Raw genomic sequence first — 72089 nt, forward strand, 5'->3', positions numbered from 1 at the left:
GACTATCGGAAAAAAGACAATAACGTTATATCAATTAACCGCCTTTTTTTTAAGAAATATGTAATTGTGTTCTCAGCTGTGTTCGGGTGGTCGCAGTGCTCGCCGCAGGGTTGTTCGCGATGGCCAGACAGATTATCTCAACAGCCTGGTTGTTCGACACGTTTAACACCATTCGCTGGAACTGGCAGCCTATCTCTTACCATCCCTGACTTTCTTCCTCTGTGATAATGAACGCTATCCGTTGATTTTCTTGTTCCCACCTCCCGATGATAAGGCACCCCCCCCTCCCCCCCCCCCCCCCCCTCCGGTCAGTGGGCTAAGGTGGCCTTGGCCTTGCCTCTGCACCAGCCACGTTCTCTACGCATTTTCCCAACATTGAGTCTAGTCTTTTGCGCAGTTTCGTTTCCACTTTTATTGTGTATTTCCTCCCTCTTGTTGTCCTCGTTGTGTCATGATCATGGTGGGATGTCGGAGTGGGGACTGGTCGGTTGCAGTGCTGGTGTCTGGAGTATCTGTTCTCTTCCTGTTTCCCTTAAAACCCCTCCTGTTCTTTCCTCTTCCGGTATCCCTGACGTTTCGTTTACCTCTTTGCTTACGAGTTTTCCCTTCTCCTTGACTGGACTGTGCCGTATATGTTAATTGTGCCTTGATTTCTGACACCTTTGTTCATGTTGTTGTTGTTGTGGTCTTGAGTCCTGAGACTGGTTTGATGCAGCTCTCCATGCTACTCTATCCTGTGCAAGCTTCTGCATCTCCCAGTACCTACTGCAATCTACATCCTTCTGAATCAGCTTAATGTAGTCATCTCTCGGTCTCCCTCTACGATTTTTACCCTCCACGCTGCCCTCCAATACTAAATTGGTGATCCCTTGATGCCTCAGAACATGTCCTACCAACCGATACCGTCTTCTGGTTAAGTTGTGCCACAAACTTCTCTTCTCCCCAATCCTATTCAATACTTCCTCATTAGTTATGTGATCTACCCATCTAATCCTCAGCATACTTCTGTAGCACCACATTTTGAAAGCTTCTATTCTCTTCTTGTCCAAACTATTTATCGTCCATGCTTCACTTCCATACATGGCTACACTCCATACAAATGCTTTCAGAAATGACTTCCTGACACTTAAATCTATACTCGATGTTAACAAATTTTTCTTCTTCAGAAAAGCTTACCTTACCATTGCCAGTCTACATTTTATATCCTCTCTCCTTCGACCATCATCAGTTATTTTTCTCCCCAAATAGCAAAACTCGTTTAGTACTTTAAGTGTCTCATTTCCTAATCTAATTGCCTCAGCATCACCCAACTTAATTCGACTACATTCCATTATCTTCGTTTTGCTTTTGTTGATGTTCATCTTATATCCTCCTTTCAAGACACTGTGCATTCCATTCAACTGCTCTTCCAAGTCCTTTTCTGTCTCTGACAAAATTACAATGTCATCAGCGAACCTCAAAGTTTTTATTTCTTCTCCATGGATTTTAATACCTACTCCGAATTTTTCTTTTGTTTCCTTTACTGCTTGCTCAATATACAGATTGAACAACATTGGGGGGAGGCTACAACCCTGTCTTACTCCCTTCCCAACCACTGCTTCCCTTTCATACCCCTCGACTCTTATAACTGCCATCTGGTTTCTGTACAAATTGTAAATAGCCTTTCGCCCCTGTATTTTACCCCTGCCACCTCTAGAATTTGAAAGAGAGAATTCCAGTCAACATTGTCAAAAGCTTTCTCTAAGTCTACAAATGCTAGAAACGTAGGTTTGCCTTTCCTTAATCTTTCTTCTAAGATAAGTCGTAAGGTCAGTATTGGCTCACGTGTTCCAGTGTTTCTACGGAATCCCAACTGATCTTCCCCGAGGTTGGCTTCTACTAGTTTTTCCATTCGTCTGTAAAGAATTCGTGTTAGTATTTTGCAGCTGTAACTTATTAAACTGATAGTTCGGTAATTTTCACATCTGCCGACACCTGCTTTCTTTGGGATTGGAATTATTATATTCATCTTGAAGTCCGAGGGTATTTCGCCTGTTTCATACATCTTGCTCACCAGATGGTAGAGTTTTGTCAGGACTGGCTCTCCCAAGGCCGTCAGTAGTTCCAATGGAATGTTGTCTACTCCGGGGGCCTTGTTTCGACTCAGGTCTTTCAGTGCTCTGTCAAACTCTTCACGCAGTATCGTATCTCCCATTTCATCTTCATCTACATCCTCTTCCATTTCCATAATATTGTCCTCAAGCACATCGCCCTTGTATAGACCCTCTATATACTCCTTCCACCTTTCTGCTTTCCCATCTTTGCTTAGAACTGGGTTTCCATCTGAGCTCTTGATATTCATACAAGTCGCTCACTTATCTCCAACGGTCTCTTTAATTTTCTCTTACCCCTAGTGAGATAAGCCTCTACATCCTTACATTTGTCCTCTAGCCATCCCTGCTTAGCCATTTTGCACTTCCTTTCGATCTCAATTTTGAGACGTTTGTATTCCTTTTTGCCTGCTTCATTTACTGCATTTATATATTTTCTCCTTTCATCAATTAAATTCAATATTTCTTCTTACCCAAGGATTTCTACTAACCCTCGTCTTTTTTCCTACTTGATCCTCTGCTGCCTTCACTACTTCATCCCTCAAAGCTACACATTCTTCTTCTACTGTATTTCTTTCCCCCATTCCTGTCAATTGCTCCCTTATGCTCTCCCTGAAACTCTGTACAACCTCTGGTTCTATCAGTTTTTACAGGTCCCATCTCCTTAAATTCCCACCTTTTTGCAGTTTCTTCAGTTTTAATCTACTGTTCGTAACCAATAGATTGTGGTCTGAGTCCACATCTGCTCCTGGAAATGTCTTACAATTTAAAACCTGCTTCCTAAATCTCTGTCTTACCATCATATAACCTATCTGATACCATTTAGTATCTCCAGGGTTCTTCCATGTATACAACCTTCTTTGATGATTCTTAAACCAAGTGTTAGCTATGATTATGTTGTGCTCTGTGCAAAATTCTACCAGGCGGCTTCCTCTTTCATTTCTTAGCCCCAATCCATATTCACCGACTATGTTCCCTTCTCTCCCTTTTCCTACACTCGAATTCCAGTCACCCATGACTATTAAATTTTCGTCTCCCTTCACTATCTGAACAATTTCTTTTATTTCATCATACATTTCTTCAATTTCTTCGTCATCTGCAGAGCTAGTTGGCATATAAACTTGTACTACTGTAGTAGGTGTGGGCTTTGTATCTATCTTGGCCACAATAATGCGTTCACTGTGCTGTTTGTAGTAGCTTACCCGCTTTCCTATTTTCCTATTCATTATTAAACCTACTCCTGTATTACCCCTATTTGATTTTGTGTTTATAACCCAGTAGTAACCTGACCAGAAGTCTTGTTCCTCCTGCCACCGAACTTCACTAATTCCCACTATATCTAACTTCAACCTATCCATTTCCCTTTTTAAATTTTCCAACCTAGCTGCCCGATTAAGGGATCTGACATTCCACGCTCCGATCCGTAGAACGCCAGTTTTCTTTCTCCTGCTAACGACATCCTCTTGAGTAGTCCCCGCCCGGAGATCCGAATGGGGACTGTTTTACCTCCGGAATATTTTACCAAGAGGACGCCATCATCATTTGACCATACAGTAAAGCTGCATGCCCTCGGGAAAAATTACGGCTGTAGTTTCCCCATGCTTTCAGCCGTTCGCAGTACCAGCACAGCAAGGCCGTTTTGGTTATTGTTACAAGGCCAGATCAGTCAATCACCCAGACTGTTGCCCTTGCAACTACTAAAAAGGCTGCTGCCCCTCTTCAGGAACCACACGTTTGTCTGGCGTCTCAACAGATACCCCTCCGTTGCGGTTGCACCTATGGTACGGCTATCTGTATCGCTGAGGCACGCAAGCCTCCACACCAACGGCAAGGTCCATGGTTCATGGACTCGATAATCTCGCTGTTTGATTCACTCCTCGTCGCTCTCATCACCCCACCCCCACCCCAATGCCACCCTATCAACCAACCGACTATTGATGTTTTCAAAAGTGTAAGTTGAATCCTGTCACTATGCCGACAAACCACGATATTGTAAATTCAAAGTGATATTAACGAGTTATGAGTGGAAACAATTATTCAGAAATTTAGCTGCAGTGTCTTCAGTGTTTACACGGAACGGGTCAGTGAATTTGGAAAATTCTGCAGTATATGCAGCAATGTCTTTCCTCGCCGTATAAAACTGTGTAATGATAAATTATTCACATGCAGAAAGATACTTCTTAAAATCTGCTTTACTGTAGTCATGCCGTTCATAAAGCTACGGAATTGAAAGCTACACGCTGGCCACAGGCAAATAACAGGCATGATAAGTTATTGTCAAATATAACAAAACTTGTACGTCGTGAGTTTCAACCTGGATAAAATTCTATGTCTGAACATTATGATTCATGTGTTACACCATGAAATAGCCGTACATGCGAGGCACAGGAAATGAATTAAAGCAGTATATCTACCCAACGATATGTAAAAGACTTCGAAGTAAGTAAAAATAATAGTTAACAATCTATTCTGCAAACAGTCAATGTGGTTTTGCATGAAACGCAATATCAAGTGGAAATAAACAGCGGAAATGCTAAATGCTGTCTGTTTGGGCTTTCATCGTCCTGTGGAAATCTGTCCAAGAGGAAAATGAAAGTAAATGTCCTCACATCCTGTTTAAGACTGTGAAACTTTCGTTTCCCTCAGGTAACGGCCCTAAATGCAAAATTACGAGATGTCTCGTGTAGAAGTATGTGTTTCAATAAAATAATTACGATATGGAATACCTGCTGATAACCAGATTTATATTCGACGGTGACATAGTAAAATGTTTTTACATTAGTCAAGCCTGCAGTCTATAAATCTAACAAAAACTTTTACTTGCATTAACCACAATTATATCAAGGCCTGCTGCCACCAGAACTTACTTCTTCGTCAACTATAAGGAAAGGACGTACAGTTTCCTATTCTTGTCAGCTATTTGTCTCCCTCCTCCATCAGAACATAAACCAGGGTGGTCCTGTCATGTGACTTGCGTTTCTTTTTTCTTCTCTTCCATGCGTTGAGGAGTGCAGGGCGTGCAGGGAGTGCAGGCTTTTTCAAGATCCGGACTGGAAAGAGAGGTAGTTACTTTGAGGCTCACAGTGTGTGCTTCCTGTGGCAGTACTATGGTAGGCCTCTGGCCTGAGATATGCTGGGTGGGAGGGATCCCAGGAGAGAGTCATATCACTGGATGCCACTGAGGAAGGGCGACACTTCTTTGGTCAGGGAGAGGTAGCGAGAGCAGGAGGGGAGGTCATGAGAACTGCAGGGGAGGTGGTGAAGAAAGTGGGATGGGACTGGTGTAAGAAGGAGGGAGGAGGGGAAATGATGTGACAGAGGCAAAGGTACAAGTCTTCGACAGAGGGTTACTCTACTGAATTTTGATGAGCTTCGGTGTAAGGTAAACAACTAAGGGACTTCCACATTTTCTTTTCCTTCTTGTACACTGGGCAATCTTGTGAGTATGGAGGGTGATGGTCGTGGCAATTAACACAAACGGTGGCAGAACACAGGGGCTTCCCTCACAGAGTTGGTTTCCACAGTCACTGCCTAAGGGACCTGTTGTACAGCAGGGTTGGGTTGGGTTGTTTGGGTGAGGAGACCAGATAGCGAGGTCATCGGTCTCATCGGATTAGGGAAGGAAGTTGGCCGTGCCCTTTCAAAGGAACCATCCCAGCATTTCCTCGGAGTGATTTAGGAAAATCATGGAAAACCGAAATCAGGATGGCCGGATGCGGGATTGAACCGTCATCCTCCGAATGTGAGTCCAGTATGCTAGCCACTGCGCCACCTCGCTCGGTGTTCATCAGAAAGACATGTGCCTGAAACGCAAGTACCCGAAATCACCTTATGGGTAGGAGATCATATGGCTCCATGTCACACTGATAAAACAAAACCTTGAACTTCTCCAAGAGAGTATCTCCCTCAGATGCCAGAATAAAGGCCCTGGTGTTGGTGCGATTGTCCTTACGACCATTCTGAACACATTAGACAAAACGAATGCCGTGTCGTTACAGACTGGCTCTATTTGTTCGAAGGATGAGGTACCTATGAAAAATTCCTTGAACCATATTGATTGACTGATGAGTTGTAACAGACACCTGGATATCGCCAAGGTGCTCACAAGCATGAGGGGCTGCAGCAGAAGAAGTTTTGATCAACATGGAATCTGACAGCATCTTGCTGAGAGATTCTATTACTCCTAACTTGTCTTCGATATTTTCCACAAAGAATAACCGCTTGGTGTGAAGGTGTTTCACCGGAAGCCGGCAAGGCTGGCCCTCCTCCCAGGGTGTTGCCCGGGAAGGGAAGGCTATAGCATCACAAGAAGCAGCATTCAATGATCCGTTACCTACCAAGGAGACATCCATAGATGGTTGGCCAGTTTTTTGGAAATTGTTACTTTCATACACAAAATATCCGCCCTGACAGCACAAAATCCGATCAAGTGCTCTCTCCTGGTCGCTGCCCAGCCACAGCAAGGTCCATCTGCCCATTGCTGGGAGTTCCGATGCTCCAGAATGACAAGCAATCGCTCCTAGGTGCACATGGAGACGCAACAGCTCGATGTCAGAAGTGTGATCCGTGTAATGTCAAGGGCGTCAGTCAGATGGGTACGTGACAGCGCCACCGTAAGGACTGGCTTCATATGCTGGTGACCTGGAGGACCTGAGGGGGGGGGGGGGCATGACAGGAAGGAAGAGATCAAGGAAAGGGGGAGAGGAATCCACGCCGTAGCCGCTAGGGAGGGAGTTCTTGCCCAAATGGCTCACACTATGGAGAGAAAATTTAGAAATGGTGGTGAAATCCCAAAGGGGGACCAAAAACGCCAAAAAGTAAGGTGAGGCAAGGAAAACGCAAGTAATACAAGAAACCAGGTGAATAGCCAAGTCAATGATTCTTGAAGGCAGTAAGTTTTTATCAATAAAGTCATGGACCTAGTCTACTACAGTTAATTAGGGTGATTTAACAAGGAACAACAAGGTTTGCTGCTGCTAAAAGAAAGCATCAGGTTCTCAAATTAAGAACCCTAGAGCGCTGAAATTAACAAACTGAAAAGTGACGGTTCTAGACACAGTAAGCTCAGGTCTACAGAACAGCACACGAAGCCCTTAGCAACTCATTAGACCACTGTGGCTGGTAACACTAGCCTGATTTAGTATACACAAAATATTGAATTTGCTGCTCTAGCTAATGCCTATAGCCCACTTAGATTAACAATTGAAAAGAACTACATTTTAAAGAAACAATCATAGATCCATAGGAAGAGTACTATCTCGCTTAAGTTACCCAATACAAAACGCCAGTTTTAAAGGGTAACATCTAACCAAGATAATATTGCACGAAGGCCTTAACCTCGAAGGTTACCTCTTCACCGTTTTGTGGTAGCAAAATCTTTTGAACAGTTGCTTAGACTAAGAGCACTAACCCACTAAAACTTACAAATTGAAATAACAAAATTTTTTAACAGTAATAGTAAAGTAGTTAGTGATGGACTTAATGCTAAACACCTAGTCAGACAATCTTGAAGACAAAAATTTCTCGTGCTGAACAAATAGTTTCTAGCAAATAAACATGGCAACAACGATTTTCCGCACGTACCGAGGATTCTTAAAGAGGACCCTTCGTCATATTATAACAAGTATACACAACTTACAGTGGCAAACATTCTGCCATCAGCAGAGCAATGGGCGGCGGGAGTGCGTGTTCAACAAAGGATATGATAATGATACGCCAGCTGGAACGCCGCCACACACGTCCAAAACTAATCTCACACAGCACCTTCATCCATAGGTTTCTCTAACAAAATGAAGTAAGTTCATTAATACACAGAAGTACAACAACGTCCAACCGTTCGGAAAACACGCTCCGAACGAGGTAATTGACAGACAACCAGATCAACCGGCGAGCACTAGTTCGCACACAAGGAGATGAAGTGGTACTACTCAGATCATGAAACTGTTACTAAACACTTCTGCTCATGGTAATAATAACGCCGTGTGACTAGGGCCTCCCGTCGGGTAGGCCGTTCGCCTGGTGCAAGTCTTTCGATTTGACGCCACTGAAGCGAGCTGCGTGTCGATGGGGATGAAATCATGATGAAGAGGACAACACAACACCCAGTCCCTGAGCGGAGAAGATCTCCGACCCAGCCGGGAATCGAACCCAGGCCCTTAGGATTGACATTCTGTCCCGCTTTCTCCATGTACTCCGTCAATGCTATCTGGTAAGAAACCCATACAGCAGTATTCTAAAACAGGGCGGACAAGCGTAGTTTAGGCAGTCTCCTTAGCAGATCTGTTACATTTTGTAAGTGTCCTGCCAATGAAACGCATACTTTGGTTAGCCTTCCAGACAACATTTTCTGTGTGTTCCTTCAACTTTAATTTGTTCGTAAGTGTAATTCCTAGATATTTAGTTGAATTTACTGCCTTTGGATTTGACTGACTCATGGTATAACCGAAGTTTAACCGATTCCTTTTAGCACTCACGTGTATGACCTCACACTTTTCGTTAGTTATGGTCAATTGCCAGTTTTCGCATCATACAGATATCTCTTCTAAATCGTTTTGCTATTTGTTTTGATCTTCTGATGACTTTACTAGTCGATAAACGACAGCGTCATCTGCAACCTTAGACGGCTGCTCAGATCGTTTGTATGGATGAGGAACATCAAAGGGCCTATTAAACTACCTTGGGGAACGCCAGAAGTCACTCCTGTTTTATTGGATGACTTTCCGTCAATTACTATGAACTGTGACCTCTCTGACACTAAATCACGAATCCAGTCACATAACGGAGACGAATTCAATAAGCACGCCATTTCACTACAAGCCGCTTGTGTGGTACAGTATCAAGAGCCTTCTATAAATCAGGAAATACGGAATCCATTTCAAATCCCTTGTCGATAGCACTGAACACTTCGTGTGAGTAAAGAGGACGTTGTGTTTCACAAGAATCTTTTAGCTCCAAAGCTTAGATGTTGGCCGGCCGCTGTGGCCGAGTGGTTCTAGGCGCTTCAGACGGGAACCGCGCTGCTGCTACGGTCGCAGGATCGAATCCTGCCTCGGGTATGGATGAGTGTGATGTCCTTAGGTTAGTAGGTTTACTTAGAACTAAGTCTATGGGACTGATGACCTCAGATGTTAAGTCCCATAGTACTTGGAGCCATTTTCTTTCTTTCTTTTTTTTTTTTTGCATAGATGTTGTTGCGAAATAGCTTGTGGAGTCATATGCCCTTGGACACTTGCACTACTTCATTGCGCAGCTCGTGTTATGACAGTGGAGGCCAACTTCCAGAAGTGAAAGCAGGACGAGCGCCAGACGTGGGGGGCAGTTGCCTAAAAATTAAGGTAAGTCAAACGACGGTATGCCTAAACCCCTCTACACACACTGTCGTGTTAGTCTACAGCATCTATTATGCCATAGCCGTGTCCGACAGAATATTACATTTAACCGGCTGCGTTTTATTAATTGGCATGTTGATTATTTGGTTTGTGGAGATACGTGGAGTGCTTAGTTGTGTCCGCACCTCGTGTTCTTCATTTTTTGTCTTGAGTGTTCTCGCCGTGAATTTGATATTATTTGTCTGTTGATCAGCGTGTAGCTTCAGGACTGTTGTTTGTGGCTGGTTCTGTGGAACAAGGTCGTTATTTGCTTGTTGGTTGAAAATTTAATATACGTAGCCATGTAAATTATTTTGCGGTTACTTCCATATCTATTAAGCTGAGCGCTTCTGATGCGTAACCAACAGTGGAAGTTCGTTGTCAAAGTGGTCTATTTTCCTCTGTGGCGGTATTGATCTTTCGTCTGAAAAGTCTTTCACCGGAAATTGCGCTAATTCCTTTATAGATGGAGTCACGAACGATGAAGGTCGAGTTTAGGGTTGTTCCGCTGATCTGCGTCATGCATTCTCCGACAGCTTATGATCTTTCAGTAATGCTCTCAGAGCTCTGCTGTGAACGTCCTAGCCAATATGAGTATTAAACATGATCGTCGCGGGTTCTTTAGTGAATCATTATACCATTTGTTGCGAGCTGTCACAAACCATTGTGGTAGTAAGAGAGAAATTATGTCTTTATTCAGTAGTATTCAAAGCACTGTGACTGACGCGTGAAAAACAGGCCGGCCGGAGTGGCCGAGCGGTTCTAGGCGCTACAGTCTGGAGCCGAGCGACCGCTCCGGTCGCAGGTTCGAATCTTGCCTCGGGCATGGATGTGTGTGATGTCCTTAGGTTAGTTAGGTTTAATTAGTTATAAGTTCTAGGCGACTGATGACCTCAGAAGCTAAGTCGCATAGTGCTCAGAGCCATTTGAACCATTTGAACAACAGGGAACTGGCATGCATCCAAACTAGAAAATATTGTTTTGATAATGGCTAGGCACTAGCCGAAATCTGGATTTGCGTAATAAAACTTGCAAAAAAGTAGGGGGGAGGGGAAGTCTGATTGCTGCGCTCTGTGATTTATGAATTCTGTAGAAGCAATAGACACACATAAATTCATCATACACGCTCTCACCAAGCGCAAAAAACTTGTATGCGCATAACGCAATTGTCGCTTGGAATTGGCAAAAATGTAGTCCAAATTGACGTCTCGAACTGCGCGAAACAGTAACGTTCGCGGATCAGACTACAGTCATAAATTTGCCTAGATAATTGGTTACTATTAAGTCTACTGCTGTTTTATGGGTTTTACTGATAGTCAAGCTGGTGCCTGACTGATTACAAAGGCGTTAGCACCCTGCTTTAAACTGAAAACCTACTTTAAGCTATGACTACTTCCGACTAGTTCAGTCATAGTTTGTCATAAGATCCTACTGGCACAGCATTTAGTTAAGAAATTCTGAGCACTGTAGTTTAAGTAGCTTTGGGTGTGGCTGCTACTCTGTCTTCGAATGTGTAGTAACCCTTATTGTTAACAGTGCATGTGTAGTACGTGCCTGACAGCGAATCTTTGTCTGTTAACAACTGTGTATGCTGCTGTCACGTTTAATATGTACTGAGACCAGAAGTTTTACTTAATGCATTTCTGATTAAGTTTCACGACATTGCTCAATTGAATGTTTTGTTGTGATTTTAAATGTCGTTATACAGTGTTGTTAGTATTAGCCCAGCTGGATCAGGTTTCCAGTCCGGCACCTGGCTCTTTCCGAGAATGTCAGGCATTCCTAATTTTTGTCGCATCAGGAGACACGCTGATGAAATTTGAGAGAAAAGAAAAAGAAAATAAGAGAAGAAATTGGAAGATAAAAGTATTGGAGCTTAACTGGCCCTCAGTCGCAAACAACCCAGCGCTTCACTCCCCGCCCACGTTTCCTGCCGTTTCAGATGAGTGGCAAGAACGATATAACAGCGCAGCGAAAACACAGCAGAACACAGCCTCTGCGCCGCTAACTCTACAGCGTAGCTGCCATCATTAATCAGCCGGCAAGATGGGCGTGACTCTGCTGCCAGTGACGCAGCGGCGGGACTTTCGCTCGCAGATACAGCAGTGCCTTTATAGCGGCCACATCGATTTCTATGCCCTCAGGCAGGCTTTCAGAATCGCTGGATCGGGATAAAAGTTTCCTCACCCCTAAGGCGTGTGGCTAGGTCTGGAAGCGGCCTAAGAGATCCTATGGAAGTTTAACTGGTGACCCGGCTAGTAGTGTTCGGAGACTTAAAACTGCCAGGTAAAGAGGGGAACTGTGAGCTTCGGGCACTGTGCTGGAGCCCGGTAGAATAGGCGACTTATCTCTCTCAGCTCTCTCGGTTTCTATTCTGCGTCATGGGATTGCGACACGTCTATGGGCAAACACGAGATTTCCCGCTGGTCAGAGCCAGCATTTCGTCCTGCAGGTAGGGGAGATAGAGCCCCAGCGTTTTCATTTAGTGCTGTGGGAAGTACTTAATGGTGTAATAGTAAGAGCCGATGAAAAGTGTCCAAAGCTGAAGCCATTGTGCTGTCGACTTTGGAAGCGGGGAGCGCACCCTAAAGAGTTCTATCACCGATTGCTGGTCCATAATGAGTTTCAATCTGATTCCAAATAGGTAAATATAGATTTTCTTTCTTGCAAAAACAATCCACGGAGCTTCTTTTCCTATGTAAAAGAAGCACTTCTTAACAGGTGTCAGCGTTTTGACGCATAGGCAATCAACTGTCTGGTAACGTCCTCATTCCTATACACCAGCAGGGAACCAGTGACATATAACCATGATGCTTTGTCACTTCATCCATTGGGATCATCAAATATGCTTCGGCCAGGTCTTATAACTATGTAATCCATTACTAACTTTGTGAGGCTACCCTCTGGGTTTGGTATGCGGTGTAATTTCACATGTTTCTAAGCACTGATTGTCGGCCTAATCTCCACAAAGCCGGAGGGTTTATTGGTCTCTACTTGTACTGATTTAAACAATTTCAATTACCGCACCCTAGTGAACACTATCTAGTTCCTGCTTAACGGCCCTCCTTGGAGAAATGGGCATGGGTCGTGCCTGGCAGAAACGGTTACTTCATTTGGACGCACATAAATACGAAGGTTGGAACTTAAATACTGGCATCTATTTATTTGCAACCGATACACCACTAAGTGATTCCTTCATCTTCAGAATCAAATCAAAGTCACAGACTTAAGTCGTATTACTGTTCGTTTTCGGAGCATCACCTGCGACCAGCTTTGCGAAGGAAGCGGCAACACTTTCTCCGCAACCCACCCATCATTTTGCACGGCAATGTACGGGCGCATACAGAGCAAGCTGTGGCTGCTTTGTTCGGTCGATGGGACTGGGAAGTACTGTACCAACCACCATACTCCCTGGACTTAAGTCCTTGTGACTTAGATTTGATTCCGAAAATGAAGGAACAACTTCGTGGCATTCGCTTCAAAACTAGAGATTTAACAGGCAGTAGACCGCTCCATTCGAACCATCCAAAGAACTGGCTCTGCTAACAGTATACTACGACTTCCACATCGCTGGCAATGGGTTCTACATAACGCTGGTGACTACTCTGACGAACAGAAACAGGTGAAAACTTGTAACTCTTTTGTATCGGTTGTGAATAAGTAGTTGCCACTATTTAAGTTCCAACCCTCGTATGAGCCTGGAAATCCTCAGGCTAGGTTCTGATATATGAGAAAAAGTCGTGGAATTCCTGGAGGGGAGAGTCGACGTGAACCTCATCAGTGATGCAGGATCCAACAACTAGAAGCGAGAAGTCAGTCAGACTGAAAATTTTGGCAGCTGAGTGACTGTAGACAACCAACAGCGTCATTCACCTTACGATTTTTTGTATGCGGATGGTTGTGAATTTTCCCGGAGGGGCCATCATATACGACCAGCATATGGAAGGATGGGGCGAACTCAGTGGAACTCAGATGAGTACACTTTAGGAGGTTCACCAAGGAAATGGTAGGTCCAGTATCTACCTGAAACCGTGCGTCTTGATTTTGCCGACTCAATCCTAGCTAATCAGTCACCCAAGAACGACACGACTGACCAAGTTGCTTGTGGTACTGATGAAACTGGAGTCATGATGCGATCACACAGTATCGTTGCGAGCAATAAATCGAAAGTAACGACCTCATCTCCTCGAATGAGAGAGCGCCTGAATTTGGGAGGGTAGCTTACTTCTTCAGCGAGAGTATGTCCTTCGAAAGCTCGTGAAAGGAGGAGCGTAATCAGAGACCCGTAAGGCGGTGGTGCCTTAGCCAATCTAAATACGTTTCCCAATCCTATTTGTCATTAAAAGGTGCAAAGGCGGGTGGTTTGCTATCCGTCTGGGACCTGAGCACTGCCTTCGATGGGTGGGTAATCTAATCCTGCAGTTGATTCTTATACAGCTAAAATTTGACGGAGCAGTCCACAGCAGTTTACTGCGGCTGGTGCTGATGCAGTTGCTAAAAGCACTGTTGTAACTGATGTTTCATTTGTTGTTGGACGAGTAGCTTTTGCGGTTGCTCTTCATAACATTACACGTGTCAGCCTGTAGTTATATTTATACAGCCCTCAGGATATCACATGAATATATAAATCACAGCGTAAATATATATCGATTGGCGTAGGTTAATGCGGTAATGAATGTCAATTTCCTTGTCATTATACGCGTGCGATACTTCATGCCTTTAAAACTGAAGAATATAGCCGCCAGAGTGGCCGAGCGGTTCTAGGCGCTACAGTCTGGAACCGCGCGACCGCTACGGCCGTAGGTTCGAATCCTGCCTCGGGCATGGCTGTGTGTGATGTCGTTAGGTTAGTTAAGTTTAAGTAGTACTAAGTTCTAGGGGACTGATGACCTCAAAAGTTAAGTCCCATAGTGCTCAGAGCCATTTGAACAAAAGGATATATTGACAGAATGGGGCAAATAAAAGTGGCCCAGACGAGTGGATACGATTTTGAAACCATTTGTGGCAACATTAACGGAAGAGGAAAAAACCTACAGTTAGATCCAACAAGATGGAGAAGCTGCCTATACGCAGCCCGAACCCTGGACCACATGGCCAGATCATCCAACAGGGCAGTGTGCCATTACTTTGTGTGGGGAGCCTAAAATTATAAGGTGTATCACAAAAACCCTCGAAGTCTTAGAGAACTGCAGCGGAGAATTTCGGACAAGTCTGCTGTAATTCCAGCAGTCCAGCTTTGATCCGCTTTCGCCAAGATGCTGACCTGGGCCCAAAAGTGCCAAGAGGTAGTAGGTGATCGCTTTCAACAACTGCTGTAGTCAGATTAGTACTGTATTTCCTTCCATTTAGTGTGTATCTTTGTTCCCGGAAACTCTGTTCTCCATCGACTTTTATTTTCCCCAATCTCTACTTGACCAGAGACTTTACAGACGATCCAAGGTTACTGAAACGACGAACGTGTATGCAAATGTTTGTAAAAACACGCGAAAAGAATTATTTCAATTGGTCCCCCCCCCCCCATTAAGGCGCCCTATTGTTATCTAGCTGTCTTGATGTAAGCATACATCTTTCGTGCACTCTCCTTCTCGTTTAAGTAGGGGGGGGGGGGTGTTGTAACCGAATATGTGTGAATTTATAATGTGAACCTGATAAATTCCTATGTTAATAAGCACAGTTCTTATGAGTTTTGGGAATTTCCGTAAGGAAAGTGCAGAGATAGGTGACCGAACACAGCTCGTGTTTTTCGAATATTCATGTTGTATGCAGAACCTCCCTGAGTCGACTTGGCGATCATTTCTCTCAGTTCTTACCGTATATTTTCACCTAAGAATTTTTCTCATTTTTGCCGGACAATTACCTTCGAAGAATGGCTCTGGCTGTCGCTTCATTGGTTTTATGGAAAGGGCTCCGCAACAGAACACGTCGAAGTGTGTAGCCAACTGATGCTATCAGCTACTATTATTTATTTATCTAACCTTTTTGGTCAGTTTCATCGTTGTTGGAGGTTCCTCAAATGTGACGCGGTGTTGTATTAAAATCAGTTTTCTAATTATCACATTGTAATTCTGCTGTGACTTTCGGAGAAAAGTTTCATTTAAAATATCACAGTTTAAATCCAAACATACAGAGAGGAACGCTTTATGTTCCAAGAGCTGCGGAAGTTTCGTGTGTATGAGAAGCTGTTAACCTTCTACCTCGTTACCAGTTATAATGACTTTAATCAGGGAACGACTCAGCAATCCACAGAAACTTGTCAATTGGCTAAGGGCCACCAATAGCGAATCACTGAGTGTGAGCAGGAGGACAAGAGGAAGACGGGAAACGGGGACCACGTTGCACAATAACTCCAGACGAGTAATCCCTGAGTGAATGCTTAAAAGGTAGCGAGTCCTGAGATCAAAATAGGGATGTGTGCTGAGAATACAACAGTGCAGCAAAATCACAATAGCGGCTTTGCTGTTAGCTTTCTAGTGTGACCTCGAGCATTAGCTGCCGGGCGAGATGAGCTTCACTCCGCAGCCAGCACTGCAGAGGCGCGGGTCGCGCTCGTAGATGTAACAGTGCCCTCCAGGGGCCGTCATCGAGTTCCACGCCCTCGAGCAGGCTTTCGGAATCGCTGTTCCTGGAAACCACACACAAGAAATAACAAAATTTCGTTAAACTGATCTTTAATGAGACAGGCGAAAGTTACCCATGTATGTAAGTATTCGCTCGAGTAGTAAAGTCAAGTAATATTCACGAAAGATATTGGTTCAGATTTACCTAATGACATGAGAACACGTGCACAGTCTGACCGACTCGTGGTTACAATGGCGGACATTAGGACGATGGGAAAGCTCTGCAATTCAAACAAGAATAATACTACGAATAAGCTATACTATGTTAAGGAATCAAGTACTAAAGGCGCAGGCATTTAACATCCGCTGAAAGACCAGAAGGGTCATTCATTACGGTAGATCAAATGGTGTGATACCTAAATACACATCATACACTAAAGAGTGGTGGATCAAGACTATCTCAGTTTAAAAGGACGTGGTGGGGCAAGGGACAGAGAATGCGTTTCCCCAGTTCGGCAGACGGCAAAAACAAATTTCTCTGTCAATGTAGCTTAACCTGCCAAAGTAGCTTAAGCTCTCTCCCTCACTGTCCACACCACCTCAAAAAGTGGTAAAAGTGCTACGCCATACTGCAAGTTCCTATCACTCCCAGAATTCAGAACCATTCAACCTCACAATCAAGCATACAAATTTCATTCATGAGAGGTGAGGAGGTCACAGGATGAGGTAAATATATGAAAGACATAAACACAGCAGACGTATGCAACAGGTCGTTCCCTTTCCAGAGAGCAGTTACCACCACGTATATATGCAGCTATGGTAATGGTCTCCGAAATTACAGTTCATTGCGAGTTTCATTTTATGAAATGGACTTGACTGCTCCGTTTCATTGTAAATTATTTAAGTGACTTGTAGATACGAAAGTTTGTTAGTGTCTTTCGTTTTCAGTATTGTTATCAGGCCTGATAGGATGTATAAGTGACACGGACGCCGTAAGTTGCTGACCGATGGCTGTGAAGCGCATACTCGTGTTAGGCAGCGTCATCAGCTCCTGACGGAGTTTGGAAGGGGCCTAGTTGTTGGTCTCTATGTGGCTGACTGATCGAATTGTGCGATACCCAGATTTGTCGTCCATTCATATGTGGTAGTAACTGGATATTGCCTTCAATCGAAATGTGAGGCTAGACGTACACGTCACCAAGATTCCAGTCGACATCGTCTGGCCAACACGAGATATAACATCTGAAAGAGCGTCGTAAGTGCCCCATATCCCCACCTGTCATCTGAGATCAAGACTGAATTAACTGCAGGATTCTGTGTTGTCCCGCATCATTGGTCGAAAAAAAAAGCAGCAGTCAGCTAGGAAATTATCGTGCCAGACGGGTTGGACAGGTACCATGACCGGGAATTATGGGACTGCTGATGTATGGCGCCGTATTGTGTTCTACGGTGAATCATGGTTCTACACTACCCTGTATGGCCGTGGCGGTGGCGGTGATGTGGGCATAAATCTTATATGTCAAATCCTTTGGAGATGTGAAGCAGTGTCACTGTGTGGGAACCGTCCAGCGTGACTTCAGGACACGTCTGGAAGTGACCGAGGGAATTCTGACGAAACCGCGGTATGTCACTGACATCCTGCGTCCTCATTTATTATCACTCGGCCCATAGCATCATGCTGCCATTTCTCAACAAGAAATGTTCGTCCACATGTGGCACGTGTCTCCATGAATGTTGAGGTACACCTGTCGCCAGCAGGATTTCCGTAACTGTCCCAACAGAACATGTGTAACACCAGCTCGGAAATCAACTCAGTCCCACTGCCAGTATGCGCGGTATCAAGTACTAATTACAAGAATAATGCGCCAGCTAACGACCTTATGACAAACTTCTCAACGGAATCAGTGCATGTATTGGGGTCAGAGCCGTTTCAAACTCGTTTTGATAGGTGAAATCATAACGGCAAGTTCTGTCTAAATTTACCTCGATTTTGTAATCATTGAAATAGCATCACATACCCTCACAGTCTCTGGAGATTATTTTCCCTTCCTCCACTCCTTTTGGCTACTTCATTCCGTTTGACAGGAAGTCAATTTTCCAAAGAGGGATTTGTTAATGACAGAATTGCCTGATTCATAAGACCCTGTAGCCTTAAATGAACACTAGACGTTAAGAATGTGGATATCACTTCCTCAAACACCCCACAGGATGTTGTGCACTATTCATTACCTTTTGTTTTCAACATGCTTGTAGCAAAACTGTTACCCAAAATATTCAAATTCGAAGACAGAAGTTTCCTTATAGACTGCGCCTTCTAATGTGCACTGGAATTTTTCGTAGTGGCTGGAGAACTATGTCTGTAATTTAATGGAGCACTTTCATAACAATTTTTGCGTGTTTTGATAATTCTTTCGTTTACAAATTTTCCAAACACCAACCTGTAAACACTTTGCTGAGTTGTTCCTTGACCAAGTAGTTAAGACTCCTATCATTCAACCAAACTGATGGATAAATAAATGAATAAACTTCGAAATGTAATAATGAATTTTACGTTTTCATCTTTTTCACGAGACGTAGCGATAAAATGGTAGACGTTATGAATCGCGTTTACAGATTGTTTAAGAAAAAGTGTCAGATATTACTACAAGAGTGACTACAGGTGAAAATTCTAAGAATATTTCCTATAGTGATTAGCCCGAAAACCAATACCTATTGAGATATGGACCAATCTGTCCTCTAATTCCCATTTGTCTATTATGTAAGTGCTATAGAGGTAGTGCTGCATGCTGGTATCAAGCAACCATACACACCCTTTAGTACTTCTACGCAGTGGACTCTGCAGTCTTCCAAAAACTACTTGTTCCACTCGGACTTCGGGAAATGTATGTTTCACAAGCTCCTGTATGGTCTGCACATTGTCTATGTGTTTGGCACATACCAATGCCTTTAAATGTCCCTATATCCTGAAATCCAATAGCTTCAGGTCCGGTGAGGGTGAGGCAATGCAACCGGAACTCCTCGACCATTCCAGCGCTACTCATGAAACCTTCTGCCGGGGTGCAGTCACATGATCCGTAGAAAATGCGATGGTAACCTTGTCGTGTATAAACCATAATGGTCTTTCTGCAACGGGGACGTCCTCCAGTAACGCTCGTGGATCGCCCAGCAGAAATACATTATACAATATTTGGCGAAGCGTGTGGTCCTGTGAGTCTGGGACTTGACCATCTTCTGATATTGATGTGGTCCTGATAACTAACATACCTGACTACTCGAGGATTTGCATCTACCCACATGTGCGTACTGTGGTAATTTGCTACGCCAGCTCTTGTGACTCCCATCACGTGCGTAAATGAAATGCAGGCTGTGAACTTTAGATCTTCGACGGCTCTTATCTCAACATGTATCATTATAGCTTATTTAATACTGGTTTTGACCTATAGTACCTCCTGTACGATTATGTGATACGTTTTGCAAGTGCAGTACGCTAGTTGATGCTAAATCTTTTTGCATAGGCTGATGCAATTGCAGTGGTTGTGTGCCCTGATTTCATTGCCTCTTTTTTACATTGTATAATTTAACCAGGAGCTGGCTATTTCAATTGCTTTTCCAGGTGAGCGTTGTAATGAGATGTGCTGAGGACATAGGAAAGGGGAGTTACAAGAATGACACACCGAAACTGAACTCCTGCGGGCTAAGGTTAAAATGGCTCTGAGCACAATGGGACTTAATTTCTAGGCTCATCAGTCCCCTAGAACTACTTAAACCTAACTAATTTAAGGACATCTCACACATCCAAGCCAGAGCCAGGATTCGAACCTGCGGGATAAGGGGAAGTGTCCTTCGCAGAATAGGTGGTAGAGAGATCGACAGGTAGAACCCGCTCTCGCCTTGTCTTGGGGAATCTCAGATCAGCTAGCGTCTTAGTGGCACCCAGCCTATTGTGCAGTTTATTTAACTTATCCTCTTCAGATGGCCGAGGTGAAAAAAAGTGTCAAAACAGCTCTGAAATGTTACAGGTCCTGACGATATCGCAGATAGAAAGCCGTGAGCACAGTTATTTAGGTTTTCCCAGGGCCTGTGATGCGAGGCTAGCTACTGATCGAAAGCGCAAAACTTGGTGAAGCTGATGTGACCGCAGGAAGACATAAGACGTGGAGTGAGTTTTTAGAAAACGTGAGATGGAATTCCCGATTACTGGTCTTTTAACGTTTCGCCACTGCTGGCGAAAGATTATGTTACAAGAAAACATTGGCCGTTGAACGACTGGTATGGCTTTAAGAGGACTGGTTACCGAGATTCTTGGTCAGAATAAGTGAATAGCCAGTGTCTACAAATTGACGACCTTGTCTCTGGACTTGTGGCTGTTGGCTTCACTCTTTTATTTTTATTTATTTATTTATTTAATGTTCCTTGGGACCAAATTAAGGAGAAGTCTCTATGGTCATGGAACGAGTCAATACGTGAAATTATAAAACGATATTAGGAACAGATAAAATGAAATATAAAAAAACATATTCAGGTGACAAGTGGTAAGTTTAAATGAAGAAAATCAACAATGTAGCACTGGAATTTGCTTAATTTTTGAGCTCTTCCAGGAGCCCCTCGACAGAATAGAAGGAGTGAGCCATGAGGAAACTCTTCAGTTTAGACTTAAAAGAGTTTGGGCTACTGCTAAGATTTTTGAGTTCTGGTGGTAGCTTATTAAAAATGGATGCAGCAGAATACTGCACTCCTTTCTGCACAAGAGTCAAGGAAGTGCATTCTACATGCAGATTTGATTTCTGCCTAGTATTAACTCAGTGAAAGCTGCTAACTCTTGGAAATAGGCTAATATTGCTAACAACAAACGACATTAAAGAAAATATATACTGTGAGAGCAATGTCAGAATTCCCAGATTTTTGAATAGGGGTCGACAAGAGGTTCTCGAACTTACACCACATATAGCTCGAACAGCCCGTTTTTGAGCCAAAAATACCCTTTTTGAATCAGAAGAGTTACCCCAAAAAATAATACCATACGACATAAGCGTATGAAAATATGCGAAGTAGACTACTTTTCGTGTTGAACTGTCTCTTATTTCAGATACTGTTCTAATGGTAAATAAAGCAGCATTTAGCTTCTGAACAAGATCCTGGACATGGGCTTTCCAGAACAGCTTACTATCTATCCGAACGCCTAGGAACTTGAACTGTTCCGTCTCGCTTATAACATGCCTATTCTGTCTGATCAAAATATCGGTTCTTGTTGAATTGTGAGTTAGAAACCGTAAATACTGAGTCTTACTGTGATTTAGCATCAAATTATTTTCCACAAGCCACGAACTTATTTCATGAACTACATTATTTGTTACTGTTTCAATATTATGCACAAGATCCTTCACTATCAAGCTGGTGTCATCAGCAAACAGAAATATTTTTGAATCACCTGTAATACTAGAAGGCATATCATTTACATAAATAAGAAACAGCAGTGGCACCAGCACCGACCCTTGGGGAACGCCCCACTTAACAGTGCCCCATTGGGACTGAACATCACTACCACTCTCAATATTGCGGACAATTACCCTCTGCTTTCTGTTCTTAAAGTAAGAGGCGAACCAATTGTATGCTACTCCCCTTACTCCATAATGGTCCAACTTCTGCAGTAATATTTCGTAGTCAACACAGTCAAAAGCCTTCGTTAAATCAAAGAAAACACCTAGCGATCACAACCTTCTATTTAATCCGTCCAAAACCTCACAGAGAAAAGAGAATATAGCATTTTCAGTTGTTAAACCATTTCTACAACCAAACTGAACATTTGAGAGCAAATTATGTGAATTTAAATGCTCCAGTAACCTTGTATATACAACCTTATCGATAACTTTAGCAAACACCGATGGCATAGAAATAGGTCTAAAATTATCAACATTATCAATGTCTCCCTTTTTATAAAGTGGCTTCACTACCGAGGTCTTAAATCGATCAGGAAACCGACCACTCCTAATGGAAAAGTTACAGATATGGCTGAGAACTGGGCTAACATAGAAAGAACAGTACTTCAGTATTCTGCTAGATACCCCGTCAAATCCATGAGAGTTCTTGGTCTTTAGTGATTTAATTATTAACTCAATATCCCTCTTGTCAGTATCGTGGAGGAGCATTTCAGGTAACAGTCTCGGAACACTTTTATCTAAGACCGCTATATGATTCCCTGTTGGGACTAGGTTTCTATTTAGTTCACCTGCTATATTCAGAAAGTGATTATTAAATACTGTACATATATGCGACTTATCAGTAACACGGACATTCCCACTACGCACTGATTCTATATCCTCGACCTGTCTCTGCAGACCAGCAACTTCCTTTACGACTGACCATATGGTTTTAATTTTATCCTGAGACTTAGCTATTCTATCTGCATACCACGTACTTTTTGCCTTCCTAATAACATTTTTAAGCACCTTACAATACTGTTTGTAATGGGCTGCTGCATTTAGATTTTGACTGTTTCTAACGTTTTGATATAATTGCCACTTTGTTCTACAAGATATTCTTATCCCTCTAGTCAGCCACCCAGGCTGTCTGTTTGTGCTAGTACCCTGTTTTAAACGTTCTAACGGAAAGCAGCTTTCAAAGAGCTTGAGAAAAGTCTTGAGAAAAGCATTATATTTATCGTCTACTTTATCAGCGCTATAAACATCTTGCCACTCTTGTTCCTTTATAAGGTTTACAAAGGTCTCTACAGCAACTGGATCAGCTTTCCTGAACAGCTGATGACTATATTTAACACGTGTTGCAGCACAAAAATATTTTAACGTTAAAATTTGTGCATCATGATCTGAAAGGCCATTCACCTTTTTGCTAACAGAATGCCCTTCTAATAATGAGGAATGAACAAAAATGTTGTCTATGGTTGTCCTACTGTTCCCTTGCACTCTCATTGGAAAGAATGCTGTTTGCATAAGATTATATAAATTAAAGAGGTCTACCAGCATCCTCTTCCTTGCACAATCACTTATACAATTAATATTGAAGTCACCACATACAACTAACTTTTTGTATTTTCTATAAAGTGAACCAAGAACCTCGTCTAGCTTTAGCAAAAATGTTGTGAAATCGGAGTCTGGGGATCTATAAATAACAACAGTTAGAGGTTTAGCTCCGTTAAATTTAACCAAACCTGCACAACATTCAAACACTTTTCGTGCAGTACTTTGAAACATCAATTGGCTCAAATGGGATGCCGTTTTAATATACTCTCAACTGGAATAGCAGACTCCTCTATCAGAGCGGGGTCCAGTGTTCAAGATCTTGACATAGTAGTTTCAGCGACATACTTGATGGCATTCAGACATCGTGTCACCTAAGTATCTGCTCATATTGGGCCGACGATACTGCTGAGCATAGCTTTGAGCTTCGTCACGTGAGAAACATCTTGAAGTAGAGAGCCACAATCCTGCTCGTATTCACTTTTCCACGCCAATCAGTGTATCCTTCGTCGCATTTCACATTTCAGTTATATGATTATGAGCTAATTCCGACCCCCAACGAATAACTTTGCTAACCGACACTTCACTTGTCTACTGTGCACAGTTAATATACTATGTTTGTAATTTCCGTAATTTTATGTCTTATTTAAATGATTGTTCATTTTCATGCCTTTTGTAATAAACTAAAGAGTTCACTTAAATCATAACCTGCCTGATCATTGTCTAGTCCCCACCTTAAGATGCACCGCTCGGGCCATGATTTTTCGTAGCGTTAATCATTACGGTGCGTACATTGATTCCAGCACTGGGCCTTATGGGTTCATCTCCATCACGATTAATTCAGGTTCAGTTAACTCCACTCACACATACTTGGTATTTTGAAACATAAAACGCTCAGAAATTCTTTCATCAGTGACTTTCTAATGTTTAACATCAGCTGAAGGTCGCGGAATTACGTAATGAAAACCGATCAACGTACGTGAAGTCACCAAACACTTGATGACGACTTCACTGTATCCTGGGAAAGCACATGTACCGGTTACGCAGAAATTCCATTTCAAACGATATGCATGAAACACATTAGGTTTCAAGTGTACTGTTGACATTGTGTGTGTGGGAGGGGTGGCTGCCTGACAGCGACAGCGACAACCAGCCAGACAGTTGCTATTGTGCAACGTTTAGCATTATCTCGGTTTGTGAACCACCAGTAACGAGGTTATCTCAACGGCATTCATATCGAATCCTTTGATTTACAGAGATTTGTGACAAAGAGAATTTACCCCCATTTTGCTTTTAATTTCGCATATAGGCTATTAACAAGAATATTGCAGCGAGTATTTAACTATTCGTTTCTTTATTTAGTCCAATTTTAACATGCAGAGTACACCAATTTTGTAATTATTAATAATATAGATAGTTTCAGGTCACTGGTGTTAACGAGATTTAATACACGGCAACTGTTTGTCATACCACCCCAGAATCGTATTACGGTGATCAATGCTGCTTGCACACAGTAATTGTCTATTTAAATTGATGAAAGAGAGGCTGTTTTATACTTTCATACTCCTTGCAAAATATTGTACACTCAGTGGAGTAAAGTGAGTATAAATCACTAATTAACTGATGAAAAATATTGAGAAGTTTCCCGCTAACGTGAAGGAATAATTACTTGGGGAGATTAAAGGTACAAAAACCAGTTGTCCATCAACAGAAACGCTACATCGAGACTTTAAAAGATTTCTAAACCGCCTTATATATGTATCCGCGATAGATCAGTCTATTACTCTGCTTACATTATATGAAAACAGCTTTCCGCAAAAGCTACTCAGAATGGACACTAAACAGCCAGGTACAAACCGTGGATCTCAAGAGGGACTGAAGTACCTTGTGAAATGAAAGGGAAACCTATCTTTGGGCAAGGACAAGTAGGAAACCTGGCAAAGTTGCACACTATAAGAATAACTCAATTATTAAGAAAGGTTAATAAAATATCAAAAAACAAGCACATAATGTGAGAAATCATTACTTCTGACAACAGACGTGAGGCAAAATAGAATGTAGTGAAGCAAGAGACAAGATCACCAACCACAGAACAACACAACAGCACTGCTGAACTGAATGGAAGGGTTATAAATGATTAGTCACGAGTAGCATATGCATCTAATAATCATTTCTTGAATATAGCAGTAAGCATACTGACAAACAGTTCAAGAGCAAAATCAAATCAGTATGTTGAAAATATCTTTCATAAAATTCAATTATATTAACGTATCACTAAATTCACATTCTGAAATTAAGAAAGTCATACATTCGCCTGAAAATAAAAGTTCATCTGATTTTTATGGTGTTTCCCATAGAGTACTAAAACTCTGTTCCCATGTAATTAGCCCAGTCTCATATGGAATATGTAATGCATCACTAACTCAAGGCATTTTTCCAGAGAGACTGATATATGGCGTTGTTAAACCACTCTCTAAGAAAGTTGATAAGAGAAATGTCGATAACTACAGACGTGTTTCACTGCAGGCGTCATTCTCCAAATTTTTAATAAGGTGACGTATTCTAGGAAGGCATCTGTCCTTAGCAATAGTGACATCCGTAGCAAATCAAGGCTGGCATTTCACAGGGGTTGCTCTACTGAAAGTGCCATTTACACGTTTATTCACCATATTTTACAGGCATTAAATAATAAAATAGCACTGGTAGGTATTTTATGAGGCATCTCGAAGGCATTTGACTGTGTGAATCACAGTACTCTCAGAGATAAATAAACCTTTTATACGATTGATGGCATAGCCAAACAATAGGTAAGGTCATATCTAACCAAAAGAATGCAGAACGTTGTACATAGTAATTCAAGCAGTATAGTCCAGGGACTTAATTATGACTGGAAAGAAGTCACATAGTGGGTTCCCAGGATTCAATCTTCGATCAACTACTGTTCCTCACATATGTAAACGATTTTCTGTCTAGTATACAGCAAGCAGTATTAGCTTCTTTTTTTGCTGATGGCACTAGCATTGTAATCAATCCAACCAAATATACAGAAATAAAGGAAATGATAAACAAAGTTCTTAAAAATAAAAGTTTTCTGCCAATGTTCTCACCCTCAATTTTAAAAATACCTAACTTATTCAGTTCTGCACTTCTAGAGGTATTACATCAATGATAACTGTAACACACAGCGAGGAAATGATAAATAGGGTGCTAGCATAAAAATTCTCAGGGGTCCATATTTATGGGAATTTGGAATGGAAAAAATACATTTTGGAACTCCTCGAAAGACTTAGTTCAGCCACATTTGCGCTTACAATCAATGCAAATCTTGAGGAGAGACAAATCTGTAAGTTGACATATTTTGTATATTTCATTCAATAATGTTGTATCGAATGAAGTTCTGGGGTAAGGCATCTTTAAGAAAGAAAGTCTTCACTGCGCTAAAACGTGCTGTGAGAATAATAAGTGATGCTCACCCATGAGTATCTTTTGGACATCTGTTGGGGATTTTGACTACAGTGTGACAGTATATTTATTCCCTCATGAAGTTTGGTGTAAATAATCCACTGCAGTTCAAGAGGAAGAATGGAGTAGGTAATTACAATTCCAGAAGGTAAAATGACGTTCAGAACTCCACATTAAGGTTGTCTTTGGCACAAATGTGGTGCACAGTGCAGCAACCATCATTTACCCAGTGTTATAAAACAGATGACAGGCAGCAAAGTAAATTGATAACAAACTGAGAGAATTTCTCCTTGAAACTTCCTTCTATTCGGTAGAAGAATTTTATTATTGGAATGGCTGGGTGTTGTGTGCTGTCCTTAGGTTAGTTAGGTTTAAGTAGTTCTAAGATCTAGGGGACTGATGACCATAGATGTTAAGTCCCATGGTGCTCAGAGCCATTTGAACCATTTTTTATTATTGTAATGTGTAAATGTTGGCATGTAGGAATTTTGAAATCTTCAGAATGTAATCGTACGTACAAATTAATTTGCGATGTGATTGTATAATACCTTGATTCACCGGGTAGCCGTGAGGTCTCAGGCGCCTTGCCATGGTTCCCGCGGCTCTCCTTCCGTCGGAGGTTCGAGTCCTTCCTCGGGCATGGGACGGTGTCTTGCCATTAACGTAAGTTAGTTTAAGTTATATTAAGTAGTATGTAGGCCTAGGTATCGATGACCTCAGCAAATTCAAATGGTTCAAATGGCTCCAAGCACTATGTGACTTAACATCTGAGGTCATCAGTCCCCTAGACTTAAAACTACTTAAACCTAACTAACCTAAAGGACATCACACGCATCCATGCCCTAGGCAGGAGCCGACCGGTGTGGTCATGCGGTTCTAGGAGCTTCAGTCAGAAACCGCGTGACCGCTACGGTCGCAGGTTCGAATCCTGCCTCGAGCATGGATGTGTGTGATGTCCTTAGGTTAGTTAGGTTTTAGTAGTTCTAAGTTCTAGGGGACTGATGACCTCAGCAGTTAAGTCCCATAGTGCTCAGAGCCATTTTTGAACCTAGACAGGATGCGACCCTGCGACCGTAACAGCTGCGCGGTTCCAGACTGAAGCGCCTAGAACCACTCGGCCACAGCGTCTGGCTGACATCAGCAGTTTGGTCCCATAGAAACTCACCACAAATTAAAAAAAAATCCTTGTTTCATACCCTTACGACGTATCGTGCATAATGATCGATGGAATATACTATGAACTAAGAATTATATATTAATACCTTCAGCTCCTGACGAGCGTAGATATGTATCAACGGGGACACGTGAAAATGTGTGCCCCGACTAGGACTCGAACCCGGTATTTCCTGCTTACATAGCAGACGCTCTATCCATGTGAGCCACTGAGGGCACAGAGAACAGTGCTACTGTAGGGACTATCTCATGCACGCCTCCCGAGAGACCCACATTCTCACCTTATATGTCCACACACTACATACGTCGGAGCCCACATTTTCACCTGTCCCCGTTGATATATATCTCCGCCCGTCAACAGCTGAAGGTATTAACATATAATTCTAATTTCATTCTAGACTGATACAGGTCGTCAATATAAGTATATAGCTCTGACAATACTGGCCATGACCTTTCTCTTCCTTGCGGATGCACACATATTACCCGAACTCTTACGGGACTTGGTAAGAATGTCTTCCACTAGTAATGAGTGCGTTGGGTAGGGTCACTACAAAAGTAGTGTGTGGACCCGTAAGATGAGAATGTGGGTCTCGCTGGACACATGCGCAAGATAGTCCCTGCATTCGTACCATCTTCTGTGCCCTCGGTGACTCGGATGGATAGGACGTCTGCCATGTAAGCAGGAGATCCTGGGTTCGAGTCGCAGTCGAGGCACACGTTTTCACCTGTCGCTGTTGATATATATCACCACCCGTCAGCAGCTGAAGTTATTAATATATAATCCAAATTTCGTTCTAGACTGCTGCAGGTCGTCAATGGTGTCTGTTCTTTCGGACAAGTTCGAAAGAAGAGACACCATATCCATACAAGTATAAACAGCTATTTTCGTCGTAGTGTCATCACCTTTTCTCGAAGTACCCTGTTCTCGAAGTACACACAGGGGCAGGGAAGAAATTTTTTACTGAACCCCACTTGCAGATTTAATGTTTGATTTTCACATAGCACTGTATTTATGTTCCTGTTACGTTCAAATGTTCAAATGTGTGTGAAATCTTATGGGACTTAACTGTTAAGGTCATCAGTCCCTAAGCTTACACACTACGTAACTCCTGTTATGTGTTTGGTGCCTATTGATGTTCATCTGTTTTCATGCTCGTCCTGGCTCCTTATTTGGACTTCGTTTACTATTTGACTCTCTGTCTCTCTGGTGCTTATGTGCTCCCTTTCTAATTTTTTGCTTGTTTCTGTTGTCGTATTGGTACAGTCAGTTTAGTATGTCAAACAATGTGCCACTGCACTGTATAGTGTAGGCGTCTATAATGTATTTTCGCCGGCCGCTGGTGGCCGAGCGGTTCTGGCGCTACAGTCTGGAACCGCGCGACCGCTACGGTCGCAGGTTCGAATCCTGCCTCGGGCATGGATGTGTGTGTTGTCCTTAGGTTGGTTAGGTTTAAGTAGTTCTAAGTTCTAGGGGACTTATGACCTCAGCAGATGAGTCCCATAGTGCTCAGAGCCATATAATGTATTTTCGATATGCTCTATCATTTTGGAGATGCAAATGTTTTTCTGTGGTACGCTTTTGCTATAGCGAGCGGCTAAATTTAAGTACTTTTGAATGTGCTCATATTTCATTTGGGAAAGGGTTGTAGGCAATTAAATTTTTTGCGAATGTGCTGTTACTTCTCAGTGTTCTTACGCGTTCGTAACTTTGAATTTTAAGGTATCTGCATGCCTGTTCGATGCATACTGACTGACAGGAATTACATGAAATTTCGTATACACATAGAGAAAACTAGATTTGCTGAAGATTAACAACATTACCAAGGTAACTAGTAATCAAAGTGCAAGGTACTTGACAAACGTTCGACAAGCACTGAGAAACATTAAAGACACTTTCACGCTAACACTGATAAAATAAATGATACAAAAAACACAAAAGCACCTATTCCGAATTTGTTGCCAAAAGTGTACCAAAAGAAAAAAAAGTAAGATCAGTAACTAAAAGCTTAGGCACTCGATCATAACCGAGTGAGGTGGCGCAGTGGTTAGACGCAGGGCTCGCATTCGGGAGGACGACGGTTCAATCCCACGTCCGGCCATCCTGATTTAGGGTTTCCGTGATTTTCCTAAATCACTCGAGGCAAATACTCGGATGTTTCCTCTGAAAGGGCACGACCGACTTCCTTCCCCATCCTTCTCTAATCCGATGTGACCGATGACCTTGCTATCTGGTCTCCTTCCCCAAACAATCCCAACTCTTCATATCGCTATCATATAGGAAGTACTTCTCTCACGTTGTTCAAAATAATATGTGTATGATCCCAAGTCAGCCTTTTGCTTCTTATGCCACAGTCAGGTTACAGAATTATGTTTGGAGGTAAACTGAAGTCCCAAAGTAACATCAGATGGGGAGAGCTACAATAATGTAAATAATGTCGTACTGAATCTAAGATTGTAGAGAATAAGAAAATGTACAGCGAACATAAAATGTTTCATGCCTAATTTTCTACACAATAATTAATAATTAAGAAATGACTCCGTTTTACGCACCTGAATAAAAGTACCCACTGCTGAAGGCTTAATATGGCGAAACTTATAACTCGTGTGGGAGGACCTGGACTCCGACACTAAAGCAATAATATTCTCTCTTCAGTTACTTCCACATGAACAGGAATTGCCGTAGTCAGCACAACGGCATGTTTCCTCGGTGGTTAACCGACTTTTTTCCTCTTTCGTTAAATGATTGTATTTTATAAGAATCCTAACTGTAATAACATCACTAATTTAGGAAATCACCGTATCTGTGGTGAACCTCTCTGCAATAAATATCGTCATTCAAACTCAAGTCGTAGTTATAGTTATTTGTGTCATAATTCCACACTGACTTCCGAAAACTTGAAAATTCGTTATATTGTTGTATATTTTTGTGTTCTTTGAAAGCACTTATAGGTTAACCAGATCAAACAGTGCATTTACCTGTCCGTAGGAGGAACGGTTTTTCCTTTGAGATAAGCAGGTATACATGTAAAAGGCATTGACGCTTCACTTTTGTTCGTAGATCAATGCATGAGCGTTTTGGTATATACAATTTTACCCCTACAATCTCCAAAGCCCGAAAAAATAACCGAAAAGTGATGATATTGTGAACCTTGAGTTCGTCTTATTACCATTATAACATAAATGCCATTAACAGGAACCTGAATATAATGTGTTAACGCCAAGGATATGCTGGAAAGTAACGGCTCCAAATTTTTTGTGTGAATACTTCATGGGATTTTCAAATGAAATAGACGTTATTAACATTTTACATCTTTATTATTCATGTCCAAACATTCGCAGCCCTCTATCCCTTGAGGGCCCAGAACTGTAGTGTGTAACATGGCAGCGTATAACAGTTTTGGTATGTGAGAAACAGGGTGCTGTAACCGTGTTTCGAGTTCTAAGAGTCTGTCCACACACTGAACACCCTATCCTTCACTATGACAATAGCAGACCACACATGCGCTGCGACATCTGCAACAATCCCACGCCTTGGGTTCACCGTCATCGATCATCCTCTAGCCCATCCGATATTCATGTTTCCAAACCTTAGAATTGCTCCGGCGTAACATGAAAACATGAAAATGAAGAACTCAAGAGGTGAGAAGGCTGTGAGATGACGCTAGCCAATAGTTCCCTGACTAGGACCACACCACAACAGGAGCGGCCTCTAGCCGAAGAGAATATAAGTGCCACTCCTGCCAGCATCGGCCGCCCAGTAGAAGACGGACGCTAGTAGCGCTGTCACTTGTGATCCATATCCATTACTTGCAGGGACATTCTATATAACTGAAGACTCTGATTACTTGCATGTCGCCCATTCCTTGTGACAACCCGTTGCAAATCCAGAGTTAAGTATTGTCAATCAACTTTATTATAATGAAGACCATTAATGTGATTTGCTAGAATTTTTGTATAGCTACCCGACAGAGCAGCATCCTTTAGGCACCCTATAACAGACGAGTGGGCAGGATCCCACATTGGCAACGAGGAGTTACAAACAAACCCCTCGCCTGACGGCCACGTAATTTTGTTTTGTGTTTTCTGGCGTCTTATTTCCTTTTTTTCTTTACATTTCAGGGGTGTTAACCTTCTTTAACAGACTCTTTTCGTTTTTGCTACTCAGTGTTTTCAGGTGAACGTCGCTGAACTTTTCTTTGCTTTTGTGCTTATTTTGCTTGCTTGCCTTGCCTGTTTGTTGCATTTGTCTCCTAAAAAATGACTACCCTGCCCCCTGCTCAGGCGTCACAGCAGCAAGCGTTAGATGCTGCACAGCTAATGCAGGTATTTCAGTTCCAGACGCAGCAGATATCTACGCTGCTCAACACGGTGTAGCCGCTACTGGCCAACGCTGCGCGCCCAACGGAACAAGCACCACAGCAACACCTACCGCTATACCACCTTTTCGACAGTTTCGTGAACAAAAAGTGGAATGATTCGATTGGTTGTCCCGATATGAAACATACAGCCTCTCTCACAACGTACCATCTGCTGTCAAACTTCCATATCTGCTATCAACAGTAGGAAGTGCAGTATTCCGCCTTATTAACAAACTTTTTCCTGATGCCACTTCGAGTCAACTTGCTTCTACCAGGTGGTACAGTCTCTGACTAACAATAATGACCAACAAGTGAATGTGGTAGCAACTAGATATGAATTCTTTAACTGCAAAAAACGGTCAGAACAAATTTATCGCCATTGCGTAACAGATCTGCAGGGTATGACAAGGAAATGAAAATTGAAATGTATTTGCGATGATTTATATTCAGATGGTACGTTGCGTGATGTGATCGTGTACAATGTACCTGATGTCAAACACAGAGAACAGACTTTTAAACTGTCCAATCCACCATTTCAGCAGGTAGCGCAAATCTTAAATCAGTACGATTGCGGTTCTCTGTCAGACGATAAATTTGAGCACACGGCTATTTGTCGGGTAGAGTCCCTTTTATGTAATCAGCCCATTCAGTGTCAGGTTGCACTACCCACGCCGAGTAAACACCACTCGACACCGTGTAAGTAGCTCGCTAAACAGTTGGATACAGAGGCGAATAGAATTAACTCTTGCCGTCGGTGTTATGCACGGCACAATCGCCAAGACTGCCCCTCCCGACAAGCTCAGTGTTACGCTTGTGGTAGGGAAGGACAAGTCCAATATGTATGTTTGAAACGGAGCAAACATAAAAATTCGGAACACTCAAAGAAACCTAGTTACAAGGCCCTTGTAATTAACGCCGTATAATCAAAGTCTGCAACAGGCATTCGCAAACTGGCACGCAAGTAGTTTCTTCAGTGATACGCCAGTCAAACAAACTTTTTGTCCAATTACTTCTTTGTAGGAAGCATGTGAAATTGCAGTCGGAGACGGTGCTTCTATCATACTGCTCAATCGTCACACATACGAACTGTTAGGCTCCCCACGCCTGTCTGAAACTAGCACGCAACTGACGGCTGATAATGGACAAGACATTCCCGTTCTCGGAACATGTACTTTGCCTTCCATGTATCGCTCATATACGCGAACAGTGGCTTTTATGGTGCTACAATCTGCGACTGATAGAACTTATTTGATATTGATGAAGTTGACTTGTTTAGCTTCAATATTCAGGAAAATTCTTTCAATGAAAAGAATTCCCGGAACCCTTTTCTGAAGGTTTAGGCAAGGCTGACAGTTTAGTTGCACATATTAATCTGAAAGACAACGCTCAGCCGAAATATTTCTGAGCCAGAACTGTTCTCGTTGCATTATGGGACAAAGTCACAGCTGAAATTAAAGGACTGCAAGACAGCGGAGCTATTGCGTCTATACAAGCTAGTCAATGGGCACGTTCAGGGGTTTTGCTCATCAATCTTTCATGTCACATTCGCCTCTGTGTTGACTTTAAGTCTACAGTCACCCCACAAACTGTGATTGATATTTCTCCATTGGCACACCCAGAGGATTACATGGACAGATTAGGCGCTGGACACTACTCTTGAAAAATTGATTTGCGCGTCGCGTTTTTTCGAAAACAGCAAGGTGAAGAATCTCAAAAAGTGTATGTAGTGAATACTCATTTTGGTTTGTTTAAATATCTACGTTTACCTTTTACCAGTGCTTCTGCACCCACCATTTTCCAACGGTATTTGGTACAGGCGACTGCCCAAGTACCGAACTGTTCAATCTCTGTGGACAATATTGTTGTATCGGGTTCTATACTTGTAGATCATATTGCAAATTTGCATGCTTTGTTTCGTATGTTATCTGATGTAGCACTAAAGTGTAGAATGGTCACTTGTGACTTTTTTAAACCTGAGTTGGAGTATCTAGGTCATATCATAAACAATCAAGGTGTACATCCTCTTCAGTCGAATTTGTTAGCCATACGTGATTTGCCAGTTCCTCGCAATGTCACAGTGCTGCAGTCAGTTTTAGGGGAAATTAACTATTGTATTCGGTTCATACCGATTGCCACGCAAATCACGGCTCCTTTACATCGCTTGGGTGGAAAGAATGTCCCCTTTGGTTCAAATGGCTCTGAGCATTATGTGACTTAATATCTGATGTCAGCAGTCCCCTAGAATTTAGAACTACTTAAACCTAACTAACCTGCCCGAGGCAGTATTGGAACTTGCGACCGTAGTGGTCACGCGGTTCCAAACTGAAGCGCCTAGAACCGCTCGGCCACACCGGCCGGCAATGTCCCCTTTGTTTGGACAGATGAGTGCCAAGTGGATTTTCAAAAACTTAAAGATGGATTGCTGAGTGACCGATACTTAGTTTACTTTGATCCAGTCAAGCCAGTTGTCTTGCAAGTTGACACTTCCTTTTACAGAATCGGTGCAGTGCTTTCGCACAGATTTGTTGACGAAGACAGAACTATCGCTTTCGCATCAAAACTGTTGTCCAAAGCTCAATGTAACCATTCAAATACTGAGAAACAGGCTTTATCTGGTGTGTATTTTGTCACCAAATTACACCACTATTTGTATGCCAGAAAAATCTACTTAGTAACGCATCACAAGCCTTTGCAGTCCTTGTTTCATCCGAAGAAACCGGTTCCTACACGAAGTGCCCAAAAAGTGGGAATATGGGCCTTGTTGTTGTCTCAATATCAGTACGAGATTGTGTATCGTCCGTCAGCTCAACATGATAACGCGGACGCACTTTCACGTCTAGCGATTGGCCCTGAAACAAACTTCGATGCTTCTGCTGCAGCTTGTTTTCACATTGATGCTCATGATTTTGAATTGCTGCAATCTTTTCCGCTAAACTACAGGAAAATTGCACAGGCCACGGAAGCTGATTCTGATTTGAACATTTTGCTAAGATCATTCGAATATCTTGGCCTCCGTCCTTGCATAGCATAAAGAACTCTTTTGTGCGCTGATACTTTGCCCGTCGGCATAGCCTCGCTGTACAGAAAGATGTGATTCTTGTACAAAATGACAGTGGAAAGTCACATGTGTTTATCTCTAATGCCTTGCAAACAGAAGTGTTGCAGTTACTTCACAAAGAACACTGAGGGATTGTTCGTACGGCACAGTTAGCGCAGGGTATGCACACCCAAATGGAATAAATGACGTCACAGTATCACGCATGTGCGGAAATGCAGTCTGCCCGCCACAATCAGTCTGCTTGTTCTAAGTCACAATCGCCAAGGGAAAGAGTACACATAGACTTTGCGGGACCTTTTAGGAACACTTGCTGGATGACTGTGTTTCACTTGTACAGCAAGTTTCCTTTTGCTGTACCAGTGAACTCGACGACATCACGTAGCACAATTCAGGTGATGTCCTCTACATTTTGCCTCGAAGGTTCAGCTGCAGTCATAGTGTCAGACAGCAAAACATAATTCAAGTCACATGAATTTGAAACGCTCCGTGATTGCAACTGCATACAGCATCTAACTAGTGCATCGATCCGTCCACTGTCAAACGGCGAAGCGGAATGTTTTGTCAGAACTTGCGAGCAGCAGATGGCCAAGCTTCGCTCTGCACACACCAGGGATGAAGCACTGCAACTGTTTCTAGGTTCCTCTCGTTCGCACCCACGAGATGGACCATCGCCGGCGGAATTGCTTCGCCATAGGACACTGTTCCACCTTCCTCGACCGAGCGAGATGGCGCAGTGGTTAGCACACTGGACTCGCATTCGGGAGGACGGCGGTTCAATCCCGTCTCTGGCCATCCTGATTTAGGTTTTCCGTGATTTCCCTAAATCGTTTCAGGCAAATGCCGGGATGGTTCCTTTGAAAGGGCACGGCCGATTTCCTTCCCAATCCTTCCCTAACCCGAGCTTGCGCTCCGTCTCTAATGACCTCGTTGTCAACGGGACGTTCAACACTAACCACCACCACCACCTTCCTCGGCATCCGGCGCCGGAGGAAGGGCGCAAGTATCTCTTCGCGCTGCATGATATTGTCTTATACGGAGTTTTTGGTCGCAGCAGACGGTGGACGCGAGGCGAGATCGTCCATCCACTTGGCGCTTGCATGTATCTTATTGCAGGTCAACATGACTTGTAGCGCCGCCATTAAAGTCAACTTCGCCTCTGTCATGTGTAGGATAATGTTTCAGTGTCTCATTCCCCAGATTCACGGATCCAGATGACAGTTCGGCCACAGCAGCCGCCACAGGGTGTCATCACGACACCGCAGGATGACCCCATGGAGACGGAGCTTAGCCTCCTCCTCCTCCACTCGTCCTGCCGATGGAACTGGAGCCTCCCACACCGCAGCAGTCGCCTCCTTCATTTGGTTCATGGCATTATGAGGTGGACGCGTACTTTTCTGGTCGTTTTTCGGGGGACGTTTCCGCCAGATTAAAGGCCGCATGGTGGGGTACGACCGGAGGTTTGACGTCCCCTGCAGCCACAGCTTCCGGTCCAGTGATGAGCCCACACTCCTGCCTCCCCCGCCGTGGTCGCGCTCTCTACATGAGGCTGGTCCGTCGCTTTGGGAGGAGGAATGTTCCGGCGTAACACGAAGAACGCAAGAACAGAGAAGGCTGTGAGACGATGTCAGATAATAGTTCGCTGACTAGGACCGCAGCACGACAGGAGCGGCGTTTAGCCAAAGAGAATATGAACTCTGCTCCTGCCAGCCTCGGCCACACAGTAGAAGACGGACCCCAGTAGAGCTGTTGCTTGTGATCCATATCCATTATTTGCATGGACATTCTATTTAGCCAAAGATATTGATTATTTGCCTGTCGCGCATCTCTTGGGAAATCTCGTTGTCAATACCAATTTAACTATTGTCAAGAAAATTAATGTGATTTTTTTACTGGTTCTGTAGATATCCGAGAAAGCAGCACCGTTTAGGGAACCTATAAGAGACGAGTGTTCAGGACCACACAAGAAACATCTCTAAGAGTTCACTTTGACTGTGATAAAGCAGTGTAAGTTCGTGGCTCTGTCAACGAAGTCGGCTGTCGACAGTGACGGTATCAACAAAGTTGTCTCTCGTTGGGAGTAATGTGTTGGTCGCCAGGGCGAATAGGTTTAGAAACAAATATGTAGACGTGAAGAATGTAAATAACATTTATTTTATTTAAAAGCCTTAAGAGATTTCACATAAAAAATACGAAGGCATTACTTTTCATCACGCACTCGTTAAGTTGGCCGATGGCAGGTGTGGGTCGCGGGTAGCGGAGCCATAGGGCCCATATAGACTACAAACGGGTAAAGATCGCTAACACGTTGGTTGTAACAGAAATCGTCTTAGCACTGACATGCTTAATAAAGTTCCTAACTGCAGGTACACATAACACAAGGAAGGGAAGCGGAATTAAGAAAATGTCTTCATGTACAACACACTAACAGAGCAGTAGTGATACAAGCTAGGTAACATTGACTGCAACAAGAAATAAATGACTATAGACAGAAGCTTACGGACTTCTTTCAAATCGTAGGGAGCTCGGAACAATGTGATTACGCAATAATCGGCTCTCACCACATTCCACAGTCCCTACAGTGGAATCCTGCGCAGAATCTCTAGACATACTTATACTGTCACATGCACTGCTGTTACAGACACAAGCGATAGTGCGGATTCTTAGAGACACCATACAACTCGGCGGCATCCTGGGAAATTTTTATACAACTGTCCGGAGTAAACCCTGCCTTGTTTTGTGTGTGGAGAAATTCGATCGATTGGAACTAAATAGACTTTAATAAATACTAGTTCAAATTCACCAAATGAGAACTGGTACGTTGGTTGTTTCTTTCGTTTAATATTAAAATACCCGCGGCAAGAACGCTTATGCTCTTCTATACACATAGATCCCATACTTACTTATGAACAATAGTGAAGGTTCGCTGCCAGTCGACGATCACATGAAACGCGCCGGTGCTCCGGCAGCCAGACAGTTCTGAGCAGGAAAGCCAATAGCAGAAGTGTACGTTTCGCTCCAGACTTCTGTGCTGCAAACATATATCTCGATACTGCAGGACACTGACATAAGTAAATTCGTATCGTTTATATTCGTTACAACTGGCCATCTTCCAAGTTATTATCAGACTGTATGTGTCTGGGAAAATAATACCCGGAGTATTCGAAGTACTCGTTTGGCAGGTAACGTGATAGCAGATCGAGATATTTAAAGATGTATGATGGGGAGGGCTCATTGCAGGTTGCGCAGGGCGTTCACCCTGGCCCAGAAGGGCTCTTGGGGGCTCCTGACTCTTGCAACAGGCGTGGGCCGACAACTCAGACACCTGTCAACCTAGTGAGGACAGACTCGCGGTAACGACACGTTCGAAATTCACCCCCCCCCCCCCCCTACATCATACTCCACAAGTCACTGAAAGGTGTATGGTGGAGGGAACTGGTACATCTAAGTGATCCTCCTAGCCACTTCCACTCACGAATAGCGCTTGCGAAGAATGATTGTCGGTAAGCCGCTGTATTGGTTCTAATGTCTCGACTTTCTCTGCAGGTAATTCTGCAAATCAATTATTGTCTTCCGGAATTGCTGCTTAGTTCAAAATGGCTCTGAGCACTATGGGACCTAACATCTGAGGTCATCAGTCCCCTAGAACTTAGAACTACTTAAATCTAACTAACCTAAGGACATCACACACATCCATTCGAACCTGCGACGGTAGCGGTAGCGTGGTTCTAGACTGTAGCGCCTAGAACCACTAGGCCACCCAGGCCAGTGCAGACGATATGGTTATATATAACTAAGCAGCAGCCGGCCGGTGTGGCCCAGCGGCTCTAGGCGCTTCAGTCTGGTACCGCGCGACCGCTACGGTCGCAGGTTCGAATGGATTTGTGTGATGTCCTTAGGTTAGTTAGGTTTAAGTAGTTCTAAATTGTAGGTGACTGATGACCTCATAAGTTACGTCCCATAGTTCTCAGAGCCATATCGTCTGCGAACTGTGTTAAAGAAACCCGACGCTTTCTACTAGATCACATACACACTATAAACAGTAACGGTCCTATCATACTTTCTTAGAGTACTCCGGAAATAGGCAAACCTGGGGCCCACCGTGACCCCCTCTCTACAACCAATCAGCTCTGCTTCGTTATCATCGAGACAATGTACTTACGTCCTTATTAAATTTTATGTCGTTTATTTGCAGCAAAGAAATGCGTATGCTTAAAACGTCTGTTTCATTATGCGGTTTGTTGTGTTTTACGGAACGGGCCACAGCACACTATCACGTTGGAAACGATCAGCTCAAACGGCACTCACAGTCTGTCGTTCTCATTTAAACAGCACCGCATATCGACTTGCATGCTGATAACGATGTCGTGCGACCTTTTCTCCAATATGCTGCTCGGATTAAACTCAACGTTGACTTTTAGGCGAGAGATCACCGTTGACTCAGTACGATGTAATTAGCCACGTGGTGTCAACACAGCCCCGCCCACACCTGTGTGGCCACTGTACCCGACTGTAAGTGGAGCGACATTTTGAAGTCGGCCACGGAGCTCGCTACAAATAAAGCGCTGCATGCACCGGCCCGTATTGTGTGCGGGCTAGACCGCACGCTGGCGCGCCTCACAGGAAGGCCAGACCTCGAGCTCTGGTCCAACGGACAACCAGAGCCAAAACTACATCCTGTGTACACACACCCACATGAAAGCTCCACTATATATCTATATGCACAGATATTGCAAACACCCATAATGTCGGAGTTCAAAATTTATCGGTCTAATAAACTAGGACGTCATTCGAGGGGTATTCATGGTTTTAATCGTCCAGTCAAAAAAAAATGATATTAACGATTAGTTTGCTTGCAGATGCCCGTCTGTAGCCTGGATACACACAGAAATCCTCGCGCTTCAGTACTATATGACGTCTATAGAAGAGACAACACGACAGAATACGGCCCACCTACACTTTACCAATGAGATATGTCATTTTGTTTCGACCTCTCCAGTGGCGTGACACGACACGGTGATATGGGAATTCAATGTAAATCAAAACTGTACACGCGTACATCTAAATAAATATAAAAGTATTTCGTGCTATATTTTTCCCAATTTATATTTACAACCTTATGACTAACCTATCCTAGCTTATCTGTGGTATTTTTGTTTGACTACTCCAGTGGCGTGCCATTCAGTACCTTAGGATCAGAGCACATAGCGAATTGCAACAAACTTTACACATAATATCAAACCTCCATGAACTTTTTCTCCTTGACAACCCCCATAAGACGACGAACAGAAGAATGTTTAGCGTTTAATAAATTTTCTATGTTCATGCAGGAAAACTGCGGCATGAAGCACCACTTCTTTACTTCTAAGTGTGTTAGTGATACATTTTTCTAGCAACATTCACGTATACCATTGAAGACACCGGCAAAATCGTATCGTTGTACGAGACATAGTTAGCGAGATAGATGTCGTAAATATTCAGTTCAGTGAAAACGAAACTGAAGGGCGAATTTCGCTGGAGATACAGGTGAAGACGTGTACAAATATGTGTGATATACAGGGTGACTCAAAAAAATTTATACACTCTTTGAAACTGATCATCTGTTCAACGAAAGTGGTTAGAAATACAAATTTAGTGGTGTTAGGTGCCTCATGGTCCGACTTAAGGTGGTAAATATTCAAACTGGTGTCCGTCTATCGCAATACACCGTCGACATCGACTTACAACTGAGCGACATCCAAACTTTGTTATTTCCCACGGAATAGCATCTCAGGCTTGCTCAATTTTGCTCTCTACGATCATCCAGTGTGTGTGGTGGTGGGGTGGGGGTGGGTGGGTGGATTTGGGGAAGGGACCAAACAGCGAGGTCATCGGTCTCATCGGCTTAGGGAAGGATGGGGAAGGAAGTCGGCCGTGCCTCGTCAAAGGAACCACCCCGGCAATTGCCTGAAGCGATTTTGGGAAATCACGGAAAACCTAAATCAGGACTGCCGGACACGAGTGTGTGTGGTCACGAAGCGCAAACTGAATTCTTGAGACTACCAAACAGAAAGAAGTCCAGAGGAGTTAAATCTGGAAACCGAGCGGGATACTCCACACTCCCTCTTCGTCCTATCAAACAGGCAGAAAACGTACTATTGAGAAATGCCCTCACATCCAGGTGAAAGAGAGGTGGCGCTCCATCATGTTGAAAGTAATAACCTTCACTTCCAAACACAACGTTAAGACCAAGTGTTATCATTTCCAACATTTCCAAGTACGAGTCACCCGTGACAGTGTGGTCAAAGAACTACGGCCCGATTAACCCTCTAGAAGACAGACCACACCAGACTGTTGCTTCGGGTAGATTAACATGCCTTTGCTCGGTTACGTATGGATTCTCCCTGGCCCAGTACATATAATAATGGCGGTTAATTGTTCCATCAAGTTTAAACGTCGCTTCATCTGACGAAAGAATTCGATCTTGGAAACGTTGCTTTTCTTCACATGTGTTAATGAACTACTCACAAAATTCGCTTCGCCTGACAGGATCATCCTCGTTAAGAGCATGGCGAAGTCTTGGAATGTAAGGCTTAAGGTTCTGAGACCTCAAAATCCTATTCTATTCTGCAGATCCCAGTCTCACGAGAGTATTGCCTCACATATTTCTTCGGGAATCGTGTGTATGCCTGGATAACTGCATCAAAACTCTCATTGTCTGTTGATCTTCTCTTTCGTCCGCTATGTCCCTGCTTCATATCGCGCACCGTTCGTTCGACTTCAAACTTATGTCTGATTCTTGTACTTGTTACTCTCGTAGGTAGTGACGTTCCAAATTCAACTCTCAAACGTCGGCTCACCGTACTCAAATTTTCTGTTCTCCAGTAACACTTTAAGATCAATTTCCGTTGTTCAAACGATAACGCCATTTTTTCTGACAATCCTGAAACAAAAGGAAGAAATGTTATGTTTTTCACCGGCTTCTAAATTATTACCCATAAAAATTATGTTTCTATCTCCTTTAATTAAAGAGATAATCTGTTTCAAAGAGTGTATAAAATTTTTTGGCCACCCTGTATATTAAATACATGCAAAATATATTTGTAATGTGCGTACGCAGGCATGGGTGAAAAGCTCATCCTGAATCCCAGGAAACATTTCAGACAAATTTGCAACACATACCAGTTAAGATCTGGAAAGAAATAGTGTAGGGCTAAGAACCACCACACTCCTTCTGGGGCAGGGATGATAACTTATAGAGAGAAGTTTGAGGAGCGAGAGAGGGAGGAGAAAGGTGATGGACACAGAAAGGGAGGTGGGTCGTGATCGGCAGGGGATGAGGAGATGAAGAGGTGACAGGAAGATATGGACACAGGGAGGGAGGATGAGGAGATCGCTAGAAAGGAGATTAGTGTAGGTAGAAAGAGAGAGTGGGTGGAGGACATGAATGGAGAAGGGTATGGAAGGAAGAAATTGGCAGAGAGGGGTTGGGGGTGGAAGGAGGAATGGACAGAGAGGCATGGAGGGGGGAGATGGACATAATGAAGATTTGAATAAGTACATACCGGTGCATATTTTTATAAACAACTCTTTAACCGTAGGTAAAATCACGGGGCGGAGCTGGTAGTAGTAATAATGGTAATGATAAAGTAAAAGCACTCTCTGAACATGTTTCATCCCACGCCGCTACCCCTTGCCAGCTAGGCTTCCCATGCACTGCTGTGGTAATGCACACCGAGCAGAAGACTGGCGTGAATTTCAGTGGCGGTTCACAGAGTCTGCCTGCACTTGGTGGACTACTCTGCTGCGTCTACCAAGGGTGACAGCCAGATGGGACGATGACATCATCCCGCTTGTAGAGGCAACGGGCGAGGAAAGCATGATTTCCAGCAGCGGTAGCCAATGGCGTGGATTTGATATATGGATCCACGAGGCGGTATAATCCGTGATCCAGCAGTCTGCAACTCAATCTTCGAAGAGCAGTCTTTCGTGAGTGGTCTTCAATCTCCATCCAACAGTTAGCTTGCTTCGACGCAGTCCTTCTACAGATTTCTTCTGGAGTCAGCAACCATCATATTGGAATACTCCTGTTACTGTGCGCAGCCCACGCCCTTGCGGTCTGTGAGCAGTTACGCTTCTCCGTCTGTGCAGATTAAATGTGTAACTGGTATTTGATGTTAATTTATATGTGAATTACCAAAAATAAGTGTCGTGGTACTTGGACTGATTTATTTTGTGTAGCGGTTACAGTCCTCCTACTTTGGCGCGTTCTCTGGAACCCAACCACATCGGTGGTACGATCCATAGCGTGACCACGACAACAGTGTTGCCGTCATAGTGTGTTACTAGTAACTCCGGTTGCTCCTTTCAGGAGGGCAGTCGTATGGATTACCAAACACACGCGTCATTGTATCATTCACACGCATCCAGTTATCTGGCAAGTGCGAGGCCATTCACAAGCAGCCACTGAAGCAGTTATGCTTCAGAAGACATCAAATGGATCACGCTGATAAGATGACGCAACATACTGATCTCATGTTACCACTATTTCCATTGTAATTACAGTGCATGTATGCATGCATGTCCAGAGGAGCTTTGCATCCTAATCAGAGTAACACAGGCATTGTAATATCGTATTTGTTACAGTGGTTGGACGACCAGAGACAGCAGCGAGCGGACATCCGACGAACTAGAGCAGCGTTTCACCCATTATATCCGGAAGAGGTGCGATGGGTCAGCTACATAGACAGACTAGAAAGACTTTACCGCACACAGGATGCCCAGGGGATGGAGAAAATAATGTACACTCCCTATAGTACATTACGTATTGCTGCAAGTTGCCACCACTGCATACGTGTAAACACTGGGACGCGGCTGCAGTGCGCAGTTGACGTTCTATGTCTTGGTGGTTACCTTTCACTGAGTCATACGCTTTGATCTGCGACGGTCGTCACAAGAGATCGGTGAAATGTGTGGCATCTCAGAGTTACAAAAAGAGTAGTTAGTTGGTGCATCGTTAGTGGGAGCATCTGTGAGAAAAACGACTGAACTGTTCAACGTTTCACGAGGGACAGTGTTCCCGATAGTGACGGCATACACAAAACGTGGAAAAATGTCATTGGCGAAGAGCAATAGATAGTGAAAGTCGAAGTTAACTGAGAGAGGCAGACGAGCGTTAAAAAAGATTGTGACTAGAAACATAAAACAACCGTGGCAAAAGAGACTGCAGAACTGAACACTCACTTGAGTAATACTGTGTCGACAAAAATAGTACGGCGGGAGTTTTACGAAGGGCTGCATTTGCTAAAACCCTTTACAACCAAACCTTGTTCAGCGTAAAGCTGTGGTAGAAGTGATGCCAAGATCATAAAACCTTCACAGGTTATGACTGGAACAATGTGCTACGGTCCAATGATACATCGTTGACATTCTTTTCCACAAATGGCTGGGTTGTGTATGGAGAACCTCAAAAGAAGCCTACAATCCGGCCCACGTGCTTCCTACAGTGAAGTCTTAGAGAGGTTCCTTTATGATTTCGTCGGATACATCGTGTTATTCAGCTGATACTCTCGTTACCCTCACTGCTCGAATATCCGCGAATGAATTTCTCGACATCCGCGACAATTATATGCTTACCTGATTAGCAAATTGCTGCCAATAACATCGTATTCAGAGATCATAATGAGCCCACACGCAGACAAAAACTTTCCGACGTCGGTTGTGGAGAATCATAATATTTTCCCTGGTCAGTACAACCGCCAAGCTTCAACACTACTGAACCTTTATGATGAGTTTAAGGGCAGGGAGTCAATAGCAGATTTCCGGCTCCAGCGTCGTTGAACCAGTTGGCGGATGTTTTGGGACAAGAAAGCGAGAACATTGCATTACAGACTCTTCAGACACTCTACGTATCTATTCCGCGAGGAACTTCTGCTTTTTTCAAAGGCAATTGTGGCCTAACTCCACGTTGATAAGCAAATACTGTGTATGTGTCAGGTGTTCATATTATTTTGACCACCCCTGTAACTAAAGGTGATTTCTTACTGTCACACGCTTGTACATGTTTGTATGGGATCGTTCTCAATATTTTCTCGGATGAGGGCCAATGTCAATTAGGATATTCGAACTTTGAGGACAAGTTAGCTGAAAATTTACAGAGTAAAACCCTAGCTGCGGCGACACGCCATGAATTTTATCGGACATATAAGAACCCTGAACAGTGTTTTAAAGAGTGGTTTGCCGTATTGCAAATTCTGACTCTCGACTATCGTTTCAAGTGCGAAAATCAGAACTGTGCTCTTTCTTGCCATCAGTCAGCGGTCACGAATGTGCCTATGGCTCATAATACAGACGCTGTGCATTGAATATTACCATGTTGAACGAATGTCAGTCGGTTATTCAAGCATTATAACACGCAAATCAAGCAGAGTAAGCGCTTGAACACAGAGGAACATAGGCTTTCGAGACAGATTTTCGGACTGGCGATGTTCGCAAGAATACACAGAACAGTAAAACTCGCAAGATGTCTAGGAACAGTGCCGCATCCCGTAATAGGTTAAAAATCAGATTCCGCTGGACAGTCATCTAATGTCAAATCTTGTGCCCAGTGCTTCTGCAATCACATGAAGTTCCTATATTGTCGGAAAAAAGGTTAAAAGGTAGAGATTTGTTTACAGAGACAAACCCAATTCTTGGTATCTTATCACATGAGCCATCATGATATAAAGGAAGAGTGTCTGGCCTTCATAATCTAGGTAACAGGTTCATGAGACTATCTGTGCAGTCATTTTATGTTGTTTCCAGATGAAGCTGACGTTTACCGTCTAGTTAAATCTTGAGAAAATCAAAACAAGCGCCAGGGTGGTGGTTGTGGAGTGTTTCTTGATAGCGAACGATAACAATTGAGGTGGAAGATACAATGACTTTGAAGCAGTTGGCTCAGAAACAGTTACGTGCAATTTTCAAAAGTTCGCAGAACATTTGTACACGTATGGCAGCGCCTAAAATTAAGTACAGAAACGACTCAAGACAACATTAGCAATCTGTATCCAAGAGCTTCAGGTGAAGCGATAACAACAATGATCTGGGACCACAAAATCAGCGGAATAGACCAAATCACGTTGTTACAGAATAGTTCATGAGAATACGAGAAAGCATACCAAAAATATATCTATTGAAGTCTGCCGGTCAGACTACAACATTTATTCTAATACTATTAAGTTTCTGGCCCATGGCTTAACAAATTATCCTAATGAACGAGACCACTTAAAATGTTAAACATACACAGAATACTGAACTTACAGTAGATACAGGTGAAGTCCACTGCCACTGCGAAACGGATTTTAAATTTTAAAACACTCTGGAGTCGGCAGAGACAGTAATATAGCGACAATCAACTCTCGACAGCGTTACCACAGATTATCACAAACAGCTTTAGCAAAAGGACTTGACATCATTAGCCAATACTAATTAAGCATAGTACCAGTCATTCAGATTGTTAAGAAGTAATCAATACTAGATTCTGTAGCAGAACATCACTTGCCAGCACTGCAGTGAAGTTAGTATGTAGAACCACCCTGAGGCAACTAAATTAAATGCTCCAGTACGAGTTAACAGTTAGAACAGTTAATGACAGTGTACAAACAGCAATACAGACACTCATTTCATTAGTTTAAGACCACTGGGGCAGCAATGGGAGACTAACAAAAGCGCACCGCAGTAGAAGCAAAAGAAGCGAGCACATTCAAATGAAGTAGAAAATTAAAGAACTTATAGTGAAGTACATATATGATATTAGCTGGCCAGCTATTTTACAAAGATACAAGATATCTCTTTATTAAGGACTGAACAGACTCCAAGATGTATCTTGGTACCTTATTTTGTATTTTATATTATATTTTTTTCTTTTAGCTGTGAGCTTTGTTTCACTTGAAGATACACAGCACAATACACCTAGGCCCGCTTCCGAGCTCCCTCTTGAATTCAGTACCATAATAAGTCTGAAATGACCATTAGCTGACTGCAAAATACAAACAGCATTAATCCTAGTGCCAATAGAACAAAAAAAAAAAAAGAAATGACCATTAGCTGACCTGCAAAATACAAACAGCATTACTGGCTCTGAGCACTATGGGACTCAACTGCTGAGGTCATTAGTCCCCCAAACAGCATTACTCCTAGTGCCAGTAGGGGAAAAAAAAGCACCAGCGATAGGAGCAAGGTTAGAGAGGTCAAGATAAACAATCACCAAGTAAGTTTCACAGCAATTAGTCGAGCTTGCGGCTGCCTAGACAACAAGGCACTAACAAGCCGTACAACACAATAGTATGATAATGGAGTCTAAAAAATGCCAATAGTTGGTTTAACGACTAACCCACATGCACTAAAAGTCACGAAACGTGTTCAGAACTGCTGGAGATAGCACAGTACAGAAACAAACGTGGCTCAGTGTACCAGGCCAGCCACAAAAAAAACTGGCCAACTATAAGAGTAACAAAGACGCTCATGGCCATAACAATTGTTCATCAACATAAAAAATTTCTGTCTGTAGCTGTAAATGGACGCTCACCATAAAATCCGCAGTCCTGAGATGAGACGGATTCCCAAGCCAAGTTTCCCTCCCACAAATTATTGAGTGGCTGAAGGTCTGACTTACAGCATTTGTTTCAGTGCCATAGCACATACCCCAAGTCAGACTACCAACCTCGCACGATGTTCAACTTACAGGCATTTCAACACCATCGCAGAAACCGCGAACCCCGAGCTATACACTATTCCATCGACAAGACAAGAATATGCCGCAAACGTCCATATATTGCCGCAGGACTCTGCCTCCCTGCCACTTGGCGGAAAGACGTCTTTCCGTTATCCAGCGACTGGTCAGAGACATTCACCGAGAATGGCTGCTATCGACGTAAGCGACCAGCCCTGATACAGCATGGGCGTGGCTCAAAAACCAATTCCAAAATGAGATGGGTAAAATATTTGTTTAGTGTAAAAAGCGAAAACTGATTTTAAATAATGAAAATTTGTGGTCATCCTCACAAGAACTAAAATTAATCTGTAAAATTTCGTTTACACGATAAATTACACTGACAGTTCCACTAAATACCTCGAGAAAACAATTAGAAATAACTTAAACTGGAAAATGATATCAGGTTGTGGGGAAGGCGAACCCAAGACTTCGTTTTATGGGCGAAGTACATAGAAACTGCCTACACTATGCTTGTTTGTTGTCTTCTGGAATATTGCTGCGTGGTGTGGGGTCCATACTGCATGGGAGTAATAGGAGTAATGGTAGATGAAGACATTCCAAGAAGAGGCTCGTTTTGTATACCTGGGAAATCAGGGAGAGACTGTCAGGGTATGATACGAATCAGGATATCAATGATTAAAACAAAGATGTTCTTGATGAAGGAAGATTTCAATCTCCGTCTCTCTCCTTTGCTTACGAAAATATTTTGTTAAGACCAACCTACATAGGGAGATACGATCATCGTAATAAAATAGGGCAAATGAGAGCTTATATGGAACTATTAAGGTAGTCGTTTCTGTCGCATGTTGTTTGACAGTTGAACGGTGAGAAATAATGTGAAAGTGGTTGAATGAACCCTCTGCCAGCCACATAATTCTCAGTTGCACAGCAACAATGTACATGGAGAAACAACACCGGCCCTCAAGTATTCTACTTACAAGGGTGACACAGAAAAAATGGTGAATGTATTCGATTCTAATGTTGATGATTCTTCGGTGTTCCTGGCTGTTAAGCTCAGTGGAAGCATATTTCAATATCAGCTTGTCATAAGTTCCTCTAAACCTATATCACAAATAACGCTAAACATGATTTCAATGGAACCCCACAGTTGTTCAAATGTCACGAAACATTGACGAGTTACAGTTACCCGACAACTGCTATAGGTGTCAAGTGCTTGTAAATACAAAAATAAGCTCGTATAAGTTCCGTTTCTGCTGACACAATTAGGTACAGTTGCCAACATCATGGAGCTGGATCTGTTCCACTGCTTCTTTTCATAATGTAGGATTCGGCAAATCACATCCAGGTAACAGATGAAGGGAATGTGTGCAAACAATTTTCAGGTTCGCACGGTACCATCAAGAAGAGTGCAACACCACAATTGTTGATAGTATCTCGAAATTTTGTAAGCTTCCTGAAGCTTCGAGGGACAGTGCGAACCAGGAGCAACACCGGCTGGACGCAGATGACGTCATAGACTCTGAACAATCTGTGGACAACCCTGTTGACTATCGTTGAGAAACCTGACCAGAATCTTCGTCTGTGCCGGGATTCCTAGACGACAGTTAATACTCAGTACGAAGTAGATACATCTCGTTCTGATGCCTGAAGAGATATCTTATTTGGATTACAGACGATTCTTCTCCTAGATCTAACCCTCAAAGAGAATGAAGAGTTGGTAATATGCTGTAAGTCCTTGTGCTTCACAATTACAAACAGTCCTCCTTTGACATCAATTCAGCCCCAGCATTGTTTCCCGTACCTAGAGGATTGTTTCATAAGGTTGAATGAACCACAACGACATTATCGTCAGAGGAAACCCCATTATGAGCACATCCACAACTTGGACCAGTTCACGCACTACTTACATCACGCATTTCTTGCAGTTAACATGGACAAGTGTCCTTTTATCCAGAACGAGGTTGAGTATCTGGGTCGTATTCTATCCTAGAACTAAACACCTCCAGAACATAGCTCAGTTTCTGGCTCCCAGCAAAATCCAAGGACAAAATGGTTCAAATGGCTCTGAGCACTATGGGACTTAACTTCTGTGGTCATCAGTCCCCTAGAACTTAGAACTACTTAAACCTAACTAACCTAAGGACATCACACACATCCATGCCCGAGGCAGGATTCGAACCTGCGACCGTAGCGGTCACGCGGTTCCAGACTGAAGCGCCTAGAACTGCACGGCCACACCGGCCGGCGCATCCAAGGACAAATCGGATATTACAGTAAGTTCATGGCTGCAGCGTATATGAATGCGGAACCTCTTCAAAAATTACTCAGGAAGGTCGAAATTTGGGAATAGTCATTGAAACGTCAATGGGCGTTCGAGCAACTGAAAGGGGGCTCTTCTAGACTCCATAGGATACATTGCGACCCATAGTTGCCTTTGAACGTGACCATGAATGTTTCAGACATTGGTTTGGTTGGTTTGTTGTTTTGGGGAAGGAGACCAGACAGCGTGGTCATCGGTCTCATCGGAATTGGGAAGGATGGGGAAGGAAGTCGGCCGTGCCCTTTCAGGGGAACCATCCCGGCATTTGCCTGGAGTGATTTATGGAAATCACGGAAAACCTAAATCAGGATGGCCGGACGCGGGATTGAACCGTCGTCCTCCCGAATGCGAGTCCAGTGCAGACATTGGGATCCAGGCAATGTTTCCCCACAGGATGGGTGCAGTGAAGAAGCCCACTGCACTTGTATCTAAAATACTAGACATGGCAGTGTGGCTACTCTCAAACTGAACTGGAAGCCTCACCTCTGTTTTCTCGATCAGAAAATTCCAACACTACGTTGGCGGGTGAAAATTTCTACTACAACAGACCAAAAGCCCCTGGTTACAGTTTTTCGCCTGGAGGCACTGATTCCCGCTAAGGCACAGCAAGTTTGCATCGTTGGTCACTTTTTCTTTCGAACCACGAAACCGCGTTCAGGACATCCACGGGCCATATTAGCGCTGACTTTATGTCACTACTGCCGGTGGACAGCGATGCGTATTTTGATGGGTGTTCAGAAGTGTTTTTCAGGGTCAACGCTTCTCTAGCCTAGCTATGACCGGCACTCACTAGACGTCGGTGTCTTAGCATATGCTAGTACAATCCATGAACTTCTCTTATTCGTAAAACTCTTTGGGAAAACGCACTTATCTTCATCAAAGAAGTATTTGACCTACCCCGAGCTCAAGTATTTTGGCAATCTTCAAATAGAACTGCCACTCTGAGGAGGTTATCATCATCCACACTATGCACGGAAAGGCAGGATTGTCACCCCTCAGGCACTGCGAGTGGGCTTCCTGAAGATGTTATATAGATAACATTGGGGCATTGTTACGCCAAAACGAATGGCTCACCAACATGTGTACAAGAAAGGAATGAGGGTTCCATGCTATGAGCCCGTGTGCTCTGCAGAAAATACCCTAAGTAGACGTGTTACCTTTGTGCAAAGTCGACGTAGAGCTGGAGTTGGCTCCACATATATTAAGCTGAACCCTTGCTGGGAAGAGCGACAACATGACCAATATTTGGACATTCTAGTCAGTGCATTGAAGGAGATGGTCGCTGTGAAGTATCTTCCTCTTGTCACTAAGATGGATAATGGCATCCAGTTCGCAAGTCAAGAGTTCGCCATTGTGCACTGCCCATGGGATACTGCACCTCTGGTACGGCCTCCCAAAACTAGTATAACACTGTCACCAGCGGATTCGGCAGTAGAAGACCACACTTCACAGTCAGTGTCGGGGTCTCATATGCAGAGGTTCACTGTGGGCAAACGGAATGGTTTCCGGGGACAATGGTCTGTCATCTGGGCAACGCACTGTACGTCGTAATGACAGCAGACAAAGTTACACGGTTATCTACTTGGCGATATAGCCCGCTACCTGGCGGTCGGTAAGTCGGACTTCAACGAGCAGTGTTTGGCGCGCAGACTTGTCTTCAGCGAACAGACAGATGTCTTCGGCGCAATTCTTTGGCTAATTCCGTCTGGAATTAGCAAGTGCTATACTGCAGTATTCCATTACTACATACACCCCGCAAGGACTTGAATCGCCACAGCCAACAGACCACTACCATGGCTGCAGACTAAGTCTCTTAAGGTGTTTTTTACAGGAAGTGATTATCTGTGATGAGAGATTGAATATGTAAAAAGAGTTGGATGTTAATGTCTCCGTGACTGACAAAAATTAGGTGTTGTACCTGTACTGATTTACTTTGTATACCAGTTACAGAACTCTAACGTTGTAGCAGTCATTGGAAACCATCAACGTCTCTGCTATGGTACATATAATGACTGTGAGAACTGAACTAGATATGCACCTATCTAATGCATAAACAGTTCTTGTGGTATAATTCTCAGCACAGTGGTTTAGGTCATTTGGGGTAACAATATAAGCTGGTAGTAATAGAAGATTAGTAAAAATGTTATTATTATAGTAATAATAATATAAAAATAATGATACAAGTAGTAGTAGTAGTAGCAACTGTGGCGGTAATAACTTTAGTGATAAACCTAACATTTAAGATAATCATCATTTGTTGTTCCATCTCAGCTGCACATTTTTAATTGGCTTACATGTTTCTGTCACTCAGTATCATCTTCAGATCTAAAACAAAGTAAAATTATGTATGTAACATTTAATATTTTACAGTAAGTAGAGAGTAGAGAAAAATACATATAAGTATAGAACTGTAAACTATTAAATGTCAGGTATTTAGTTTTACTATGTACTAGGTCGGAAGGTGATAATGAGTGTCGAAACGCGTAATCTAATTGAAAATGAGCATCTGAAACAAAACAATAATTAAGAGTTATCTGAAGTATCATTACAGTTCTTGAAAATCTTGAGATACGTTCTCTCACAATATGTGCGCTAGAATCATACACATAATAGTTTAAATAATTAAATTTTTTGGTCAATGAATAAAGATAAAATGACAGCTACATGCTGCGTTAAATATTTTGTAGAAGTCATCACAACTGAAGAGCCTGTTCCAATGAAAGTTATTAACTTAGTTGTGACTAGAGAGAAGGTACACAAGTGATTTATTATAGTATAATGACTGTGAAACCTGGTAGTCAAGGAAGGCAGGATTCGGTTACGATTGTGGACGGGGCCGTAATCAGTTACTATTGGTTCCCTTTTGCAGTTACACACATTTATTTTAACTCGGTAATTCCAGACTCAGCAATAAATAAAGATATCACGCGTTATTAATGAAAGAACAAACAATTGTGTAATTAATAGTGCTTTCAGTGCATTACAGTTCACCAAATGAACATAAAAAACAGACATGGCAAAAATGTTTTAAAAACAAGCCAATGTGATCCCAATTACAATTTTAATGCAAGTACCCACAGTCACAGCTGAATGCGTTTAACGCCAAGGACGGCAATTATAAAAAAATGTAACAAAAACACAATAAATCAGCAATGCAATAGCAGAGGTTAACTTAAAAAGACAGGAAATTGATAACCGAGCAAGTGAGACAAAATGATGGTAAACATGGTAGCACAGCCGTTTAAACCAGCTTTAACGCCAAGAATGGCAATTATATAAGATATTTTAGAAACATACAATAAGAAACAATTACAATAACAAAACACAAGGGCCAGTCACAGACGGTGCACGAGGAATCGACCTCTGAGTATGTCCGGCAAAAAACAATTTCGCGATCGATGAGATACTCAGCCAAGAGTTGCATTCACTTCACAAGATGCTAACTCAAACTATTGGCAGTCTAATGAATGACTAATGATTATTTTGCTGAGGCTACCTGACGCCCAATAAACCAAATGCAAAGATGTAAAAATACGCCGAAGCCGGAACCGGCGGTCTGGATTCCGCCCGCAGAATACTGTGCTTAGAGCGACCAGAACGAGAAAGGAATCACTACCACCAGAGTAGAAGAGTCGCCAACCAACGTACAACTGAGAAAGCTGTCAAAACTACACGCCTCACCGGACAGAAGCGGCGAGGCGAGGAAACGTACACTGCCGTTACATACACTAACCCCCAGGGCAGGTACCTGGGACGTTAGTGGCCACAATTCAGGAAAACATACCGCTGGTTGAACTTAACAAATAATAACAAACTGAACGAAATAAATAGTAATTAGCAGTCGAGGAAAGCTAATCATATCCGCCTTCCCCAAGTACTCCACACGCTGCTCTTCACCTCGGCAACACTACAAGCAGGAACACGAACCCAGGTCACTGGAAAATCGCTAGATCTCACAATAGTGGAGGTTTTTGTAGCTGAATCCAAATGCACTCAAATCCTGCATGATCCGGTTTACGACGGGGTCGTGCACCATCGTGACCACAGGTCGTCGATCCGGCAGTCGATGCGTGCTGCCAGCAGTACTGTCGTATTCTCGTACTGCGCTGACTTGGCTCCTCCGGAGTCCCCAACGTACTGCAGACTGATACCACCTGGAAGAATAACGACATCGCCACAGTTACCACATATCGATAACCGCCACTGCTGCCACCAGCGGACAGGCAATGCTTGCGCAACCAAGTGGCGCCAGTCAACACGGGAGAAAGACCAACAAATGCAACCATATCAACTAAACCATACAGTCTGGCCGGCAATAGACGACGGAAATCTACAAACAGCACCAACGCGAGCCGCAGCACGGCTCAACCTCCTCCTCTCAACGAGAAACCGAGGGATGGGGGAAGGGGAGGGGTTAGGAGACCGAAGGAGACCCCCTTAGCGGGCTGACCAAACTTAGTTTGATGAAGGTGGACCCAGTATTGCTTACCGGTACTGCTGTCCTTAACCTGAGGGTTAACTGGGCCTAAAATCCGTGTAAGCGTACACGGGCCCAGAAAATGTGGAGTAAACATACCAAGGTTGCCAACACGCACTTCCCACCCGGGAAAATTACGGACATACACCTCTTCTCACGACTTACTCCTCGTTATTTACGGTTGATTACGGTTATTACGACCAGCTTGTTTGTTGTGGGCCCTGAGAATATGGCGCCTCGCACGATTCCAGTTTTCTTGACGACCTGAGGGGTGATCTCCGTAGGATTTGGTATTGAATCCCCCATAAAATCGAAAGCGGGGAATTAACAACATAAGCAAACATTAAGGAAACCGGAGTAGCCTTCAAAGCACATGGATGGCTGTATTGGAAGCAAACATAAGCCAAGGGAGACTAGAATCCCACTTACTGGGAGATTTATGATAAAAGATAATCAGTTCTGATTTAAGGCTACGATTGACCCTCTCTGCAAAGGACCACTGCAGATAATACGGAGTGGTAGTTGCATGCTTAAATCGGCTTTGAGAACAGAAGGCCCTGAAGGGAGCCGAAAGAAAGGCCGGCGCATTATCACTAACGATTTGCTTAGGAGATATAAAAACACTAAATACTTTAGTTAAATGGGCAATGGTGGTGGCTGCAGTCACATTACGACTCGGAAGAAGCCAGGTAAACCTCGAAAACGCGTCAATAATAAGTAACACATACCGATGGCCTCCTTTTGGTGCGAGTTTAGGGCCCCAAATAATCAATATTGAGTTTGTCCATGGGGCAAGTTTCAGGCTCAGAACTAAGGAACCCCTGTTGAAGAGCGTTATTCCGTTTGGCCACACGACACAACTGACACCGAGAAACCATTTCTCTAACGTCTCGGTCAATAGACGGCCAAGTCAGATGCTCCTTAATCTTCTTCCTAAATCCCTGCCAATCAACGAGTTTCTCTAACGTCTCGGTCAATAGACGGCCAAGTCAGATGCTCCTTAATCTTCTTCCTAAATCCCTGCCAATCAACGAGTTGTCAAAACAATGCAAATCGGGCCGTACTAGGGTTCCTGGTATACAGATCTTAATCTCCTTGGTACGTCCCACTCTTTTACACTAAATGTCTTCCCTGATAATTTACTCATCCAAACGCTCCTAGGATGAAAGCTGTTTCTTAACGGGTCCCCAAGTGGGGTCCTGATCCTGATGGTTGGCAGTGTCACTACACAAATGAGGAATACCGCCTAACGCGACACAACTAAGATTGCCTTCGTTCAGTAAACATACGGCAGACGACGTCCGCGAGCGGATTCTCAGTGTCTCTAATGTGCTTTTTTACACGGTCGGGCTAGCACCCAGCTTAAAGCTGTAATACTCTATGTTCGAGACAAAACTGGTACTTATCCAGCACGAACAAGACGGCGAATGAATCTCATTCGTAAACAGAATGTTTAAGCTCGGTGCTGTTTAACCGACGAGACGCGTAGGCTAATGGCTGCCTTTGACCTTCGAACTCCTGAGGAGGACTAACGAAATTCCCGCATTATACGAGTCGGTTTGGACAATACATTTCTTATTAAAATCAGGCACTCCGGGAACGGTAGCATTGGCTACAGCCGACTTAATGTGCTCAAACGCCGCCTGTTGAGCAGGTCCCCACTCAAAGTGCACCCCTTTTCGGCCCCGTTCATTTAGAGGAGTCGCCAACTGAGCAAAATTAGAGACAAAATGCCTAAAATAATCCCTATGAACTTGGCATTCCCTCGCTTATCAGTGGGCGTCGGAAGAACTCTCAAGGCCTTAGTCCTCTCCTGATCGATGCGAATACTCTCGCCTGATACTGGGTGACCTAAGAAGGATACCTGCTGCCTGGCTATTGTCACCTTATTGGGTTTAACTGTCAAGCTGACTCCCTCAAACCTAGCAAAAACTTGCTGGATATGTTCCAAATGCTCTTGAAACAAAAGACTATACATTACCAAATCGTGCAGGTAAATGTAAACACAGACTAATTTCTAGTCCCCAAGAATATTATCCAGCAAACGAGTAAGGACGGCTACGCCAGTAGCCAAACCAAAGGGGACCCTGTTAAACTGACACAATTTCCAATTAGCACAAAACACTGTAACGTGTTTACATTCTTCAGCTAAGGGGGTCTTATAATAGGCTTGATTCAAGTCGAGCACAGTAAACCATTTAGTCCCATCAAACCAAGTAAAAGAGTTATGAAGATCAGGTAATGGAACCAATTCGAAGACTATCTTCTTATTTAGGCGACGGTAGTCAACAACAGGTCGAAAGTCCCACCCCTCATTCTCAGGAACGAGGAATACAGGGGAGGCCTGATAACTCTCTGCTCAAGCGTTTTGAAGATCTTTTCTATTAGTGTCTTATGCGGTGAGAGACGATATGGAGACTGCATGACGGGAATTTCGTCAGACAGACGAATATGGTAGTGAAGAACATTAGTAACCCCCAGTCTGACATAGAGAGGATCTGGGAATCTCTCCAATAAACCCCTTAGTTCAGAGGCCTGCTGGGAAGAAAGATGGGTGAGATCAAACTCACTAACCTTAGCATCAAACGCCATCATTCCTGCATCTCGATGCACCTTTCGTTTAGTACACTCGCCGAACACAAATTTCTGACCAGGAGCGAACTTAAAGAAAAAGGTGTATCCTGAATAATCCAAGACAATACCAGTTTTACCAATAAAATCAAATCCCGAAATCAAATCGACCTGCAGGTCCTTAGCCAAGGCCAAAGACAATGGCCACGAGAAATCGCCAACCGAGATACTCCCTCGGACCCAACCATGCAGAGGCAACACCTGCTCGTTAGCGACCCGACAACTCTGCATCAAAGAAGGGACTGGCCTAAGTCTCACAAGATGACCAAATTCAAGAAACCATTCCAAGCTGAAAAATGAAAAACAGCTACCAGAATCTAAAAGCGCACAAATAGTTTCACCACCTACTCGAGAACAAATATAAGGCGGTGGGGTGATGATCGAGCAGCGACACGGGCACACTAGAGTTTAAAGCCTCGAGCCCGTGGTCGCTGTCCAGCCACGCGTCTTTTATAGACTATGGGTCTACGCGGCTGAGCGCAAGTACGAGCTAAATGCCCTGTTCAACCGCACCTGAAACAACACCGCGATTCCCCATTAGGAGACTTAGATGATGTTGGTAATCCGGAGTTCCCATCGGTGACTCCCACGGGCTGAACCTAAACCACACGGTGTATATTGTCCGAGAGCGGCAACGCGGATATCGCAACAACGGCTTCATAAAGTTCTTCTCAAGTGAAGGAACGACCACGAAAAACAAAATGTGACTTACCCAATGCTCGCATTCTCCTCAGGACAACTGAAACTAACTCCCGCTGTGGCAAGTCGACTACCAAGGCCAAACAGTCCGTCTTAACCCTTTCCACATATGATGCATCTCCTCCCTATCTTGCTGCATCTGCCACATATAGCGACACTCGAGCTGTTGACGAACTCCCGTGGTCAATCTTTCGCTGATCACAAGCTCCCTCAACTGTTGCAATAACTGTTGCTACTAAAACTCTTCTGCCATAGCTCTGGATACCAAGGTACTCGATTCGCCTCTAGTTGAAGGATAAAATAGAGACAAAATTAATGCGAAACACCAAACGTATCAGCGTGTTGCTCAAAGCGAACCAACAACCATAACAATCTTTCAGTTTGCTCGAATAGGTTAGTAGCTAATTCTGTGATGTCTCGAAATAGATACACCAGGGGATTAGGTAATTTAGCAAACTCCCCGACTAACCCCTAGGAGGACATAAGGGCGTTATTCCTGTGCTCGCTAGTGCACAGCCTTGAAGGTAACGAATCCTGCTTCCCGGTCCTCTTGTCATCAAGCTCCAAACATGTGCCCTTAAACTGCAATTCGTTAACCAAGGACCACAATTCAGCGGTTGATTCCTTATCATGATCCACTAATTTTCAAGCCCTTAAGTCAAATATCCGGTTGGCTAAATGTATCAATTGTGCGCGCACCCTGTCTAACTGACTGACTCTATGTTGAGTGCTCTCTAAAAAGCCGATACTGTCCTCCGCACTACTTACAGCTATAAACAAAAACTCAATGGCTGCCTTTGTCTCACTCATAACATCCGACGTGACGTCAACCGGCTGGGGAACTCTAGCACGCAAGCGGGCTGCTAAGTCAGGAACATATACCTACAATAGGCTGGCGTATTATCGCCAGCCCATTAATGAGGTGGTCCTTCCTCAATTCCCGGGGCACTACCTGACCGCCATCAGAGAGTTGTTGATCGCCTAAAACAGAGCAAAATACCAAAGGCAGAAATCATACAACCGTAAAAGAGTTTACCAAATCAACCAACAGTAACTGAAATGCCGATATCACAATCGTAACCACGCTCTGCCACCAGTTGAAACCTGGTAGTCAAGGAAGGCAGGATTCGGTTACGACTGTGGACGGGGCCGTAATCATATACTATTGGTTCCCTTTTGAAATGACACACAATTACTTTAAAACGAAGATTCCAGACTCAGCAATAAATAAAGGCATCACATGGTATTAATGAAAGAATAAGCAACTGTGTAACTAATAGTACTTCCAGTGCATTACAGTTTACCAAATGAAAATAAAATACAGACATGGCAAATAATGTTTTAGAAACAAGCCAATGAGATCCCAATTACAATTTTAATGCAAGTACCCACAGTCACAGCTGAATGCGTTTAACGCCAAGGACGGCAATTATAAAAAATGTAACAAACACACAGTAAAACAGCAATGCAATAGGATATGTAAATTTAAAAAGACAGGTAACTGATCACCAAACAAGTGAGACAAAATGATGATAAACTTGGTAGCACAACCGTTTACCCTTGCTGTAACGACAAGAACGGCAGTTATATATAACGTTTTAGAAACACACAACAAAAAACAAATACAATAATAAAACACAAGAGCCAGTCACAGACGGTGCACCAGGAATCGACCTCTGAGTATGTCCGAGAAAAAACAATTTCGCGAGCGATGAGATAGTCAGCCAAGAGTTGCATTCACTTCACAAGATGCTAACTCAAACTATTGGCAGTCTAATGAATGACTAATGATAATTTTGCTGAGGCTACCTGACGCCTAATAAACCAAATGCAAAGATGTAAAAATACGCCAAAGCCAGAACCGGCGGTCTGTATTCCCCCGGCAGAACGAGAAAGAAATCACTACGACCAGTGTAGGAGAATCGCCAACCAACCTACAATTGAGAAATCTGTCAAAACTACACATCCCACCCGACATCAGCGGCGAGGCGTTACATACACTAACCCTCAGGACAGGCAACTGGGGCGTTAGCGGACACGATTAAAAAGCAACAATAAAATAAAATAAAACAAAAGTACCACTGGTTGAACTAAACAAGTAGTGACGAACTGAACGCAATAAATAGTAAGTAGAAGACGGGGAAGTTAATCCGATCCACCTTCCCCACGCACTCCACACGCAGCTCTTCACCTCGGCAACACTATGAGCAGCAACACGAACCACAGTCACTGGAGAATTCAGGATCTCCCAATATACTCGTACTTATATTGATATGATGTCTGTTCTTTCGGACATGGAGGTATAAAATTAATTCTGATTTCGTTAGATATCACAATGGTGGAGGGTTTCCTAGCTGAATCCAAATGCACTCAACTCAAAGCTTGCAGGATCCGGTTTACGTCAAGGTCGTCCACCCTCGTGACCACAGGCCTTCGATCCGGCAGTGCATGCGCGCCGGCAGCAGTCATGTCGTTTTCTCGCACTGCACGGACCTGGCTCCTCCTGAGTTCCCAACGACCAAGTGGCGCCAGTCAACTCGAGAAGAAGACCAACAACCGCAACTATATCAACTAAACGATAGCACCTGGCCTCCAACAGAGGATGGAAACCTACAAACAGCACCAACGCGAGCCGCAGCACGATTTAGACTGATCTAGAGGTTTTAGTATATGGCAAGCTCTCGTGTTAACGGAGGAAAATCATCTGGAATGTGGTTAAGTGGAAAGAAATAGAAAATGGTTGCAGGTTATGGGTGCATCAATAATTAACAGCTTTTGAATGCATGTTCTAACAATAGAATTCAATAAATCTAAACATTAGAGTGAAATTGAAACACAGGGAATATGACTAGTGCTTAATCGGCAAATATACATTAACTTAATATCAAACATAACTTACCATATGGTAAAAGTCATGCTCTTCGCAATAATTTTAAGCGTACAGTAACAATGGGGTCACTTAATATCAAACACAACATTCCAAACGGTATAATTCCTGCTCTTCAGAATAATTTTAGCCTTACAATAACAATGGGGGCACAAAGTAATAGACAGCTATACCACTAATAACTATAAAAACTGTAAGCAGTGAAATGAATAATAAAATAACTGGTTTAACTAACTGTTTTGCAGCTCAGTATCCAATATTTAAAATTTAACGAACTAGAACTTACAGACCAAGCTCCAAAACTAAAACACAACAACTAATGAAGGTGTAATTAAGGCACACTGTACCAAGCTACACAATGTTAGCTACAGGATAAAGTAAATCGAATCAGTAATTCAACCAAGGACAGTCATCTCAAACTGAGAACGTAAAATAATGAAGCAGAACTGACAGTAATACACGGTGTACTCTTAGAACTTAATCTGGACACGGAATCTTCTCCAACTAAAAGAGGCCTTGAGGTGGTCCTACCGCTATGGCCACAAAGTAACTAGAACAGCTTACGCTGAAACAAAGCTTGACACACATCAGCGTCTCCACCGAGTAGAACTGGTATGGCGATGTTCTTTTACACCACCATACAACATCACACACTAAGGTTAAGTTTTGCTTGTGGTGTGCTTAGTACACTGCACTAGCATTAGGGAGGACGACCGATGAAATTAGCATTCAGCCATCCATATTCAGGATTTCTATAATATCCCTAAATCGATCCAGGTGAATGCTAGACTGGTTCCTTTGAAAAAGGCATGGCCGATTTCCTTCCCCATGATTTCTTTGCGCAAACCTGTGCTTCGAGCCCAATGACATGTTATCGGCGTGAAATTTTACTCAAACCTTCCTTCCTTTCTTCCATTTGCTTTTATCTCATTGACAAGATGTCAGCCACTGTTCGCTTGCCGGAACAGGAACTAATGCCTCATGTTGATAACAAATCAATGCAACTTAATCCCAAGGTCCACTAAGCTGCCTCCATGTAAATTTTCCACTTATTCTTGTCTATCTGATCCTGTCTCAATAGGCACTTGTTGTTATGCTTCCTCACGAGTTTTCTTCATACTATCCATGTCTCCCTTAGCTTTCTGTACTCATAGCGAGAGCGGCTCCTCCATCCTCCACACGCACGAGCCGCTATATCGACTGGTATAAGCGAGCTACCACTCTTCATCCCAGGAACAGCCCTCGACAGTCTGATTCGTTCAGCAGCCACTCTGAGAGGTAAAAACTGATGGGTGGCATGCGATCTATAGCCCAGCACTTCGTCGAATATCTTCACCTACTGCTGCTGCTCATCTCCCTTGCTGCTGTCACAAAGTTGTTGTTACCTCCTGGTCTTGGGTGCTGGCTCTGACCAGGGACAGATCTATGTATCTTGCTGCCCAAGGGACAACTTCAACATCATGCAGACAAGTCATAGATAAACGAAACGCATGTATGCGAGCATTGTCATGATGAAAAATGACACCACAATACGGTTGCATGAGCAGTAACACAGGAGGACGCAAAATGTCAAAGATGTGCTGTTGCGCTGTCAAGAGCTCCCTCAGTCATTATAAGAGTCCCCACTCTCTGTCCATCTGCACCTCCTCCCTCTGCTTCTTTCCCCATTGTCCTTCATCTCATCCCCCTACCGTCCATCTCCCTTCCATCACTCCCAGTCCCTGTGCTCCTCATCACTCTCACTGTTCGTAACCTCCTCCCATCTCTGTCTGTCTGTCTCCTCCTCTTTCCTTTCTCTGTCTACCATATTAGGCGTCTGGTGGTTCTTAACCCCACGGTATTCTTTTCCAGTGATGACTAATACGGGTTCGATATTTTAGTGAAATCATGTGTCGTACAAAGATACACAGTGATGAGCCAAACGAAACACATGTATGCGAGCATTGTCATGATGAAAAATGACACCACAATACGGTTGCATGAGTAGTAATACAGGAGGACGCAAAAGTCCAAGATGTGCTGTTGCGCTGTCAAGAGCTCCCTCAGTCATTATAAGAGTCCCCACTCTCTGTCCATCTGCACCTCCTCCCTCTGCTCCTTTCCCCATTGTCCTTCATCTCATCCCCCTTCCGTCCATCTCCCTTCCATCTATCCCTGTCCCTGTGCTCCTCATCACTCTCACTGTTCGTAACCTCCTCCCATCTCTGTCTGTCTGTCTCCTCCTCTTTCCTTTCTTTGTCTACCATATTAGGCGTCTGGTGGTTCTTAACCCCACAGTATTCTTTTCCAGTGATGACTAATACGGGTTCGATATTTTAGTGAAATCATGTGTCGTACAAAGATACACAGTGATGAGCCAAAAGGTTATGACCACCAGCCTAATAGCTTGTTTGTCTGATTCTGCGTATCAGGGATCCGACAGCTTGTTGGTAGGTTTGTGGACGCATTTGACGTTTTACGTCTATGCACAGGTCACGTAATTTGCGTAAATAACGGGCCGCTGATTTGCGTACGCGGTGATGGCGTCCAATAGCGAAACATGTGGGTTACATATGACTTACATGAGGCGAATTTGGTCGTCGACACATCAGCTTGAGTTAGCTATAATGCCCCCAAAACTACAGTACCACGGTTATGGCTCCAAGACATGAATAATTAAAATGCTGAAAGATGACATGGCCGTCGGGGAAGGCATGAAGCAAATAGGGATGGAGGTGGTTCGCAGCTATTAGGGTGTCTTCGATTACTACCATAAGTTCCATTAAAGGGCACAAGAATGTCTCCCACTGTGTAATACTGCTCTTCTCCTATTACGTAATACTGCGCCCACCAACCTAGGTCAGTAGTGCGCTGCACGTTTCGAGCGCCGTTCACCTCGATGACAGCGAGAGGCGACCATCGACCTTTTCCTTTTCTTTTAGTCGTCAGTTCTCAGGCTGGTTTGATGCGGCCCACCACGCATTCCTCTCCTGTGCCAATCTCTTCATCTCAGAGTAGCAGCTGCAGTTATATACTGGATGAATTCCAGTCTTTGTCTTCCTCTACAGCTTTTGTCCTGTACAGTTGCTTCTAGTATCGTGGAAGTCATTCCCTGATGCCTTAACAGATGTCCTGTCATCCTATCCCTTCTTGTTGTCAGTGCTTTCCACATATTCCTTTCCGCTCTGATTCTGCGCAGTACCTCCTCATTCCTTACCTTGTCAGCCCATTTAATTTTCTACATTCGTCTGTAGCGCCACAATTCCAATACTTCGACTCTCCTCTGTTCCAGTTTTCACACAGTCAATGTTTCACTCCCATAGAATGTAGTGCTCGAAATGCACATTCTCAGAGATTTATTCCTCAAATTAAGACATATATTTGATACTAGTAGACTTCTCGTGGCCAGGAATGCACCTTTTGGCACTTCTAGTCTGTTCTGATGTCCTCATTGCTCCATCTGTCATTGCTTATTTTGCTACCTAGGTAGCAGAATTCCTTAACTTCATCTATTTCATGACCTTCAGTCATGATGTTCATTTTCTCACTGTTCCTAATTCTACCGCTTCTCATTACTTTCTTCTGCCTTCGATCTGCTCTCAATCCATATTCTGTACTCATTAGACTGTTCATTCCTTTCAGCGTATCATATAACTCTTCTTCACTTTCATTCAGGGCCGCACTTTCTTCAGCGAGTCGCATCACTGACATTCTTTCAACTTGAATTTAAATCCACTCCTGAACGTTTCTTTTACTTCCGTCATTGCTTCTTCGATGTACAGATTCAACAGTAGGGGGAAAGACCACATCCCTGTGTTACATTCTTTTTAATCCGAGTACTTCGTTCTTTGTCGTGCACTCTTGTTATTCTCTGTTGACTCCTGTACATATTGTATATTACCCGTCTCTTCCTCTCGTTTACCTCTGTTTTCTCAGAATTTCGAATATCGACTTAGTATAGGAAAAACGTGATTGACCTGAAGAATCAAGGAGTTTCCATTGATCGACGATCGAATAATGGTGATCCCGTGCGCACTGCTGTCGTAGCTGACGATGTTGTTTGGTCAACATGTGAACACGTAGAGGTGGTCTGCTGCAGAGCCCCGTGTTCAACAAAGTACGATGAACGGTGTGCTCCGAAACATTTGTGCGTGAGCTAGCATTGTGGTCTTTCGGTAGAGAAGCCACACGAATCCATCTACCCTTCTTCACAGAGGAGACAAGCTACCGAATCCCACATTCTGTGAAGAGTCGTTTACGTCCCACCATTTGGCGCCTAGTGATAGTTTCACTGTCCTTCTACCTCTTTCCGTACATGTTCACTTCAGTAGAACGTGAACATTCGACCGGCTTTGCAGTTTTTGAGATATTCGTTCAGAGAATGTGAGTAATAATTGATCTTTATGAAGCCGGCCCCAGCTCCGGGGCTGGGGCCGCTTCTGCCACCAGCCTGCAAGCCATTCCACCCACACCGCACCGCGCCACACCTCACCTCACGGCAGCCGACAGCATCAGGCAACAGTCGTCATGCAGCAGTCTCAACAAAGCCAACTGCTGGCAGCACGCGAATTAATTTCTCAGTTTTGTATCTCACAGCAAGTATAGCTATGGAGTCCGAGTTTAACGAGACGGTGATAAAGAAGTTAGCTAGGGATGATGAGTCTACAGGGAGTGGGAGTGAGCGTCACAGCCCACACAGACAGGTAGAAGAAGCAGAAGGTAGTTCAGTGGCTATGCTTAGATCATTAATAAACAAATGGGGGAATTCAGAACTGAATTAAAAACTGGTATGGGGGATTCCAAGACTAAACTAAAAACTGGTATGGGAATGTGTAAAGTTCTTTGGGGGAAAAGAATCAGAGAATTAAATGATCAGTTGGGGGGATTGATCAGAAAAATTTGAGGAGGTAGAAGGAAATTTGAATGCTATGATTGATGCGGTTGCTGTTGAATTAAGGGGTAGAATTCATTCAGGAAGGCAGTAGTGTGACACAAGGAATAATGAGACTAGGTAAGTTCTGAATGATGTGGATCAGGAGATTGTGGCTAGTTGTGATAAAAGCAGAACTTTATTATTAGGTCAACCTGCAGGGACAGCAAGCAAATTGGAAATACGGGTGCTGTTACTGTAAAGATTAATGTAGAAACTGACATAATTAACAGTAGATTATTTAACGCAGAATTATGCTGTGCTAATATAAGTATGGGGTGGCCTACGGTACAAGTACCCAGTGATAAGACATTTTAGGTGAGAGCAAGTACCATGCTGTAGATTTTCTGGCAATATGCAAGGATTGTTTTAGTGATGGTACGAGTGACAACAGGAAAATTAAACTGGTAAAGAGATTGTAGAAAGTTCTACTCTGACATTGGCCAATTAATGTAGTGAACAATGTAAATCATTTAGTACATTTGAATAGATATTTCTAAACAAATACTGGAGCCAAGAAAAACAATGCTTATTACTGAATGTTTTTTTTGAATGGACCAGTTTACAGAGGAAGTAGGAAAACTATGAGAGAACTTTATCAAGAGAAATTAAAAAGGTTGGTACATTTGCGTAGGGAATTCTGACTGATATGGGGATGTGGAAAGTTCTTTTGGGGAAAAAAGATCAGAGAATTAAATGATCAGTTGGGGGATTTATCAGAAAAATTTGGAAAGGTAGAAGGAAATTCGAATGCTATGAATGATACTTTATCGTATATCTCCATCTATAACAACATTTGAACAGAGCACTGGGGCCCCCTCATAGTTTACACGTCTTACCACTGGTGAAAGTTCCACTGCATTCAACACATTGTTGTTTCTGCTGTCATTCACACACATACTCTCCACACCAAAGCCTGATAAGATGAGGCCTTTAGATGTAAAAATAATAGGAAATGTAGGAATCAGGAGGGAGAAATAAATTTTGGGGATTTGTTAAATTTAAGGGATCATAATGTGGGGGATAATGATGCAAATAAGTAGTGTTGGCTTGGCAATTATGTTAAGTAAAGATCATGTATCAGCTGTGGAACCTGTGGGAGAAAACGCGTGCTGTGTTGTTGAGAGTATGTGTGTGAATGAGAGCAGAAACAACAATGTGTTGAATGCAGTGGAACTTTCACCAGTGGTAAGACGTGTAAATTACGAGGGGGCCACAGTGTCCTGTTCAAATGTTGTTATAGCTGGAGATATACAAGAAGGTATGTGCTCCAGGAATGTGAATGTAGTAAATATGTGAGCATATAAGCTGTGGGGAGTGATTGGAGAGGTAGTTTTCCACCATAGAGCACCTTGCTGGCAGTTGATACAGGGTTGTGGCGAGCAGCTAGCGATTACGCAACATTTCAAAAACCCGAGCGGAAGCTTGGCAGGGGAGCGTATGGCCGTGTTTGTGCGCTTGGAGAAATTCATACACCAGAGAAAAATTGATAAAAACAGATCTAAGAGTGACACAGAGGTGCGAGTTGGCACTCACGGACAGGATAGAATGTAAAACTAACTTATGTAGACATGCCACGAAAATATATAATAGTTTAAAAGTTATTGCTGTCTTAAAATTGTAAATTTATTAAAGTTCAAAAGCTAATATCTCGGAAATGCTTCGGCCGATTAATATGAACAAAGTGTTTACAGATGGGGCATCGAGCAATCATAGCTAGTTTAGGAGAATATGTACCATATTTGAATGACAGGCCAGAAATGGGATTCGACTGAGAGAAACTGTGTTCTAGGTAATAAATAAAGAGATGAAACAGGCGGCAGCCTTCTAATGTTTAAAGGGATAGGTATTATGTTTAGTATCAAAAAAATCTGGAAAAAGCAAAATCGTGCAACAAGAACGTTATTTGTGAAAAAAAGGTGGCAGATACAAAAAATTGGACTTTAAATTTTTGTTGCCCAGAAATTTTCCATATTTCTCAATGTTTCATATGTGATTTCGTGTTTAGTTTTAGAACATTCGTAATTTTTTGTCAAACACATTTTTTGTTAGGAATTCGTTTCCAGGGTGTATAGAGCGGCCATCTTAGAAGCAGTGGAGTTCGAGCGACGCTAAGAGCTGGACGTGCTGCCCATCTGGGGTAGAATTGGTTGGTAGTCACGATTGGACACATTTATTTATGTAGCGACGTTCGAAAACGATCAGTTTGACCGCAATTTAGTGGTTTAGGACAGCAAACAACAGCGCATTTTGTGAACTGTGAACAGACTGTCGAGTGCCGTGATCGCGACATATGAATTTTATAGTGAAATGTTGTTGCATCAGATATTAACGGCCGCGCATACGTAAAGCCCCTCAGCTGCATTTTAAATGTTTAGTCAATATATTGATAACTATTCGTGGAAAAATACAAATAAACTACTTGTTCAAATTATAAATCAACGTGAGTGACTCAATATTTTTAAATTTCACCGCAATACACACATACATTTTTTTTTTTTATCTGAGCTTGAAAGTTGAGTTTACGACAGAAGTGGGCTGGCTCCCTATCACAAAAAACGGAGAAAAACATTGAGACCAGCCACATCTCAGGGGCCACTCAATTAAGCCGAGTGTTGAGTGTAACACATATGTATGTAATTTCTTGCCATGACGAAGTAACTATTCAATCTAAACTAAATTTGGTGTAAAAATTGGCGAAAAGTACAACCATAAACTATATAAGTATTTTCTTTCAGTTAATTTTTACAATGCTTAGTGCCCAGTACTGTCGTAGTGTACTGTTAGAATAAGTTCTTAAAGGTTCCTACGTCCCCGTAAACAATGTCTCGTGACTCTCTGGTGCCATGGAAATTACTGTGAATAGATTATTCTGATTGGTTCTTACATAACTTAGCCGCCAATTGTCTGCTGTTGATGTGGGAGCTCTGACCATCACTTGTTACAAATGGACACATTACAGGAATTTCAGCGGAAAACTATTTTGTACAGATCGAAAAACGTACAGCAGTCATATTACGCAGAGAGTCAAGCCCTTCAGTGGTGGTCTGCATATCACGAAATTCGAAAACTATCGCCAAAGACATACTTCATCAATTACACTGCTCTGCTGCTGTCGACAAAAGCTTGAATTTTCGGAGTTATATTAATCCCCAACCAAGTTATATCACCACAGACGATTGTACGACCATATCATATCGTTGTAGCAAGCACAATTCGTAGCCTGAATCATATAACATCGTCACCTCAGCATCCTGCATATAGCTATATACCACCAGACACTCATACGTATGCCGCGAAGACACACAGATCTCAAAGACGCGAGTGCCATGTATAGTTGTAGCACAAGACATTCCTCACGATTTCGGTCGGTCATCCACCATAGCCACTGGTCATGACGCAACTGCACACGCACACTCACACACAATGGTCTGATGCGTGATCAGAGCGTCCTCTGCAGACAGTGACCACTCTCCAAGCAGGTGTACAATGTCTGGGCTGGTTCCCTCAGCACGAAGGGGTCTGCTAAAGGTAGTGTCTCTGACCTGACCTGATTGCTGCCGTGGTTTCGACAACGACTTGGGACTATCTCCAGACTTTGGGATTACACGAACATTATTCTTTGTGAACTCGGTCGATGAGAAACGCTTCGTCTATTGTGAATTAATGTACCGATATCAACTGCAATCTCCGATTTTACACGGCAAAAAGGACGTATTTGTGACACTTTTATGCTGAAATCATCGAGTAGCATATGAATATTTCCAAAATTTCATGTATTTGCATATGGTTTGGCAGAGTATTTACGTGACTGTTCAAGATATCAACCACGTAACAGTATGCTACCGATAACTTGCACACTTTAATCCCCAAGATAAAGAGGGCAAATAACGTCTCTAGAAAGAATAAACTTTAATGAGATCACTATGTTTCACGTGCTGCTAACCGGTCAGTAGCTAGAATCTTATCTTGTCTGTGAAAAATTTACGTGAAAACTCAAAAATTGAGGATACTGGTAGCCCCGCCAGTATTTTTTAACGATTACCGATGTCAGCGATTTCAGATTATCTTCGAACTTTACAAAGTCAACTAAGCATTTTAGTTTGATAATGGTATGTGTTTCTCATATCTATATTACCAGCAATGTTTCTTACACATGTGTTTCACCATATCGATGCAAATAACACATCACAATCGATGTTCTATCATACAAATAATGATAGGAAACATATAGAATGGCTGAACGATCAGTCAACTGTTAAATTTAGTAGGGGGTGAAAGGGGGGTAACTGTCCAGCGTAAGGCCTCACCGTATTTTTCTTCTCAATTTTCCACATAAAAATCGCAGAATACTTGCAACTCGCAAGATTACAAAGACAGTCAAACAAATACTGATTATTAGTAGTATGTTTTGTATGTATGTGTGCTTGTACCAGTTTCATGTGAGAGGCCCCCATGACTCAGGTGAGGTTCGGGATAATATGAGAATGGAGCTTATATGTGGATCCACAATGCGTTACATCAGGCATAGGGTTCGGCGGTGGTTGGTTGGTTGTTTTGGGGAAGGAGACCAGACAGCGTGGTCATCGGTCTCATCGGATTAGGGAAGGATGGCGAAGGAAGTCGGCCGTGCCCTTTCAGAGGAACCATCCCGGCATTTGCCTGGAGTGATTTAGGGAAATCACGGAAAACCTAAATCAGGATGGCCGGACGCGGGATTGAACCGTCGTCCTCCCGAATGCGAGTCCAGTGTCTAACCACTGCGCCACCTCGCTCGGTCGTTCGGCGGTGTATCCACCACATGTTGTGGTCGGAATGGGATTTGATAGTGGATCTGTCATCCGTTATGGGGGCGGGGAGGGACAGTGTAGGGAGGCGAATGTACTGTATATTACGTCTGGGGTAGTGTTTGAAAGTGGATCCACCACTTAATATATTTTGATGGAGGATCCAAGACATGTTACGACTGGGGGAGGGTTCGAAGGTGAATCCACTCGCTATATGTCTGGGGCAGTGTCTGAAGGTTGATCCACCTGTGATAGGGTTGGAGTATGGTCTGGGAAGCCCCCTACATGAGACCAATACAGGCATACACACATACAGGAAAATAGCACAGTTGTGCTAGGCGTTGACAACTGTATCACATTTACAAGCAATTTTAGAAAATGTGGCACAGAGTAATGTCATGACCACATGAGCGGAAGTGACATAAATGGGTAAAATTTCGAACATTGACGGAAATATGTATAAATTGAAGGGAAATACTCAAAAATGCAGGGAAACTGAAGCAGAAGGAGAGAGTACTTACTTGTCTGCTTGGTGCAGGAAAGTTCTTTTAGACGAAACAAGTATGTGACAGCAAGAGGAAACGAGAAAAGGTCACTATGGAAACACGGGAACTAGATAAACTGCAATTTTTCGCAGACATCGATAAGACGGTTGGAATACATTGTTTAATGTCAAAAATGGTTCAAATGGCTCTGAGCACTATGGGACTCAACTGCTGAGGTCATCAGTCCCCTAGAACTTAGAACTAGTTAAACCTAACTAACCTAAGGACATCACAAACATCCATGCCCGAGGCAGGATTCGAACCTGCGACCGTAGCGGTCTCGCGGTTCCAGACTGCAGCGCCTTTAACCGCACGGCCACTTCGGCCGGCTGTTTAACGTCGATTATCACCGAATGTAGAGTAATAAAATTTATGTATGTTGAATCACAAGCCCTAGCGTGACAGCAAAGTTATTGGCATCCACCTTCTAGATTTTTATAAAGTGTCGTTAACTCAAGAGGAGAGCATTACCTGCTTACGGACTGCAATATACAACTACAGAAAGGATCGCATGTTTGACCCTGTGCAATACTGTTTAAGTGTTTTAAACTCTAACAAACAGCATTTACAATGTGCCTCTCTGTACTCTCTACCAATCACAACGATGTGGTGTCGGCTAACAGATACCTTACAGATATCGTTTTTAATGACATTCTGCTGTATGTTGTTGAGGTAATGGGGCCACCTACAGGTTGGCCGTTTTCTTTCATGCTTTCAAGGAATACAGAACCAAATGCTTCTAAATTGCCGTGCATCTGCGTCAGAGGATTACAGAACAAGGTAGATGGAGTAATCTTCTGAGAGAGGTCGTAACGAGGTATTATTTAATGATACACTGATAATGCATTCCAGACGGGGGGGGGGGGGGGGGGGGGGAGGTGTCGTGGCGGATAATTTACTACACATTTAATATCTTTCTATTTCCTCTTGGGTGTATCACTTGTGTGGTGTAGCCTGCATTCGACTCGTATAAAATGGCTCTGAGCACTATGGGACTTAACATCTGTGGTCATCAATCACCTATAACTTAGAACTACTTAAACCTAACTAACCTAAGGATATCACACGCATCCATGCCCAAGGCAGGATTCGAACCTGCGACCG

Source organism: Schistocerca serialis, chromosome 2 (assembly GCF_023864345.2).
Source record: "Schistocerca serialis cubense isolate TAMUIC-IGC-003099 chromosome 2, iqSchSeri2.2, whole genome shotgun sequence".
In the NCBI taxonomy this organism is placed as follows: Eukaryota; Metazoa; Arthropoda; class Insecta; order Orthoptera; family Acrididae; genus Schistocerca; species Schistocerca serialis.